Source organism: Agelaius phoeniceus, chromosome 2, assembly GCF_051311805.1.
Source record: "Agelaius phoeniceus isolate bAgePho1 chromosome 2, bAgePho1.hap1, whole genome shotgun sequence".
NCBI lineage: Eukaryota > Metazoa > Chordata > Aves > Passeriformes > Icteridae > Agelaius > Agelaius phoeniceus.
In genome coordinates, this window is record NC_135266.1 from 4,560,959 (window position 1) to 4,632,056 (window position 71,098).

Below are 71,098 nucleotides of genomic sequence, written 5' to 3' on the forward strand. Positions count from 1 at the left end.
AGGAGCTTCCTCCAGCAGGAGGGTGCAGAGCAGCCAGGAGATGGAGTCTGGTGCAAAAGGGGCCCTGGGAGGAAAGGAGCTGCCAGATGGGCTGCACTGAGCACATGGAGACTGATTCTTGTAGGAAAATAACCATGCTCACATTTGGTTTATTATAGATGCACCTCATAGGCTAATTTCCTTTGAGGCTTGCTTTTTTGTTTTGTTTTGGGTTTTTTTGGGGAGGCTTTTTGGGTTTTTGGGGGGTTTTTTGGGTTTTGGTTTTTGGTGGTTTTTGTTTTGTTTTTTGGGGTTTTTTTGTTTTTGTTTTTGTTTTTGTTTTGTTTGTTTGTTTTTGGTTTTGGGGGTTTTTTGTTTATTTGTTTTGTTTTCTAGCACCTGGACATCCCAGATTTGCTTCTCACACATGAACACCCCAAACTGACTGATTTTTTTTTTTTTTTTCCTTTAGCTACAGCACAATATGCTTTTCTCCAGTGCATTCCTCAGAACAGCCAACAGAACAAACTTGCAGAAAGTAGGATTTTTTGAGTCTCTGGCAGACCCTCAGCCCAAAAGACTTCAGCCTCTGATTCAGCAGTTACAAGCTTCTCTAATTCAGTGTTCTCTGCATTATCAATCAGAAATCATGCAAACAAACTCCAAGAAATATATTTCTGATGCCCAACAGGAGAAATAGTGGAAACTATTTAGGAAGGAAAGACAAATTGAAGTAAAATGACCAGATCTTGCCCTTACAAGCAGCAGATCAATCTGGTTCACTTCAGTGGGCCCTACCATTACAAACGAGGGAAGAATCACCTGAAGTTTTTCAAGCTTTATTTTCAGCCTTCTGCCTGTTTTTGGCTGGCTGCCTGGCAGAGGCTGCAGCTCTGAAACAGCCTCCCTGATGTATTGTTTCCTGAAAACAAAGAATTCCAAGAGGCAAGCATAATTACTCTCATTGTTGGGTTCTGGAAACAAATGGCAGGAGACATAAATTATGAGAAGACCTCTGTGTCTGATGAGGAATAATGAACTGCTGGAAAGACAGAACAATTGGAGTGCAAAGTCATGTAACATTTCGCACATTAATAACTTAATCAACTTTCCAAGCTGACAATTTTTTACTCAATTTTTTTCAAAAGGGATCAGAGTGTGTTGCCTTAGGACATTTTTTTTTCCTGGACCATTTCATTACCAGGTAAATGCAGGATAACAGCCCTTTTCCTTATTGACTTACTTAACCTTAAAACCTAAACATTTTTCAGCTCTATCCTGCAGAAAGTCCAACATTCACAACTGAAAACAGTTCATTATCACTTTTTTTTTTTTTAACTATGTGTGAGTTTTAAGTAGCATTTTGGGTTTATCATTAACTCAAACACTCAAAAGTCTAAATATACCCTGGTACATCCTGAACTAGAAGTTCACTCTGCAAAACACAATTCCATTCCACCTTTCCCTGGCATCTCAGAGATCTCCAGAGGCCCAGGAGGATGACAACAAGACCTCATTTTGCAGAGCTGATGGATGCAAACCTCTCTTTGGTACAGCAGGTTTTCCACATGGCTTAGAAGCCAGGAATGTTTCCGTGCCTGTGGACTGCTTTGCTGGTGACATTTTCATTTGTCATGCACATGTTTGTCTTTACATGCATGAACTGAGAAACTTCAACCTTTCTAAGAATTTTGGAAAAACAGAGCTCCTTTTTGGTTTTTTTTTTTTTCATGGGTTTTGTTGGGTTTGTTTCTTATAATTTGAGAGAAATGGGATACAGAATAAGTTATTTTGATCAAGGTCACTGGGAAGAGTGTAACAATTTTTTCCAGTGTTTTTCTATTACTATTTTGGATTTTAAAAAAAACCAAAACTCCAACAAAAACAAAACAAAACAAAACAAAAAGAACCAACAAAAAATCCAAACAAACATACCAAAAAACCCAAAACAAACAAAACAAAAAAACCCCAAAAAATTCATAAACAAAGTACAATTTCAAAACCAAAAAGCCAAAAATGAAAAATCAAGAACACATCGTCAGGTTGCAAATAATTTTTTATCATAAAATCCCCAGGGTGTTAAAAAAAAATCTTTAATTAATCCCACTAATTACATGTACTTAGATTGTCCCTCCTAATTCTCCTTCATCTCAGAATCACTCAGGCACCTGCTCAGCCTTCATCATTTCAGATTGAATTTACTACAATTCACTGACTTTACAGCATAACTAAACCAGAATCCAGAAATGTACTGGCCCAGGAAGAGAGGAAAAGAAGGAATTTCTATGCCCAGCTGGCAGTCACTGAGTTGAGGACCCCAAGTTAAGGAAATTGCAGATTTTCATAGATTATGACAAAATTTCCCAGTCTGCAGAGGCCCTGCCAGGGTCAGCATCAGGGTCCTAAAGAAAGGTGGACCACAAAACCCAGCAGATCATAAAGACAGGCTGCAGGAACTAATTTTGCCACGTGTGAGCTCCTTTATTCTTGAATTTTCCAGTTGAACAGCTATTGTCTAGAATTCCTTGAGGGTTCTCTAGCCCAAGTCCTCCACTTCCAAGCAAATACTGTGGAATCCAAGCACTTCTGAAAAGTCTTAACCAAGCTGAGTGATTTCCCAGTAACAAACTATTCTTGCAATTCTCACTATTAATAAATGAATAGTCCACCACTTCTGGGCAAGTGGGCTGCAGCCCCACATTTATATCTGGGTAACCTCAGCAGTGCCAGCTCTCCCTGTGTTGTTTTTAAAGCACTGTTGTAGTTCACTGCATGTTTAATTTTTCATAGTTTATGAATTTATAACCATTGCTGTTTGTGGTGTAGGAAGGTCTGGAATCAGAAGGTCGATATTGGATCATTTGAAGGTCTAACCCACAAATTATTTCTTCCCTGGTGCCAGCTGCAGAATAGAGTTGAGGAAGCCTGCAGAACTTTCTGAGCAGAAACAACACTTTTGTGAGAGTGGTCAATGCATTTATCACGAGCTCAGATGTGGGGCGGGAGCTCCCCAGGCAGCAATGAGTTACACCAGACCAGAAACTCCCAAACAGAAGGTGATAAGCATTCCAAGTAAACATAATTCTGAATGTATCAGTGGTGCTGTAGCACCAGGGTGTTCGTGAGCCTTCCCTTAGCCTGAGCTCTGTGCTGCCCTTTGAGACCATGTGGTCTGAGCAGGCTTTGCTTGGACCTGCAGCTGTTTGTGCCTCTCCTTCCTTGGTTCTTCCTCCTTTCCACAGAGGAGGGATCATGGGTTCTGCACAGCCCCTCTGCCCTTGCACTGGGACAAGCACAAAACAAGGAGCATTTTGCATCTCTGCCCTTTGATTGGTCACACACTGTCACTGTCACATTTTCTGAAAAATCCCTTCGCCAGGATTTCTTCTCCTGGGAAGCTGAGAAGCCTCAGAGAGGAATGAAAACAAGAATTATCTGATTGCTGCTCCTGTGTTTGCTGCTTTGGAATGTGGTCTGGGCATTGTTTACCAACAGGTGCATGTTTGACTTGTTCCATGTGAATTGTTTTAACTTAATGACCAATCACCATCAGCTGTGTCAGACTCTGAGGAGACAGTCACAAGTATTTATTATTCATTCTTGTTAAGCCTTCTGTCTGTATCCTTTCTCTTTCTTTAGAATAGTTTTAGTATAGCATTCTTTAATATAATATCATAAAATAATAAATCAGCCTTCTGAGAACATGGAGTCAGATTCACTCATCTCTCACCTTGTCCTGGGGGACCCCTGCAAACTCCACAACACGCCACTTTGTTAGAGAAAAAGGGATCATAAAATCATGGAATGGTCTGGATTGGATGGAAATTTAAAGCTCATCCAGTTCCATCCTCATTGCCATGGCAGGGACACCTCCCACTGTCCCAGATTGCTCCAAGCCCCAGTGTCCAACCTGGCCTTGGACACTTCCAGGGATCCAGGGGCAGCCACAGCTGCTCCAGGCAGCTCTTTCCAGTGCCTTACTACCCTCACAGGGAAGAATTTCTTCCTGACATCCAATTTAAACTACTCTCTGTCAGTTTGAAGCCATTCCCCTTCGTCCTGTCACTGCATGGCCTTGTAAAAAGTCTCTCCCCATCTTTCTTGGAAGGCCCAAATTAGGTCACCCTGAAGCTTCTCTTCTCCAGGCTGAGCAATCCCAATTCCCTCAGCCTTTCCTCACAGGAGAGCAGCTCCATCCCTCTGACCATCTTGGCTCTACAACACCTCACGTGTTCAGCTGCAGCCAAAGGGAGATACCATCATGCAGAAAACTCACTGTACAGCGACCAAAGAAGGCACCCCCACCCACAGATCCTCTACCCAAAATAAAGAGTTGGATGGTGATAAGGATTTGCACCAACATCCCCAAGCACAGAATCTTCAGCCACAAGATTCATCTTGCACGAGCTCTACACACAGGGCAGACGCTCCATCCTTTAAAAAGTCCCAGAAGTGTCCATGGCCCCCCTTTGGAACAGGAGACATTTCAGAGCCCCAGGAATGCCACTGGAACAGCTCTCCTGAGGGGCGCATTTCTCATCCCATGGGCCAGCTGTTTTATTCATGGCCTTTGAGGACAAACAGAGCCAAGCCTTGGCAGACACAAAGCAGAGCCAGACCCTGTGGCCTCTGCTGCCCCTTGATTGTTTACACTCATCTTGTACAAGCAATACTTCACTGGAATAGGCCTAAAATATGAAAAAGCTGATTGCAAGACAGCCACAGACAGAGAAGACCTTTTCCCAGTCATGTCCAGGAAGAACAAAACCCCTCCTCTCCTTGGGCTACTGAATTCTGTGAATTAACCCTTTGCAGGCGCAGCTGGGTTTCCTTCGGGAGCATTGTGGAATTACAGTAAGGAACAATCACTCTTCTTAAAACCAAAGTATTGATTATGCTAAGAGCAAGAGCACAGAAAGCAGACACAGCAGTTTCAGGACAGAAGTCTTTGTGGCCATCTGCCCTTATCATTGTGTAACACTGGCACAGGTCAGCCTGACTCCTTCAGAAGCTGGGCAGAGAAACACTTCGATCTGAGCAGTCCCCTAATAGCTTCCTCCTGGGGAGGGAGAGATCTCTTTTTAGCCACACACAGTTCCTTCTGCTCAGATCAGCTCCAGCACTTCCTCTGCATCTTCAGATGCTTTCTCTGTTCCTGCTGCTTTTCTCAACAGGCCTGATTTAACATCTCCACAGAGCAACTCTCCCCCTCTGACCGAGTTCACACAACTTGTCCACTGCACAGAGCAGCTGCATTTCTGTGCTCTGTATCCTGTAAATACTGGTTGTGTTATAGACACGAATGTTAATTCACTGTCAAGTGGCTCAAGGTGTAAAGCACCATGGTGCCATCAAATTGAATTAATACAGAGTTGGATTAAAGTCAAGATTTACCTGAAAAGTTATATTTAGACAGCTGACTTTAAGGGAAGAAAAAAAAAAGGCCTATTCACAGAGACTGATACTTAAAATTGTTTTTATTATTATTTACTCGAAGAACACATATTTGGAATCACAAAAAAAGAGAAAAACAAGATTCACCAAATATTGTCGAACACAAAGTGTACAGACACTTAAACTTGAGTCTATTTCTGGCATTTCATTTATTTTCTGTATGTGATACATAAAAAACCCAAATGTGCATGTTGACTGTGGCACTCATTGCATACAGATGACTTCCCCTCTGAGGAACATCTTGGATGCAGTCACATTTGGCTCTCTGGGAGGACTTTTTTTACATCTCCTCTCCCAAGCAGCTGTTCACATTGCACTTTCAAGGCCCATTCCTGCCAGCATTCAGAAATGCACTGGAACTTCTCACCTGTACGTGGCACAGCCTAATCCTTCTCAGATGCTTAAATAAATAAAGGAGCAAGGGAGGCAAGGCAGAAACCCCATCCTGCACACCAGCCCTGCTGGGATGATGCCATGGGAGGGCAGGAAGGTTTCACACACAGCATCCCATACACAGCAGCTGCCTGATGAGCATTTACTGTGAGACTGATCCAGGGCTGTGGAAAACAGGACGAGAAGAACTTTTACCAAACAGCATGGAAAAAAAAAGGACAAGTTTTCTCTTCAACACTTAAAGGCTATGCTATATCTTCTGTGCTCTGAAAACTATGCACTCCTTTGGCTGGAATTGCTTTAGCCAGGAGTGTGGTAATGTATCTTAGCAACAGCAGCAAGGGGGAAGACTTACTGTACTGTAAAAGAATTAAAACAAAATGCACATAGCTGCTGACTGTTCTAAATACATCCCTACCACTCTGAGGGGGTGTTCAATTATACTCCTGATTACTTTTCCCATTCCCTTTTCCAAAGGGGCGGGGGCATTTCTCCACTTTTCAGCTCACCCATGAAGAGCCCCGAGCATTTTAATTCCCCTTTGGCTTCAGCTGTGACTAGACAGGCCCTACAATGCAGCCTGTCACTATCCCAGCCACGTTAGGAAAAGCCATTACTGCAGCACCCCGGAGATAACCTCTTTGTGTGAGCCCGGCTGCCACTCCCTCAGGTGTTCAGCTGCCATCAGCCCCCAGCAGCATTTTCCCTCTGTCTGGAGCAGGTGGGACCAGACAGAGCAGGGCTGCAATATTTCACCTTCCTACTTGTCAGGCAAATAGAAAGCTTTGTGCAGCAGGGGAACTTCGCACAATTTCACCTCTTACCAAGGTGTGTGGTTTCCCACAAGCACAACAACCTCCTGAGAGGAAGTTTCATTTATATCCTCTCCTCCAGCCCCCAGCCAGGCCACGGTCGTTGCAGGCTTCCCCTGCAGCATTTTCCTTCTTTTCTGAGAGCTCCACCAGCCAGGACAGGGGCTGCATCCCCCTCCTGCCATGGCTGCAGGAGGAAAAGCATCCACCTGCACCAGCAGCACTGAACTGATCCAAGGGAAGCCCTACAAAGGGCTCCAGATTTGAGGTGACAGAGCCAGAGTAACGAAAACATCAGAGAAAAAATGTGAAAACACTTCTTTTCCTTCAGCAAGGAAAGGTGGGCTCCCACTTTCTTTTTAAGGATTATCCTCTTTGAGCAACTCTGACAAATGCCTACAGTTAACAGCCTTAGCCTATCCTTCCCCCAAACAGCCTTCCCAGGAATGAACACTGTCTACCTCTTAATAAAACTTCATTTAATACCTGTGAAACACCTGGAAATCTTGTGGACGATTACTCCAGCGCAAGGAAGGGAAGGGGGGAGCTCTTTCAGTTTACTCTGGCAGAGAAGGGATCTCAGTGCACACAGTTCTGCCCAGATTTACACACAGGGAGAGACCAGGTGGCTGCCCAGGACAGCAAATTGATCAGGGGACACCGAGACTACACATGACTTCAGCTGCATATTCTTCAACTTTATCTACAACCGAGGACTGGGGGAAGAGCCAGAAACAGCCACAGAGTGACTCTGCTTAGACTTGCCCAGTGTTACATTTCAAGGTTTTTGGACTCTCCGCTCCATCCAGCGATCCATCAGGCACTGCCATTACTCCAGAGATGTCGAGATTAATTCCACCCTAAGTGTTCCCATCTTTCAAAAGGCCTCACTTGACTGCCGTTATTAATTCCGTGCATGATGAAGACATTTAAAGCCTCGCATGCTCTCTCAAGCAGACGCCTTGCGTGCCTCGCTCCTGCCGGTGCAGCAGCTGAATTTCCACACGCACAAACACACACACACACACACCCCAGCCGTGTGAACCGGCACACGGGGACACTCCCGCATCCCCGAGTGACCCCCGCATCCCCACCTCCACCTCCTCCTGCCCACCCCAGCCCCGCTCCCTGGGGGTGGCGATGGGAGCGGCTCCGCACGGCGCTGCCGGAGCCCCGGCTACCGGGAGGGGACCGGAGCCGCTCCCCGCTCCGCCGCTCTCCCTTCAGGGCTTTCGGAAACTTTTCTCCCCGCCTTGCCATCCGCTCCCTTAGCAGGGCAGGGCCGAGCCGAGCCGGGAAGTTTCTCCCGTGGGCGCTGGGTCGGAGCAACTTTCCCCGCACGGCCCCCGGAGCTCCGAGCGCTCCGGCTGCCCGGGGGCCGTGCGGGAGAAACGCGAGGAGGAGCTCGCTTCGGGGGAGGGGGAGATGGAGCCGGGGCGTGGGTAAGCCGCTCCCTTCTTCTTCCTCCTCCTCCTCCTCCTCCTCCTCCTCCCCCTCCCTCGGCTGCTCCAGTCTGGCAGCCAGGCTGCCTCCGGCCGGAGCCGCCGCACTTGGGAAGCGACTCCCGGCTCCCGGGATGGGGACGCCGCTGGCGGCTCCCGGATTGCTGCTGCTGCTGCTGGCCGGCACCGCGGGGCTCTGCAGGGCACTGTTCTCCCTCCCGCTCCGCGTGTCCCACCCCGCCGCCCCCGCCGGCTCCCCGCCCGCCCCGGTGGTGCTGCGGCCGGCGAGCGGCAGCCGGCAGCAGGATGCCCCGGGCGCTGCGGACGGCTTGGCCTTGGCCTCGGATCCCGGCGGCACCCTCAACTTTTTAGCCATGGTGGAGAACCTCCAGGGAGACTCCGGCCGCGGTTACTACCTGGAGATGCTGATCGGGACCCCGCCGCAGGCGGTAGGAGCGGGCCGGGGGCTGCGGGCTGGGGGCGCCGGGAGGGATGGGCAGGAGGGGGCCGAACTTCTCCGGGGTGGCAGCGACTCGGCCCCCACCCCCCCGGCTCCAACGCAACTTTGTCCCGGTGCTCGGCGCTGGCGCCTCCTCCCTTCCCCTTTCTCGCCCTCCCTTGCCGGGAGACGGGGCCGGTGCCCGGCGCGGGGGAGCAGCAGCAGCGACTTTCCGCGGACCCGCAGGGAGGGGAGAAAGGAGAGAAGCATCCCCCGGCTGCCCTGTCCTGCCCCTGCTCGGGAAATCCGCGGGTCTGGTCCCCAGGGTTTCTTGTAGGCTGTGTCGCGGCGCTTGGATCCGAAGCGAGTTGCTCTGCCAGTCGAACTGACCGTGTTTTAGAGACAGAAGATGCTTTTTTGGTTATTCTTTGCTTTTTTAAGCTGCTCTGCGTCGTGATTGGGTGTTCTGGTAGCTCTTCCCGGTGCTCCCGGGAGAATCACTCGGCATCTTCCTGCTAAACTAAGTGATGGCTGGACGCAACCAGCCCCTTCTGTCGGGAATGCGAGTGCTGCTCATTAACGGGGCAAAGAACCTGTGCGTTCTGAATATTGTTTTTAGATAAACCGTGTTGCCTTGAATCTTCCCTCTCTGCCTCCACCAGTGTGGCTGAAGTTTGTTTCGAGTTGTTGATTTTTTTGGTGTTGTTTTGTTTTTTGGGGGGTCTTTTGGGGGTTTTTTTTTGGTTTGTTTTTTTTTTTTTGGGGGGGGGGGGTTGGCTTTTTTTTGGTTGGTTTTTGTTTTTTGGGGGTTTTTTTTGCCGTTGCTCTTTCATCTGTGTCATGAGATCCCAAGAGGAGCGGTGCTGGGCTGCTGGTGGGATGACTAGTCAGCTGAGTGGGGATTAATTTCCTGAGAGCCCTCAGGGCTTTCCTTCAGAACTTTGTGTTTGCTTCAGGAGTTTAGGTCCTGAGGTTCCCAGTGTAGACAGGAAAGAAAAAAATCTTTATTCTTCTGCTTAACTCCCCTACGTAATAAAAAACCAATGAATGCCAAAATGCGCGGCCAATGGGGAGTGTTCAGCCGTCATTGCATTTTTGGATGTCTGGGAGCTCTTTCTTTTTTTGCCCCTTGAGTGTAAGGGGATTGGCCACATCATCTCTCTAATCAAAAGGTATCACACTGGGATCAATGCATGCGTTGAGAAAGGCTGGCATTGTTTTATGATCAATAAATAGAGATTAAAAAAAAAAAAAAGTAACTAGGTTTGACATATCAAGGTGTGGCCCAGTAGCCATGGAGGCCATGAAATAATTTTTCCTCTGTGTTGAGTGATGCATATTTGACTAGTTCTGTTAGTGTGGTGTGGTGTGTGCTTCATAACTCCAGGGAACATTCAAACATTCAATATTGGCTTCTGCCAGAATCGAGGCACCAGATTTGATTGGACTAATCACCCAATTCAGCATGTCCTAGATGAAAAAAAATAACTTCAGGTAGGAAAAGTGGCTCTCAAGCATATTATCTCCTTACATGTCTAGGGGGATTCTGAAATGGGAAGAAATGGAGAAGGGAAAAATGTGACAAGCCTTTCATAATATGACTGGAGGCCTAAGAGGGAGAAATGTGCTGCCCTCAGTACACCCACAGGGTTCACTTATGCTTAACAGCTCGTATCACTTGTATTACAGGTGATGGAAGGTTTCAGCTAGACTTGCCTCTGATTTTTATTTTTTTCCACATAAAAAACCCATGCTTTGAATCTGATTGCAAAGCTTTTACTACTTTGAACTAGTTCTGACTTCTTGCAAAGTTAGTTATTTTAAAGACTACCACTGGTTTAGCACAAGTGAGGTTTTATTCACAAGTAGACCCACTGAGGTTGTAAGATTATAAATGCTTCTGTTTCCCCAACCAGATCTTGGTGTGTAATGACTCAGTGGAGTGCAGTTAGAATTTATTCTGTACTTTTGATGAGGATGAATTTGTTATCTCGTTCCCTGCCTGAAATCAGAAGACTTAAAGATCACAAATGTACTTGCTGTTTTTTCTGCTTTGCAACGAGTAGTATAAAGCCACAAAGCTGCTACTGTTGGTACTTGAACGCTTCACATGCTGCTACTAAAAGCAAGTGTCTGGATAGTGCCAAGCGTTGGATTGTGTTAAGCTCCTTGGGCAAGTGGTTGCTGGAGTTGGGAGTGGGCTGTGCATGATGGTGTAGGAAAGGAAAATCTTTTCCTGATTTAAATGCTCCTCCCAGCCTGACTTCGCTTCACGTCAGCAGCCGCGCTGCAAAGTGATGCTTGGACACCTTGCTCTGCTCTTGCACCCCTCCAACCTGGGGCTTCCCAGCTGCCTGCCTGAGCCAGGCCTGTGCCAGGGAGCTGCCCTGGGAGCTGCCCTGACACTTTGCCAAGGAGGAAGGAGGATGCTGGCAGCGAGGAGCGCCGGAGCAGCGCGGCTGCGCTCTCGCGGAGCAGAAAGGTGCACGGCACAGCTGCTGCTCTGCACGGGAGCAAAGAGATGGGGAAATGCTCCCAGGGCACTGGTGGACCACGAGCAAGGAGCAGGCTGTGGGAAGAGAAAGCAGGTTTGATGTGGTGGTTACAGCAGTGTTGGTGCCCAGTGGCTTCGGGAGCGTGTGCGTCAAGTGTTGGAAGCTGCTGTGCCAGAACGGGGAATGAACATTTGTGAAAGGCTTCAGCACTACAGGACTTGCTTTACTGCTCAGCTGCATTTTTAGAAATTTTCCTTTTTTAATTCCTGTTCTTGGAAGGAAGCTACTATGACAGAATTTCATTTTTCAGGTCATTTAAGGCATACTTTTTGGCTTTCGTTCCAATTCTGATTTGTCATATAGCAGATAAACAGAGCACAGAGCTGCGATTCACAATGGCAGTTCTGAAACACTTGTTCTGACGGTACAAAAATAGAGCAGCTGTGTGAAGTCAAAATTTATTTTATTTCCAAGACAGGAAACTTCAATGCAGTCAATCCAGTTTTGCAAGTGTTTGCAGCCAAAGTGTATCTGATCATTTCCAGTTTTATGATACAGTATCCTTCCTAATCCTATCAGATCTCCAGACCAGTTACCAGGTTGGTGTCAAGTGTTATTACTCCCACTAATTCTTATTCATTCATATATAGACCTACTTAAGAATTATGTGAAAGGTGAGAGCAGTCTGTTGTATTGAAGGGTGTGATGTATTTGTCCCTTATTTCATGGATGTATAATGATGTGTCCTACTCCTGATGGATTATGGGCTTTATACCTGTCTGCATAGGTGCACTTCTTCCAGTTCCAGATTTAAGTAAGAGGTGGCAAGAGCCCAATATGAATTGTGTGCAGTGTTCTTAGCTATTTCTTTAAATAATCCAGTGGAATTCCTTTGCTCTATCTTTTATTATTTTGCCTACCCTGAGATTATAAGAACTGTGAGAAACTGAATCTAAGATCATTTAGGGTTTTTTGCTATCTTCACTGCAGTTCTCTTCATATTAATTTTGTTTCTCCTACAAGCTTTTGACCAAAAGAATAGTCAAACTCCTTAAAAAACCTCATGTTTTTCACAGCTTTCTCGAAGTCCATCTGGACTGCATTAAATGTTTGCAGGGACAGTACCATTGCCTCATCTAGCCTCTTGTACAAGGTGGTGGTTCAAGGGTCCTCCTGATCCCACTGCATATCCAAGCTGTGTTTTTATTGAGAACAGGTAAATTTTAATCCTGCAACTTCTCTGTGAAAGAGAGAACAGGCACATGGCCCCTGAGAGCTCCAGTCTCATTAACCACAGAGGGATCCAACTTGTGCTCTGAATGCCACAGCTCCTTTCTTTCAGTGTCAGTTCTTCATTCTGTTCATGAAGAGGCTTTTAAATCTGCTGTTTATCCTAATGGCAGAATGTTCTGTGCATGGGGTGAGCAAAAACCCCTTCTATAAACTTGCTCCTAAGTTTTAAGGTCAATGTGGATGTTGGGTCTAACGGCCCCTGCTGCAAAACACAAACTTCAGTTCCTACATAATTGGTGGGAGGTTATCTTCCCTTCCATTTCTTCCAGCTATTAAAGAGAGGAATGATAAAGAAGGATATGTATTAAATACCTCTAGTGTGTCATGGAGTCAGAATTTATGGCTTCATGTTTTGAGGGTGATGTACACACACATTAACAAGTTCTGAACTTGCAGCCATTATTCCTTAATTGGTGGTAGCTCTCATTCCCTGAGTGTTGAAAGGAATGAAGATGTGAGGAAAGATTCAGCTGCTCTTGTAGTCTGATTTCTGATGCTGTGCTATTGCCCAACAAGCTCAGCTCCACTTTCTTAATTTTGCTGAAAAGGGTCTCACTGTCTTTCTAGACACAAGGAGTTTTAAAATGCGATCTTTCTTTGTTCAATTATCAGAAGGCAGGTTGCATCTCAAGTCTGTCTTTTTTTTTTTCTTTTTTTTAGTAATTACTAAGGTCTTTTGTATTTTTTTTTTTTTTGAGTTCTTTATGAAAGCTGAAGAAACAAAAGCCTGAGAAGCAAAGGCAATTTCTGTGGTGCGTTGGAGTGTTTTGAGGTGGCAGTGTCAAAATCCCTCCAGATCTGTCTAGTGGAAATAGTATTGAAATGCAAAAATATTCCTGTTTTTAAATGGTGATTTGAGTCTATTTTGGTGGTTGTTGTTATTGGATACCTGCAAAATAAAGACCTGGGAGTTGTAATTCAGGACTAATCCAGTGAACAGCTGTGGCCTGGTGGGCTGTGATGTGTTTTTGACCCAAGACAAGCAAGCAAACATACCAGGTTTGGGTTAACCAAAAAGCCCCTGCCTTTACAAATTAGCATTCTAGCACCTTCTTCCATCCAAAATTAGCCCTGGCAAAAGAGGCTGTGTGGGAGTAGTAGAGGCTGTACTATAAAATAACCCAAAATATGAGTGCTGCTTACACTCAGTGGAAGAGGCCCACCATGGTCATTCCTCAGGATGCTCTTCTCTCCCAGAGTTAGGGATTAGAGCCCCACTAATTGTTCCTTTAAAGGACCTTTCTCCTCCTCAGAGAACTGATGGAAGCTTTATTATCCAGGGGCTCTGCTTGAGGCAATCCTGAATTCAGATTCTGGTGTGTCAGGGCAGAAGAGCTGTTGTGAGGAGCAGGGGTGGTGTAAAGAGGTGCCAGGCTCACATTTTTTACCACTTTGCATTTCACTCCTTATCAAGGAAAAAGCATCAGTTAAATCTGGAAAGAGGAAAGTAGAGGCCATGCAAATAACTGTTTTCCCTGAACAAAGTGTAAATTGGTTGGGATTTGAAGTAGAAATGAGATGGAAATGAAACAGTGGACGAAAGACGGCCCATGTGGAATTTCCATGTGTTTGTGTCATTTGGATTATTAAGGAAGAAATCTTTCTTTTCTTATTTGGGTTTTTCTTGTGGTTTTTTTTTTTTTTCCCTTTTTCTCCCCTCTCTAACCAGAGGACTGTGAGCTCTAGGGATTGCATCTGGCAAGATAGATTTAAAAGCTACTACACCTTGCAGAGGTCTACATTTCCTTGAAGAGCACTTACGACTTCGAGTATGTGAGGCCACCTTAGCTATTACATTGCCCCCACATATTATAATTTTTGAAATGTTCTCACTCAGTGTAAGTGAAACGAGTCTGACCTGAAGTGCTGTCTGGTCATTGTCAAGTACAGCTCTGTTTGAAAAAGGAAGCTGCTACAATGGCTCTCACATGTGCCTCTCCAGTGGGAGTCAGACAGACCTCTCTGCCCCTTTTCCTACTGGCTGTAAAATACAGATTTCATCATACAAACAACTTGTGTAAATAAGTGAAGGAACTTGTTGCTTCTATTTCAGCACAGATTAGGGCTCGAGATCAAATCTTCAAAGCAAAGGAGGCAGCTCTCAGCTGCCTTAAAGAAGGAAGTGTTTTTTCCTGCTATTGACAGGCCTGTCCTACGTCTTCTTGCTTTCCAGCCTGGGTTTGCTCTGTAGATCCAAGCTGGTGAAGCAAACACAGAACACGTTCTAAGGTCACTTTTACACCTGAAATTGTATCCATCAGCTCAGTGCCCTTCAAAGCACTTAAAGCAGCCCAGATGGATCTTACTTTCCTTTCTGCCTGTGCCTCCATCACAGCTCTCTGCAAGACTGGGCCGTGGTGCTGAGGAGCTGGGCTGGTGGGACACGGCTCACTGGGGTCTCGGGGTTTCTGCTGCTCACAGTGACCCCGAGATCCATTAGAAAGTCTCTTTTCCCAGCCTGGCACTTGAAGAAGGAGTCAGAGCTCTTCAGTTCTCTCTCTCAAGGTTGTTTATTATATCTTATCTGTAAAACTCTTTCTCCTGTCCAGCTGAGGTCCACTCAGCAAGATAGTCCAGGCACTCTGCCTGCCCCCAGGGCAGCGTTACCTTTTTATACTAAAATCTACGTGTACAATATTTACAATTACTTTCCAATACCTATCACCTATGTTAGACAGTGAACTTCTACTCTAAACCAATCCAAAAGTGCCACCATCACCCTGAACATGGAAGCTAGGAAGAAGAAAGAGGAAGGACAGGGCACACTCAATTCCTCCATCCTGGGACTCCGAGCCCCCATTCTAAAAACCTCAAAAATCTGTTTTTCACCCTGTGAAAAACTAACTATTATTCTACTTAAACTCTCTTGACTTGTAATTCTTCATTCTTCAGGTGGTAATTTGCTCCATGGGTTAAAATCAAAGGCACAGGGGTCTTGGGATCTGTGCCAAAGTCTCTGAGCCCCCTGGGCAGGGTCTGGAGTCCTCCAGGGCAGCCAGAGGGATTTCCTGGGTTCCAACAATGCCAGGCTGCTGCATCCCTCCTGTGCCAAGCAGGTGCCAGCACAGCCAAATCAAAGCTGTGGGGTTGGTGCAGACTGGAGCTGTTGTGGCACATGTCTGGCTGCTGGTGATCTCTGACCTGGCTGGCAGCAGAGTGGCCTGAGATGGGCTGGCAGCAACACCCCGAGGGATCTGTGGGGTGCATGGGGAAATCCTCTGGATTTGGGAGCTTGATGATGCTGTAGTTGCGTGGTGCTGAGCGGGCCTTGGCAGGCCAGAGAAAGAATTTTATCGATAAGAAACAATAAACAACTTTGATAATGAGAATAGAAGAGTTCTGACTCCTTCTTTGACTGCCAGGCCGGGAAAAGAGATTTTCTAACACATTTCAGGGTCACTCTGATTAGCAGAAGTCCTGAGATGGCATCGCCTGAAGAGCCTCACCAAGGAGCTCTGAAAACTTCTCCTCCTTAGGCTGAGAGCAATTCTGCTGCCCACAGGCCCAGCCAGTTCAGCAGCCTTGCCCCAGGTGTGGCTCTCTGAGAGATTTTTGGCCGTGCACATCCCAGAGCAGCCACGTAGCAAAGTCAGCCCTGGAGCCTTCAGAAAGCCTCGGGCCAGAGTCAATGTTTGCTCCCTCTTTTGCCAAAGGCTGATAAAATAGCACCTTTTTCCCCCTGGTCTCACTCCACCCTCAGAGTTCTTTCCTCATTCTTCATTTTGCCTCTTTCCCACTGTTCTCGCTGCCTTTTTTATGTCTAAGAGTATTTTACAGAAAGGGCAGCTGGGGATGAATGTTCTAGATTTTTTTTTTTTTTAAGAGTCCTTCTCTAACAGATGAAACCTGTGGGGTGTCATGGGGACGGAAGTTGAGGAAAACAAGCTAGATGGGGAAAAAAGATCTTATTCAAGTGAAAATTACAATTCACTGAATACAATTAATGTGTCATAATTAGGCCCTTTTGAAGGGAATCTGTTAAGACAGTAATTGCACTCTGCAATCCTTTTTTCCCCTCACCACTGCTTACTAATAATTTGATATTGTGAAAAACAAATTACTTGTAGATTTTCGTCCTCTTTGCTCAGCTTGTGAGTACTAAAATTAGTTGATTTTATTTAGCTTTATGGTTGGCTTATTTTTGTACCTATTTACTAGCAAAAACTGCTATTAAACTAGATTGCAATGTGTTCAGGGAAAATGCTGGTCTCACATCTTAGTCTGGCCTTATTTTAAAAGAGGAAAGGTATTAAGGCTGCAGCAACACTTGGTAAGCTTCTCCTCCCTAAATACAGAGAAGAATCCATCCTTAGGGATCCAAAACTGGCATTTTTGCTTTTAAGAAAACGACATGACAAACTCAAGAACTGAGAGTCACCTTTCCACTCGAGGGAGGGATTAAAGGCCAGCTCCTGCCATTTTACAGGGGAAAAATAATTGGATGCTTTTGTCAGCCATCTCTCAGATAATTCCTTGATATTTGTGAGTGGATCTGCCTGTGAGAGTGGCTCTCAGCAGAGCACCTGGGAGCCCACCCAGTGCTCAGGCTCAGGTCAAGGCCAGATGTGAGAATTTTTTCACCACCCAGGCTCTTCTGCTTCCTACTTTGCTTCCATAAGAAGCTTCACACCAGAAAAGATCAGGATTTGGGGTTTCTACAGGAACAAAAGGCTTACCTGCTTTGTCATCATATGGGAGCTTGCGTCCTGCATGTGCCAACTTGAACATTTTATCGTGGAATTTGGGAAGAAAAGAATTTGAAGAATGCCATTGCCAGTGATAGTTCTGGTATAAAAAACAAAATACTGGAGTGTTTTGTTTTGACTGCGGGATTTGGATCTGTTTTCAAAATTGTGACTTTGTGAAATCCCGAGGGAGGTTTTTCCCTCACTTTTTTTATCTATGCAAATGGAAACTTTACTTCCAGAATTCCACTATGATACCTGTTGATACAGAAACCTTGACTGTCAGTGTCTGCAGTATAACAAATTAACAGTTGTGGCATCTTTTCAAGGCCAGGTTGGACAGGGCTTTTAGCAGCCTGGTCTGGTGGAAGGTTCCCTACCCATGGCAGGGGGTTGGAATGAAATGATTTTTAAGGTCCCTCCCAACCCAAACCATTCCATGATTCCAGGATTCAAGCCAGAGCACACTCCACAGCAGCTTGAGCTGTTCAGGGCAGTATTACTGTGCTGCTTAAGCATGGCTTGGAAAGTGCTTTTATTCACTGTGCTGCCTGGTAGATGTCTGCTACAGGAAAGAGTGAAGCGTGAGGCATGATGTCAGAAAAATAATTCATCAATTCTACCTTTTCTCTGACTAAAGAGATTTTTATTTAATTCATTCATTTTTCTTCTCAGCCACTCTTGGGTTGCAAATAAGACAGAGGAGTTCAAAGGTGGCCACACTTCCCAAAAGTCTGGGAGCTGCTGGGGCAGTGTAACATCTGATGCAGTCACAGTGCTTCAGCTTAACTGTCAGAGAATAATCTCCTCATTACTTCTCAGAAGCAAAGTCCTTCAGGGAATAACACAAACATTTCACATGATCCAAAGCACCAGATTTTTGCATTTGAACCGCTGAGATAAACCATGTGGGGGATGGGGAGAGTCCACAGAATTTCTCAGGAGCTGTGGTTATGAACGCTGCTGTGTGCTACATGTTCCAGCTAAAATTAACTTCCATTTGCACTCTGCTGAGCCTTCAGGTTTACCTTGAATGACCTTTGGTCATTGGCAAGTGACCAGATGCAGCTTTTTGTCCAGGTTTGGGAGCTTTTCTCCGTGGCAGCTTTGCACAACAGCATTTGAAGCTGCCAGCGGGCAAAATTCCACAATTCCAGTGCCCTGAGCACCATCAGCTCCAGTGGTGTGAATAGAACGGTTTGGGTTGAAAAGGATCTTCCAGACCATCCAATTCCAGCTCCTATCACACATCCATCATCACACAGTGGGATGTAAGCCCTGGCCAGAGCAGAAGGAAGCTTATTCCTGCACTGGAATTGTTGCTGTGTGGAGGAATGGGTTGTGGGGAGCTGCTGTTATGGCGTGCCCTGGCAGACTTTATCAACCCGAGAGCACAACAAAGTCTTTTAACTTCCTGCCCTACAAACTCAATCTGGTATCTGGAAATGAAGCTGTGTTCCTGCATGCCTCTGTGTTCTCCTGTGTAATCAAGATTTTTATAGTGGAACTTGGTTAACAATTGTAATGATGTATGAGCCACGGGCAAAGCTGGTTCATTTCCCAGAGCTGCTGCCTCTCCAGTATTAGCCAGGGGAAAGAGCAAAGTATGAATGTCTGAGAAGGAGAGAGAGAAATAAACTACTCCAATAGCAGGGGAGGAACAGTGCTGCTGTTCTCTAACAGTGTTGCTTTCAAAAAAGAGAATTTTTTTTTAAAGTATATCATATTTCACTTGAGAATCAAAACTGCCTTTTAAATTGTCCTGCCAAATTTTAAGTAGAAACATTAGAACAAATATGAATAAAAAGCATGATTCTTATTTTTAATTAATCAAACACATCATTATGACATTGGTTAACAGCTTCTTTTTTTTTTTTTCTTTATTTCCCTCCCCCCCCCCAATCAAATAGTCCTTCCTGCTAATGTGGAGCATAAAGCTGATTTCTGTTTGTGCCTTTGAACTCCCTTGTATAATTCCAAGGAACACCCATGATGACAATCAAACTCTGCATGGCAATATCCTAAATAGGTCAGGTGCAATGGGGAGCCTTCCATCTGTTGTATTCCCTTCATTAATTGCCAGGGAAATAAAACCACTGGAGTTGCATCACCTTGTTTGTGCTCTGGGACCTGGGACTCCCTGTGCCCATTCCTGTGACCACCAAAGATGGCACAGAGCACTTGGAGGCTGCCTGGCCTTCCCCATAGGTGTGGCACAACTTTCCTAGCTGGAAACACGATCACAATAAGCAAATTCCAGTCTTTGTGCCTGACACAGATGAACCTGTGGGTTTTATCCTGATCTTTCCCTCCTTCCCTTCCCTCGCCTGCCCTGGCAGATCCAGTCATGTCCCTTTCCCATCCTGCCAGCCCAGCAGGTGTGTGAGAGTGTGGGATGGTGCCAGTTTCTGGGCAGAAAGGCAGGAAAGAGGTGGGAGCTGCTGTGACAGGTGAGGAAGAGGCAGTTCAGGAGGGTGGGATTGGCTTTTCAGGCTGACACAACCCAGATCTCGTGTTAAATAAAGTCTGGCAGTGCTGCAAACCAGGCCTGAGGAATAAGTCATGGCATTTTTATAGCAGAGGCCATGCCTTGAAGTACAGGGAGCTCATAGCTGGATTTCCAAGGTGTGTGCTTGTTTATTTACCTCCCCATACCCAATTATCCCAGCTAATCCAGGGATCTCATTGGGTGACCATGGCATTGGCTGTACTTTCCTGGCCTCCAGGAGGAACAGGCTGCTTTCAGAGCCCTGAACTTGTCTTAATCAGCAATCTATGTTCCATGCCATCATATCCACCGACTTCCATGTTTTGGCAAGGTTGGTTGCTTCGCTGTTGTGGTGAGCAGATAGAGAAAACCCAGGGAAAACTTCTGCACTTTGGGTTTGTTGGAACATTTTGGGAGAACAGACTGGAAAATGTCTCTAAGCATTCAGTGTCCTTGAAGAGGAGCACCAAAAAAAAGCATGAGGAGGAATTCCTGAAAGCAGGCAGCAAGTGCAGCAAGGAGGATGCTCTAATGAGTGGTGCCCCACAGAGTGGGGATGGAAGCGCTGCTGGGAAAAGCTCATTCCAGGGAGAAGGGATAGACTTGATGAGTCAGGGCTGTCCTGCTTTCACCTCTCCTCCTCACAGCTCTCCAGGCTCTGAAAAACCTTTGCTAACAAACACTCATCTCCAAAACTAACATCTTGACAGGGGGGAAAAAAGACTGGAAAGAATCGTGTCACTACAAGAGTGAGGTGAAGCGGGGAGGAGAGGTGAGAGGTCAGACCTGGCATGCAGCCTTCTGAAAAAGTTAATTTTTCTCACTGCTGTCCTGCAAGTCTCATTTTCTTTCTATTTGCCTCCAAAATGTGGCATTTTTTCATTGTTACTCATTACCTTCAAATCAAAGAATTATTGAAAGGCTTGGGTCAGAAGAGAACTTCAAGATCATCTTGTTCCAACCCCCTGCCATGGCAGGGACACCTCCCACTGTCCCAGGCTGCTCCAAGCCCCAGTGTCCAACCTGGCCTTGGGCACTGCCAGGGATCCAGGGGCAGCCACAGCTGCTCTGGGCACCCTGTGCCAGGGCCCTTCTATCCTCCCAGGGGAGTTTTCCCTAATGTCCCATCTAACTCAACTCTCTTCCAGTTTGAAGCCATTCCCCATGTTCTTGTAAATAACATCCCTAAAAACCAAACCAAAACAAAAAACCTTCTTAAGTACTGAAGGAGCAGCTTTGGCCCTTGGTTTCACATCTCTAATGCCATTTGAAAGCCAGGATCTTGTTTAAAATTGACTTTGAAGTTCAGATCTTTGGTATGAGGGAGGCCTTTTGAAAAAAGGTTGGAAGACAGGAGTGGGACTGAACCTCTCCTGCAGGGTTTCTGCCTGCTGCTGAAGGGCAAGGGGATTGTGCTGTCTTTGGCAGAAGGGAGATCACAAAAAACCAGCAGTGCTCATGAGGCTAGGGATGCCTCCTAGCCTAAGCTCAAGAGCATAAGGAATGGGCTTCATTCCCCTGATGAATTTTGTTATTTCCAGATGGCACAGTAAACATGGGCAGTGACTCACCTACAGGGTGAGGAAGGTTTAATAATTAGTCACTTCAAGCCTTCTTGAGTTTGCCTAGCATGGCTTGACTCTGTGCATATGTGTAAAGCTGTTTTGGTTTTACTGCAGTTGATTTAGTTTCAAAACAACCTTTTTTCTTTTCTTCTTTTTTTTTTTTTTATTTTTAACTGTAGGACTTCTGAAGCTAGGTAGAGAAGAAGAGTTAAAAATGCTTTTTTTTTTTTTTTATTTGACAGCAGTTTCACTGAGTCTAATGAGCAATAGAGGAAAAGAAAAGAATGACCTGACAAAATAAATCGGAAGCTAATTTTGGAGAGCAAAAGCCTCGGAAAATTGAAATTCTGAACTGAATGCAGCTTCTAACTGTAATCATTCACTGGGTATAATACATTAATGTAGGCTTACTGATTTCATTTCCTTAACCCAAGGAAAAAAAAAAGGCAAAAACCCTCCTTTATATTGTATTCTGAAAGGTAATGTAGTAGCATGATAGCATGATTTCTCCTTTTTTTTTTGTGACTCTCTTAAAAAAGCCCAACCTTTAAAATTCTTTGACATGATTATACTTTATAGAAAGATCACACCCTAAGTAGTGCTGGTGAGCAGAAGAGCCACAGAGACATTTAACCTCAGACAGTGCCCTGTTTACTGTGGAGCTGGAGGCTCTCCCCCTCCTCAGGTCCTCCCACAGCATCCTTAGCTCCATCTGGTGTCCCAAAGAGCTCAAAATCCTGCTGGACAGTGCCCAGCAGGTCTGCCCTGTGGTGGTGACACTCTGTGGTGGTGGTGGTGGTGACATCTCCGGTCTCGTGTTGCTGAAATGGCTCCCGAGGTATTAAAGTCTCTTTTTTCCCAGCCCAGAGACTGAAGAAGAAGTTGAGATTCCTCAGCTCTGGTTCTCAAGGTTGTTTATTTTCTCTTATCTATCACATTCTTTCTCTGACCTGCTGAGGTCTGTCCAGCAGGTTGGGTTGTGGCACAGTCCCTGCCCTTGGGGTGGTGTTGGCTTTTTATACTAAAAAAACTATGTGTACTTGATTTACAATAATTTCCCAATACCCATCACCTATGTTAGACAGTTTGTCTCTACCCTAAACCAATCCAAAAGTGTCACCATCACAGCAGAAGATGGAGTGTGGTGGTGTTCACAGGGGTCTTAGGTTGAGGGAAGAGATGAGGATCTGACTCCATGTTTCAGAAGGCTGATTTATTATTTTATGATATATATTACATTAAAACTATACTAAAAGAGTAGAAGAAAGGATTTCATCAGAAGGCTAGCTAAGAATAGAATGGGAAGGAATGATAACAAAGGTTTGTGGCTCAGACAGAGAGTCTGAGCCAGCTGGACTGTGATTGGCCATTAATTAGAAACAACCACATGAGACCAATCCCAGATGCACCTGTTGCATTCCACAGCAGCAGATAATCATTGTTTACATTTTGTTCCTGAGGCCTCTCAGCTTCTCAGGAGAAAAAATCCTAAGGAAAGGATTTTCCATAAGAGATGTCTGTGACAATGGAGGACAAGGAGAAGAAGAAGGAGAGGACACGCCCAGATTCCTCCCTCTTGCCTCTTGAGCCCCCATTCTAAATCCCCAAAATTCTACTTTTTCACCCTGTGATAAATTCACTGTCATTCTGCTCAAACCCTTGTGGCTTGTAAATCCTCACACAAGGTTGGTAATTGTTTCCATGGGTAAAAATCAAAGGCACAGGTGTCTTTGACTCCGTGCCAGGGTCTCTGAGTCCCTGCCAGGGTCTCAGCCATCCAGGGCAGCCAGAGGAATGTCCTGGGTTCTGACAGTGACTCTCTCTGGTTTCCAAGTGAGAAAGAGTTTTATGCTGACAAGGAGCCTGTGGAATGGGTGATGCCACTCACAAGCACATCTGCAAGAGTTAAGCTCTTTTTTAGCTATGGGAATTATTTAGGAATTATTGAATTAATATCTGTGTCTCCAGCACCTTAAGTCACCCTGTTCTCCAGGGAGGGAGGGGTGAGCTCTGGATGAGACTCCTGCTAATTTAGGACACAGGGCTTAGACTTAGGCTGTCTCTAAACCCAGGCTGCGTGGGCACTGGGATTCCTCTCGAGGCTTGCAGTTAAATGTGAGAGTTGCTCCCAGTGGCATTTGGCTTACAGCCTCCCTGTCTCATCAGTGCCGTGCTGTAATTACCAGGAAATTGATTAATTTAGTTCCCTTACACCTACTAACAGGTGGAAACAGGCTTTTGGATTTAACAAGAGCTTTGTGTGCACTTGAGTGCAAATAGCTGATGCCTCATGCACTCCTTGAATTTCGGAGTGTGGGGGTTTTGTTCATCCTCCATTTGTCTAGGCACTTATTATCTTTCCATTCAAGAATGTGTGTGGTGTAAGCACAGCAGATATACAGATTTTCCTCGCTCAGATTTGGGAGGATTTCTGCTGCTCTCAGTCAGCACTAACTCTGCTTGTGCATAAGGGTTGGTGGCTGATGAAGGCACCTCTTGGCTTCCATGCAATCCCTTCCTTCTGAAAGGTTTGGCTCCCTGGGGGCCTCTGTGGCACCCCTACACCTCTTAAAAGACTGTCACACTTTTCCTTTGTCTTCTCAAGCCATTTAAAGCCTGTCAACGCTTATTTACAGGTGATTTTTTTTTTCTACACCTCTAGATTACTGTTATTACTCTGTAATTAGTGCAAATTTTCCTTAAAACTCAATGCTTAGAGCAGAACATGAGTTCAGCTGCAGCTGGTTTATGTGAGCTCCAGGATTGCTTCACACACCTGGTTTTGTCTGCTATAGGGTGTGAGTTGGGAGAGAGACTCGTTTCTGGGGGGAAGAAAAAATAAAAAAGAGGGGAAAAAAGGTTAATCTCTTCTGAAAAGGCAATGAGACAAAATTGCTACGATTCACACAGCTCTAAGATAAGCAAGTAATGGCTCATGTTCAACAGCAAAGCATGTTCATATAGCATGAATAGGATGGATGTGTTGTATGATAAATCTAGACACAGCAAATAAATTTCAGCCTGAAAAATAAGATAGCACATGAGATGGCATGTGCAGAAAGAATGCTAATGTTTAGGGAACCGAGGGCATTGGCAGGAAGGAGAGCGTAGAAATGAAGAATAGATATTTTGTTTTGTTACCAGGATTGATTGGCTGACTATTTTTTTTTTGTCTTTAAACCATAATAGCCTTCCCTTATTGTCAAAATGATAATATATATAAAGCACTTCCTGTAATATTTTTCTTGAAAATGACTATTCATCAGTCCCACAGTCAGATGCTCATATTTCAACTCACAATTTAGTTTAGCAAGTTTATACTTCAGAGCAATCTGTCATTTTAGCATTTGTGGTTTTTATACAAATCTCCACTACAGAAGCATGCAGTGCTCTTAAACACGAATAGATTGGCTAATCCAGATAGTACTTTGTAATCTTCTGGCAAAGAAAGAGATTATTGCTTTCCAGGCAGGAAAAAAGAAATATTCCTTCCAGTCTAGCAGTGCAGATCATGGAGAGATGGAGGGGGAAAACCCTTGGTCTTCTGCTGGGCCCAGTGAGGGCGTGAGAGTGCTTGGGAATGGATGTTTTAAGTGGCTGGGGAAGAGAGGGAATGTGAAGATAGGCAGTAAATGTAAATCCAGGTCCTGGCACCACCTGGGAATGCAGTGAGGGGAAAGGCAGCAAAGGCCAAAGCCTCTCTGGAGAGCTTGGTGTGCTGCTGGCACTGGTTCTCCTGTTACCTCCCCAGACTGCAAACACAGCACAGTTTCTGTGACAAACTCCTGCTGTTGTGAAGGCAGGAGCTATCTTTGGTGAGAAACTTGACCTTCTGGTTTGCCCACGTTTTCGTGCAGCAATAAATCACCTTCCTTTGCATCCCCAGGGCTGCAGCCAAACGTGGGCACCACCTGCTGAACAAACGTCATTAGAAAATTAATCTCATTCTTTTTTTTTTTTTCCTTTGCTCACAATGCCTCTCTTATCTTGGCTGCATGGGTGAACCCTTCTTGTGACCGTGGGAGGGGTTTTTTTGGAGGTAGGAGCAGATAGCTCTGTTTTCTCTGGTGAGGTGACTTCACTCGGGGCAGCACTGGAAATACCCCTCCTGGACTTGGTGTAAAATGTGGGTCTGGCTTCCTCCTCCTCCTCCTCTGAGGTGAAGTGTGATTCCATCCAAGCTGCAGAGGATCATTTGGCTTTGGGGTGAGCTGTTCCTCCCGTGCAGGGACTGCTTGTGAGCAGTGAGAAATGGGAGAGTCCATCCCTGCCCCAGTGTTCATGGGCAGGGTGCCAGTCCAACAAATTTACCTGGTTTTGTTTACAGCCTTACCTTTTCAACAAAGTGCACAATATTCTGCAAGCAGAAATCTGTCATTGTGGAGGCTTTTCGGGTTTATGTCTGACTTTGCAGTCTTCTACATCCAGAAATGTTCCAAAAATTTCTCTTAACTCATCTTTTAAATTGCTTTTATTTCTGCATCTTCAGAGGAACAGATGAAGAATCTATATTAAAGCCTAGCCTTCTGATACTTTTATTTTTTTATTGCAAAGTAGTTTTATTGGCTGTAAATGCTAACTCTAAGTAACACAGGGGAGAAAAAACCCATACAGAATGTCTGTGCTTAAAAAGCCTCTGTATATTGTAACATTACTAATTTGTAGAAACAAATTGCTGAAATAACCTGACTGACAGTCAGTGCCAATAATAACATGTAATAACTGTGGGCAAACACAGCATATAGTTACTGGTGTTTTCTTTACTGTGTGATGGTTGTAAGCAATTCTTGCCAGATGGGCTGATAATGTAATTAGGAATCATTGTGTTAAATGAGGCAGCATTTAAATTGCCAACTAATTTTCCTATCTATTAACCAGCTTGAAAAAGAAGAGCTGTTACCCAAATAATTTCTAGCTGCTAATCCCTAACAAGAAGCAGCACTTCTTTGAATTTTTTTTTTTTTTTTTTTTTTTTTTTGAAGCACTGTCTAGCAGATTATTTTCTGGAGGGTTTATTATGTGTGGGACAAAATAAGAAAGAGAATTAAGAGATGGTACAAGCTCAGGGCTGAGATGGTGTGGACTTCTACATCTACATTGTGATGTGTGGTTACAAGCTTCTGAGCAGGTAATGGGATAATTCCTATTTCTGCTCTCTGCTGCATGGGGATAAAAACTTTTTTACTCTGTCATAGTTCACTGTGTGACATGCTTCAGCAAGCATATAGAATTACAAACTCTATTTTAAGTGGGTGCTTTGGGAGAAATCATGAAAGTATGAAAAGATTTTGAGTGGCACATGAATGCTACTGGTGTGGAATGGTTGTGCTCTTTACTGAGGACAAGAGAAAAGGGCGCCCTTGGGTGGAGTTAAAATCCCAGAGGGGGCATGATGGCTTGTAGTTTTCATCCTGAAAAGAGATATCATTGCTAAAAGAGAGTAGCTTTAGATTTGATATTATATTAAGAAATAATTCTTCCTTCTGAGGGTGGGCAGCCCTGGCACAGGGTGCCCAGAGAAGTTTTGGATGCCCCTGGATCCCTGGCAGTGCCCAAAGCCAGGTTGGACACTGGGGCTGGGAGCAGCCTGGGACAGTGGGAGGGGTCCCTGCCATGGCAGGGGTGGCACTGGATGGGCTTTGTGGTCCTTTCCAACCCACACCTGTGGATTTGGGTTGGAAAGGACCTGTGTTCTTTGACCTGGAATTCTGTGGTTCTCTGAATTCTTACAGAGAATTCTTCTTTGCTCTGCTGCCTTGTGAAGGAAACTATCAATTATCACTAAAGTTTTGACTGAGCCCCAGAGTAAATGTAAGGCTGAATGAGATTGTTTACTGTATTTATGGCCCTATGTGTGCAAATCCTATTCCTTTTTTTTTGCCCCACTCCCTATGCTTCAGCTGAAGCAGGAATGAAGACCCAAATGCATTTCTGCAGTCTGTTTTTTTTCAGAATAATGGAATAGTTAAGGCTGAGAAAACCCTTTCAGATCAAGTCCAACCATCAACCCAGCATCACCACCACCACGTTCTCCAATGAATTATTTTCTCAAGTGCCATATCCACACGGTTTTTTAACAATTCCAGGCATGATGACTTTTCCACTTCCCTGATCAGTTTGGTCAAGTGCTTTACAACAATTTTTGAGGAAAAATTTTCCCTAATACCCAGCCCAAACCTCCCCTGGTGCAGCCCCTCATCCTGTCACTTGTTATCTGGGAGAAAAGACTGACACCAGCTCACTCCAACCTGCTTTTAAGTAGCTGTAGAGGGTTAGCCAGTTCAGTGGTGGAACTTTATTGCTTGACCTGAAAGGATTGGTCAGACTCAGGTACTTGGAAAAAAAAAATACAGTGGATTTTTCTATGGACCAGTCTTTTAGTGGGGATGATGAAGAGTATCCCTAGTTCAGTGTGGGTGACCTGGGGAATTACATCAAAGCAGCAGGTTTGCAGGCAAGCCCCAGGATTCCACACCTGGAAAAGGCTGTGGATGCCAAATCAGGCAGACAGCTGCTGCAAACAAATCCATTTTGCACTTTCAGCCTGTGGGATTTGTTTTTGTATATTTTTCTAGAAGTTACCATAACCTCCCAACCTCAAACTAAAACAGGGAAGAGGAACTTCAAAGTCTGAGCAGGTGTGTACCAGAACAGAGGCAACTTCTGGGGATAGGAGCAACCTCTCTGCAAGAAAAAATGAATGATTGCTGCTCTCACTTTCCCTTGGAAATGTGAAGGAAGTCACTTTCTGAATGCATGGTGGATAACTGCAAATTGTTTTATGCCAGGCAGTTAAATGAGGCATGAATAACAGCCAGTCCAGTGTGGATGTGTCATATTGACATCACCTGCTGAACCAGGGCAGGTGCCTGAACCACAGACAGCCAAAGTGAAAAAATTATAACACATCGATAAGAAATTTTTGGGGTTTTTTCTGGTAGCAAAATACAACAATATTTAGCAATGGAAGGCTTAAAAATATGAAAGACAGTGGTAAGTTAAATTATTGAAGCTGTGTAGCATACAGTAAGTGCTATTTGATGCTGCTGTTGAATCAAGCACTGGAAAGTTTAAGGGATCCTTGAAGTATTGACAAAGTGTTTGACCTCCATTTGAAAGAAATCATTGGGACTGGGGAATTTTTAGTGTCTCTACCCCTTCAGAATAGAAAAAAATGTAAACTGTATGACCTCCGAGGCTTCTGCTTTCAGTGTTCATGACTTTCAGTAAACAAGTTTGGATTTGCTTCTTTTTATAACCACAAACTAATGGCATCCAGATAGTGTCAGACTCCCTCTGTGAGTCTGTCATGGCAGAGGTGGATGTTCCTGTCTTGCTTACTGTAAAATAGGGATCTTTATGAGCCTCCTGTTAATAATAACAGCTCTATTTGCATATAGGAAAGGCAGACAGCAAAATAATCTCCTGGTACTTTACTAGGTGCAGATCTCGTGTGCCACAGCTGCGGTTGAGGTGACCTTTAGGGGGTGTGAAAAACACCAATCACTTGTTTTTAAAATTTTAAAAGTTTAATAGTAATAAAATGGTTATAAAAATAGCAATACAATTAGAGTAATAATAATTTGGACAATTTGAATTAGGACAATATGAGGCAATAAAGACAAAGAGTTACAGATGTCTGGGTACCTTTTTCTGGGCAGCACGAGCCCGAGAAAGGACCCACGTTAACAGAGGATTAACCCTTAAAAACAGTAGCCTGTTGCATATTGATACACCTCATACATGATGCATAAATTCCATTCAAACACAGGATTCTCTCTGGTAATCGTCAACTTCTTCCTCCGAATCCTAACAGCCCCTTCGAGGTGGGAAGAAGTTCATTTCTCCTGATAATGGGGCAATAAATTCTTTTTCTCTGGCAGATTCAGGTGTCCTGTGGCTGCTGTCTCACTGCAAGACCTTTCTTTAAAAAAAGTATCCTACATAGCATCGTTTCTATTTTAACATTTTTTATAACCTAAAACTATATTTAACACACTGCTGAAGAGAATTAATACAGCATTACTTTCTAACACAACACATATAATATTCATGTTAATATTTGTGGAAAGCAAATCAAAATACGCATCTTTCACAGGGGAAGAAACAATTTGGTGCATTTGCTCTTAGTGTCTGTTGTGTGGGTCTGAAATTGAACTTGGAAACCACAAAAAAAAAATCCCCAGAAAAGGCTTTGCCTCTTCCAAAAGCAAAAGGAAAGTAGTTTTTCATTGGTTTTAATGCTAATATCTGATCTAAACCCAGTCTGTCAGTGTGAAGCCATTCCCTGTGTGCTGTCCCTGCATGCCCTGGAAATTGTCTCTCTCCAGCTTTCCTGGGGCTCCTGCAGGCCCTGCAAGGCCACCCTGAGCTCAGCCCAAAGCTTCTCCTGTGCAGGTGAACAATCCCAGCTGTGCCAGCCTTTCCTCCCAGCAGAGCTGCTCCATCCCTCTGCCCATCCTGGAGCCTCCTCTGGGCTCTCTGCAGCAGCTCCAGCTCCTCCCTGGGCTGGGCCCAGCTCTGCAGGTGGGGAATCACCTGAGGGGACACAGGGACAGAATCCCCCCCTCACCTCTGCCCACACTGCTCTAGGTGCAGCCAAGGACACAGTTGGTTTCTGGGCTGCAGGTTGGCATTTCCAAGGACAAATCCAACATTTCACCCATCAGCACCCCCAAATCCTTCTCAGCAGGGCTGCTGTCCATGGTTAAGACAGGACAGGATGGACACCCCCGGCCCTTGGCTCCTTCAGTGGCCACCTTGGGACTCCCCAGAGCTCGCCTGAGCCTGCCCCAGCAGCTCCATGAGGAATTGAGGAGGCTCCAGTGCAGACAACACGAAATTTCCTCTTAATGAGACGTGAAGGCACTAAAGAAAATTCAGGAGAGAAAGGGAACTCAGTCAGTTATACCCAGCCCAGAATGAGCTGCTAATCACTGGCGCTATTGTGGGGACTACAATAAATCAGTGTCTGCCCCGGCTGCCTGCATCTCATTATGCACAAACATGTGGATGGAGAATGTCAGCCTCAATAGCATCTGTCATGTGAGCTCTGCTGTGTCCGAGTGGGCTGGAGCCTGCATGCTCAGCCAGCTTTGTGCTTTCCCTCTTTCTTTGTGGGGGATATCTATTTTATTCTGGAAATCTTGATTTGCTCCGTCCTGTGGGTAGTAAATCTGCCCTTTCCTTGGATGGTTTGTGAATTCTGTGATGATAACATTGTGTTTAAGGTGTGGGGGTGAAATATCTTTCATGTGTGTCATATTTAGTGATTTTTGTTTGGTTTTGGTTGGCTTTTTTATTTTCTCCCCCAAGTCCTCCTCTGTTTATGGTGCCATGCATATCACTGAGGCTAAGGCAACGCCTACATGTATTTTATGCTGCTGATCTATAGTGCCCATTGCTCAAGCATCACAGACTACCTCAGAAAGGCTAATTAATTTAAGCCCTGCAGCACCCCTTTGAGGCAAATTTTGTCAGTCCTGATAGATGCAGGCACACGTTGTAGCTGCTCTTTGTTGTTTATTTTTAATATGATTTCTGTGCTAGAGAAGGGGGGATAATGAATAGTTTGTACTTTGTTAGGTAGTTGAAAAAATGTTAGGCTTTTGATAGCATTGAAATGAAGTGTGTAGCAAACTTTGGATTTTATTGCAGAGCTTCAGAGGTTCTTATTTTCTTTTAAAGCCTCAGCTCCTGGAGCCAAGTGAACTTGTGGATGTCCTTTTGTTCTTAGATGACTCTGTCTAGCTCATGTGGTTGCAAAATAAATTTTAATGTATTGTCTTTGCTTAATCTAAAATCTGGGATGCAGCTTGGCTAAGGTTGTTGGTTTGTTTCTTTTCAGTCTTAAAATTTCTGCAAGATTAGGGCTGGGAATACCAATGACAGAGTGTGCCTGCAGTTCAGAAGAGATTCTCAGAAATTACTGGTTGGTTTTGTGTGCTTGTTCAAATTTCAGAGTTCCTCAGTCCCATACTATATTAAAAGGGTGAAACAAGGATAACCATCACCTCCCTTCTCCTCTATGAACAAACCAAAGATGTTTTTAAACATTGACTCATACTTTTTGTCTACGCTCAGTTTTATTAGAAAAGGCTTCAGCACATCTTTTTAAAATGCTTTATCCTCCTTTGTGTTTACACTCAATTCTGAGCTCAGCCTTTTTTGTCCTCGTCTTTTGTCAACACCAAACTTGTTTCCCTGATCATTCTCTCTTGCTCTTTCCACATCCCCTTCCCATTTAAATCCCAAGCTACATCTCATCTTAAGGAGTGATCAGAGGGGCTGGTTTGAGCTGCTTTAAGCCATGGGCAACCAAATCTTCATGTCTCACTCCCTCCTACAGGAAAATTCTTAATTGTGGGGGTACCAGTTGTGGGTTTCTCTGGGTCTGGATTGAAGGCACTTGAGATGGTGTTTCATGTTCAGACTCAGGTGTTTATTATTTCTTATCAGTAAAACAGTCTCACTACTGTGAGTTCTGCAGCTTTTCATTAGAAGGCACAAAATGGCCAACAATCTCTTGTTTCAAGGTCTTTTAAGGCTGAACTATCCAATGAAGAACTGACACCTGGATTATTTTCCCTTTTAACCCAATAACTGATCCCAAAGAGCTGCAATGGGGACTTTTCTGCCCAATTACAAAATGCCACCCAAACCCATGGAGAAGGAGGAAGAAGAAGCATGAAGAAGAAACCCAGGACAACACCCTGTGCCCTCCATCTTGCTTCCATCCACAACACACTAAAAACCCCAAAACCTCAATTTCTCACCAAGTGATGCACCTACACTGCTCTCTATAATCTATTTCACACTTTTGTGGATTCTGGTTTATCTTGAAGTCTGGGAAACTTTCTCCATGAATGAGGGTCAAAGTCAGTGCTCCCTGGGGGTCAGGGCACCCCAGAGCAGACAGAGAAATATTCCCTGTGCCCTGGGTTTCCACACCTAATTCTTTAATATTTTTCTGGGGAGCAGATGTTTTAAGCCAATCTGAGACCATGTTGTCACCAAGGGAGGGAATCACCCTTTTCTGGTGTCCACTCTGACCATATCCATTGGAGTGGCTGCCTGATGTGGCAGATTGTTGTTTTTTCTTGGTATCTGTAGGTGAGGAACCTGATCTGGTTTGCCTCACAGCCCTGTGGCTTTGCCAGGGAGGCTTGGGAAGCATCCAGCCAAGAGCAGGGGAAAGTGTGACCATTGATTTGGTAGCAGTAGTTTGGTGGTGTTCACAGGGGTCTCAGGATGAGGGCAGAGATGAGGATCTGACTCCATGGTTCAGAAGGTTTTGATTTATTATTTTATGATATATATTATATTAAAACTATACTAAAAGAATAGAAGAAAGGATTTCATCAGAAGGCTGGCTAAGAATAGAAAAGGAATGATAACAAAGGCTTGGGACTCACCAAGACAGTCTGGGCAGTGTGACTGTGATTGGCCATTAATTAGAAACAACCCCATGAGACCAATCCCAGATGCACCTGTTGCATTCCACAGCAGCAGATAACCATTGGTTACATTTTGTTCCTGAGGCCTCTCAGCTTCTCAGGAGAAAAAATCCTAAGGAAAGGATTTTTCATAAAATGTGTCTATGACACAGTAAAATCTCTGACTGACTTAAATTTACCATTTAATGGCTCTGTACCTAATGTGGTTTCCAGGTCTCACTGAAAGAATGATCCTGCTTTGCCATCGTGCACCTGTGATGGACCAGCCTGGTTATCCGAGCCAGATGGGGAAAGGAGGTGTCCCATTTTACCCATGTTTAGGCAATTTTCAGCCTAAATCACCCTCCCAAGCAACCAAACAAGAGGTCCCCTCTTAGGCCACCTTTCAATCATGGTGTTAATAAATCTGCCATCCTCATTTTTGAAGGTGCTAAAGGCTGTGGAAGGTTGCTGCTGCTCAGGATGAACTGGGCATTGTTCCTGTGTTTTCCAATACACAAAGCAGCTTCATGCTCCTGCTTATCTCTGTTCAGACCTGCACTCTGCCCCTACCTTGAAATCTCACAAGCTCTAAGACAAAGAGAGCTTTAAGCAGTCCATAATTCAGCCAAGACTCATGGGTTGGGCCAAAAGAAATTTGAGATGATCAGGAATTCATCTGCTGTGCAAATGTGGGCTTGGGCCAAAAAGAAATTGGAGATGATCAGGAATTCATCTGCTGTGCAAACGTGGGCTTGGCGGGTTTTCCCCCTTCCAGGAACAGATTATTGAAAAACTTTTCAGCAGGATCAGCTGTTTTGGATGGGCTGCAGCAGCATATCTTTTCCAAAAGTGACACTAAATGTACTTCTCAGAGCAATGCTCATCATGATTTTAAAACTGAAGATAGTTTAGACAAAAACTGCAATGTTTTATTGTTGTTCATTTGTTTAATTTGGTATGTAAATCACCTCTCCTTTCTTTTCTTTTCTTTCCTTTTTTTTTGGCAGTTAAATATTCTGGTTGACACTGGGAGCAGCAATTTTGCTGTAGCAGGTGTGCCTGATCCTGATGTCACATCCTACTTCAATCCAGAGCTGTAAGTACCTGTTCTGCACCCATGGTGGAAATTAGGGGGCTTCTTTTGGATTCTGGCTCCTCCATGCAAGACAGGATAATAAGGCAGCTCCTGGGGCTCCTGTGACATCCCATGGGAGTGGGATGTTGGCTGCCTGGTGGGAATTTTGGATTTTCCTGATGCAAAACCCCGCCTGACACCACGAGCAGCCCCACTGGTGGCAGCACAGCTGAGCTCTGAGTGAACATCAGCAGCACTAATTACAACTGGAGAAAAGAGAAGATGATTACAGGGTAAAAATCATTTGCAAAATCACACCAATTTCAGCCAATTTCTTACCTGAATAGAATTGCAAGGAATTGAAAGTTTCAATATGCTTTGCCTCTGTTTGAAAACAAAAATTAAAAGCTGGTAATTGTATCAGTTACTTGACATTTCATCCAGAAGCAAAATTACTTAGTCAAAACCTAATTTGTTGTTCAGTTTGGCCACAGGCCTCAATCAGTCAGTGGTCTGGACAGACCCTGATGAATCTGGAGATTTATAAAATACAGCTTGGTGGTTCTGGTATTTGTTATGCACTAAATTTGCTGTGTTTAGCATAAGCTGACATTAATCACAGCCAAGCTTTGTCTGTCTGAATCACACTTCTTCCTTCCTTCCTTTCTGCCTTTCTCTAGTTTCAATTATTTCAGGTAAACTTCTCCAAAATGCAGTGTCTATATTTAGCTGAAACATATGGATAAAAATACCAAGAGTGCTGGGAAACTGGGGAGTATCACCCTTCTCACTACCTCACATGTGTTTTAACATGAGGTTTTTTTCCAGAAAGAAAACAAAAATCAATTTTTTCCCAATAAGATGCACTGGGAATGGAGGGAGATCTATTATTTCCATGCTGCTTACTGCAGGAGCCTCACCTCCTGTCATATATTTAGAAGTTAATGGAGATATTACACATCATGCTGATATGATACAGGTCTGGAAAATCCAGAATTTTGGAGAGCTATTTCTGATACTACTTGATAGCTATTTCTGCACTTCTGCAGGGTTTTCCATGCCAGCCAGCTGTCCCCTTCCATAGGCAGTGGCTAAAGAAAACTTAAATGCAAGAATTAAAAGCAGAAGCATTCTTTCTCCCTTGTCTCTTTAATGATGTTATTGAGACTGGAAGGACAAGTCCTCTCTCATCAGAAACATAAACCAGTAGAAACAGCAACAGCAGAGTTTGTGTGTGAGGAAAGACAGACTGAAATCATGTGAAGGTTACAGCCTCTGATCATGTTCTCAGTGGACATTTTGTTTTGAGAACTTTAATATAAGGTTAATAATGAAACCTTGAAGTCCAGGCCCTAAAGAGTTAGTTAAGGGTGCTTTGTAAAATTATTCAAAATCAAGTCATTATTTGATTTTAAGTCATTACTTAGAAGTCAGTCAAGTCCAGAGCAATTGCAGCAGGAGTTTCTGGTTTGGCTTGCACTGATGGAGACCTGCAGTGGGCTCAGAATACAAACATTAGCAGACTCCTGGGGACACCACGCTTCTTCCATTTTAAATATTTTAACTACAGTTAAATAAATAAATTGGAGGGATCCTGGCCCCAGTGAAATCAGGTAGATCTTTTAAAAATGTTGGTTGCAAGAAGGCTCTGTAGGTCATCTGGCACACATCCCAGATGAGCTGGGGCTGTCACAAGAGCAGGTGAGCCATGGCTGGGCCCAGCCAAGTCCTGTGAACCTCTGAGGATGGAGGATCCATGCTCTGTTCAGGCAGTGTTCCATGCCATGCCACAGTCTCCTGGGGAGGAAATATTTCCTGTTGTCCAACCTGAACTCAAAAACTGTAACTGGTGCCTGTGGCAGTCAGCATGGCAGCCTCTCCCTTTGATGCAAATCTGAGTGTGCAGTCTGTCCTTCATGTAGGCTCTTGATGAAGCTCTTCACAGAATCGCTGAGGTTGGAAAAGACCTCCAAGACCATCCAGTCCAAGCTGTGACCAATCCCCACCTTGTCACCAGCCCAGAGCTCTGAGTGCCACCTCCAGGCCTTCCTTGGACACCTCCAGTGGGATGAGTCCACCACCTCACTGGGAAGCCCCTTCCAGTGTTTAACCACCATTTCCATGATGGAATTCCTCCTGGTGTCCAGCCTGAGCCTCTCTTAGCACAGCTTCTGTGTGTCCTCCTGTCCTGTTGCTGTTGCATGGCAGAAGATCCTGACTCTCACCTGGCTGCAGCCTCCTGCCAGGGCCTTGTAAAGAGTGAGAAAGTCTCTCCTGAGCCTCCTTCTCTCCAGGCTTTTTCCAGGAGTTTTTCCTCCACTCACAGCCCCTGGGGCTCTGCTTGTCACGAGTCAATGGCTCCTTTGGACCCAGGGGTGCAGCCCACCTTCAGCCCACACCATGGCTGGTTTGTTCAGCCCCACATCCTCAGCTTCCAAATGGGAAGGCCATGGGAGCTGGTGTCCAAAGCCTGACAGAAGCCAAGATGTGCTACAGCAGCTGTTCTCCTCATCTGTGCCTCCAGTCCTGATGTAGAAGGGAGTGAGATGGCTCAGGTGTGATGGGCCTGTGAAATTCCTCATTGAGTGGCTGTGACTCCATGACTGTCCTTCAGGTGCTTGGAAACAGATTCCAGGAGCTTTTACTCCTGTCTGGAGGTGAAGCCCAGTCACCTCTACTTCCTTGGGTGCTGCTGCTTGTCTCTTTTGGAGACTGGCTTAGGGTAGACTTTGCCCAGCAGTCAGAACACTTTCCCTGGCATCGTGATTTAAACCCTGATGGCAACTCAGCCCTACACAGCCACTCGCTCACTCAAAACCCCACCAAAACCCCAGACATTTCCCCCTTCTTCCCTCAGCTGTACTTGCTGAGCATGGCACCATGGTGTGGGATATCCCTGGGGTCAGTTGGGGTCAATTGGGCCATGTCCCCTCCCAAATTCTCATGCACACCAAGCCAGGCAGTGCTGGAGTGAGGGGGAGAAAAGGCCTCAGCTCTGTGCAAGAGCTGCTCAGCAATAACAAAAACATTTCTATATTTCAACTCTGTTTCCAGCACAAATCCAAAACACAGCCTGTGCTAGCTGCTGTGAAGAAAATTAACTCCATCCCCAGCCCAAACCAGCACGCTTGGTTGTCATGATTTTGCAGGGATGGTAAACAGAGGCATGGATACCACATCAGTTGGATCTGTAAAATTACCCAAGAGTGACCTTTGCCCACGTGCAAATGAGAAAAACAACCTATGGGCACTTTTCTTCCTTCCTAGGAGGAACACTTGAGATTAGATAAAGGGGTTTCCTCTCATCTGGTAATCACTCCTGCAGTTTTTCCCTATATTGTCATGGAGTGCTTCCGACGTCTTAAACTGCAAGTTGAAGACAAGGGGGGAAGAAAGATTAGTAATTTGTTAAATTAATGGGTTATGAGTTATAGATGCATGCTTATTAGAATATTCATGTTGTGTTGGAGAGAGTGATGGGGCTTAATTTCCTGGTGCCACAATCTTAGTTTAATTTTATTCAGATGATCAAAATCAGAAATTGAATGCATGATTCTTTTTTGACTGAAATTGAGGGGGGTGCATGGGAGAGGCATTATCTTTGTTTCAAAGGACCCAGAGAGTGTGTTTTTCAGGAAGAGCCCTCCTGGAGCAATTCCAGAACTAACTTGTTAAATTATGTTGTGTATCACATAATCTATGTGATATAATCCCTCTGTTTAATTATCTGGCTCTTTCTTTACAAAGTGAGTAAAGCTGTTACCATGCAGTCTTTTACAACTTGGGCTTTTGAGTGGCTCTGACAAACCTTTGCTGTAAAAAGTTCTGAGTTTGCTGTGATAATCATGCTCTATAAGTCACCATGATGTAGAAGGCTTTGCAAAATTACCTGATTTCTCCTGAACTGAAAAGAAATCACTGTGTTTGTTTCTCGTGCTGTTGAAAATAACAAGTAGTTTTGTTGAGTACTCTACTTATGATAAAAGAGCTACTTAAACAGACATATAAAGGGATTTTTACACTTGAACCCAAGTGATCAGTGATGGCTCTGCAGCAGTATGTAAATCTGACATGCTCAGGGCTTTCGGTATTCAGGAACAGTATTCAGTTTTATTTCAGTAAATAAATAAAGAGTACTACTGCCTCACCATCTGAAGCTTCAAAAGCAAGCTGCTCAAGAGTTGATGTTTCCAAGAGATAGGGAGGTAAGAGAAATACAGGCAATAAATGGAGGTAATACAATAAGTTATATACCATCAAACAAAAGAAACAAAGCAGCTTGTTTTGCTGCTTTTGCAGTGTGATTCTGCCAGGATGGTTGTGTGCACTGTACAGGCTGTGGTTTGGGGTGAATTATAAAGTTTTTGTGGAAGCCCTGCAGATTAGATGGGACTTCTTAGTTAGAAATCAATAATTTCTGTTGTATTTTCATGTTTGCTTTGTCTTAAAGTTGTTTGGTGAGGCCAGTGTTACTCAGGGCTTCCTGCCCGTGCTGGATTTGCTGTTGCCACGTTGAGCTTGCTGCAAAGGGATTGTGACACGAGAAATAAGATTTTAGTTGTGTCTTGTTCTGTGCTGTGTGCTGGTAATGAGGATTAACTGGAAGAGAAAATTCCCCCATTGCTGGTTTGCTCAGCTGGGGCTCCAGATCCATTGGAGGTTTGAGGACCAGGTTTCTGGTGGCTGCTTTGGAGAGAAGATAGGAGTGGGAAGGAGGTGGACAAGGGAGTAGGATTCCTACAGCACCATGATCTAGGAGCCCTTATTCCTTGCCTCTCTCTACTTTGTCCTGCTGGAAGAGGTGAATTTCTTCTTTTCTCATCACAGCCAAAACAGATTGTTTGTAATTTTCTTTTCCGTGCTGCGTGTTTGTTTTACAACACTCGGCCCATGAATTACAACTAGTCTCTACTTTGACCTCTAAAGTTTTCTTCCTTTAGATCAGTGAGGTGGAAAGGTGAAAAAAACCTGTGGCTGATTACCTGCAAGAGGATGGGGAAGTGGTTTTGCAGAACAGAATCTAATTTGCTGCAAGATCCCTTCCCACGTTACCCATTTTGCTCCTTGAAGGAAGTAATAAAGTCTCCTCTTCAATATGACATTTGTGAGCTTTACAAATGAGATGAGTCTCTTCATATCCATTTCTACAGGTGGGGAAGCTGAGGCACAAGTGGTGAGGAAGGGACTTTTCTTGCCTTTCCACAGGAAAGGTCAGCAGCTGTGCTGGAAAGTGAATCCAGTCTTTCTGTGTCCTGGTCCTCTCCTGCTTCTGGAAGAAGAGCTGTGTGCTGCTGCTGCTGTTCTGGTCATGCACTGCTTGTATCTGCAGATTTGCTTCACTTTATTCTCCCAGCACTCAGTTTTCTCTCTGATTTCAGATGTTTCCTCTTCTGCTGCTCAGCCAGATACTTTTCTCCACGAAGAAAAGCATTCTCCCTTTCATTTCTTGCCCCCACAGTTTCCCTTATGCTGCTAATTATTCAGACTCTATTTTGATTTATGAAATGTCCTGCCAGTGTCACAGAGGTGTTCTGAGGACCCTGCCTGTGCAGAGATGTTCCTTTGTGTGTCACACAAATGCAGAATCACACAGGAGCAGGGGAAGTGAGCAGGTGCAGGTAATACTGCTATTACCTGGAACTCCTGCATTTTGAAACATTATCTCATGCATTTCTGCTGCCTTGGATGTTAACCCTTGAAGGGTTAGGTTTTGGGAGTGTCAAGAACTGCTTAGGGTTAGAGCCTGGCCTCCCTAAGCCAGGAAGAGTCAGTTGCATGGTGCATATGGCCAAAGTGTCCCTCAGGAGAAACTCTTTGAATTATGGGACTTGTCCATGTTGCCATCTGAAGGTTGTTCCTTATAATAACGAAAATTATTCAATAATTTCCCAAATTCATGCTGGTGAGCTCAGGCACAGGGCCTGTGAAGCCACTTCACGTGGCTGTTAGATTAAAGCTGGAGTGATCAAAGTACCTGCACCTGATAAACCCTTGCCCTTTCTATTGTTCTACACATGTAAAGATGCTGTTATAAATTTATTACTTCCCCCCTCTCCCTTAATTTACTTTCCAAAAAGCTGTGAAAAGTCTCTTGAGATGACTTGAACGTGGTCATCTGTCTCTTCAAAAGAGGAAGCTGTGTGCCAAGGAGAGGATCCAAAGTAAATTGTGAGGGATCTAGAACTTTTTAAGCTCTTCAGTAGAGATGTGTGTGGGAAATGATAACAATACTTGTGGATTACAGATCTTTAAAATGAAAAATCTATTGAAGATTTTACTATTTTTTAAGCCTTTTAAACAGGATTCAGTTCCTTCTTTTGCTTGCCATACTTAACTGCTCCTTTGCCTTTGCTTCCCTGGTCTAGAAAAATTAGTTCCTTTTCTCCTCCAAGTCAGTGAATCATTTGTTAATAATATCAAATTCAACTTCCTCATAGATAGGTCAAACTGCAGATTTAGGAAACCTCTGTCTTACTGCTGGTACAATAATATTCCAATTTACCCAAAAAGTATCTTTTAGGAATATTAATGAGGTATTAGTCTACAGCTATTCAGTTAACTTCGCATTTCAATTTTAGATTTAAATTCAGCAGCTTTCTATTTTCTAGTGCCATTTAATACATTCCTTCTCCAGTTGAAAAGTGTTGCTTCTATGGACCAGTTTGAGTCAGGGACACTGCACTAGGTGACAAAATACCTTAGATTCTGGTGGTTTTTGTAAAACACATTGTGAAGATCTGAGTTATTGATGGCTTCTGGATAAAAATGGGGCTTTGACTTTTGGGGTTTTTTAATTTCTGCTTTTTCCTGATTTTAGAAGCAGTATGAATACAAATCTGCATACTTAATTTACCTTTTTTTCCCCCTCTCTGGCCAAAATTGAGTTGAAATACATTCTGTTGTCTTGCATTGTAAATGAACAGCCCGTGCATCAGTGTGTCCTTTCCTTTTAAAGGTCAAGCACATACAGATCCCAAGGGATTGAGGTGACAGTGAAGTACAGCCAAGGCAGCTGGACTGGAGTGCTGGGCACAGATGTCATCACCATGCCCAAAGGACTCTATGGCAGCTACACCATCAACATTGCCACCATCCTGGAGTCAGAGAACTTCTTCCTGCCAGGGGTTAAATGGCACGGGATCCTGGGTCTTGCCTACGATGCCTTAGCCAAGGTAAACCATCCCTTCCCCCCAATTGTCTTTCACAAGGACAATAAATAGAAATGTGTTAAAATAAAGCCAGCAGATGATCTGTCAGCATTAGGCTCTACCCTTCCAGCCACTCCTTCCTACAGATCTTCTGTCTTTGTTCCAGAAAGAATAAATGGGTTGTGGTGGTACCACAGTCCCATGTGAGGATTTTAGCTTTTCTGGTGATAGAAATGCTGATTTTAGCTCCTCTGGAATAAATAATTTTTTACAGAGTTTGTAGTACCAGAGTGTGGTTGTGGGATGTGTGTGGAGGGAGGTTTTAGAGCTCTGAGGACACTTCTGAACACTGGTCCAAGGCAAAGTCCTCAGCAGTTCATTCTAGGACATTCTCTGTTCATCAAGTAAAAGTTGAGGTGTGCTGGAGTACCAGCTGTGGGTTTCTCTGGGTCTGGATTGAAGGCACTTGAGATGGTGTTTCATGTTCACACTCAGGTGTTTATTATTTCTTATCAGTAAAACAGTCTCACTGCTGTGAGTTCTGCAGCTTTTCATTAGAAGGCACAAAATGCCAACAATCTCTTGTTCCAAGGTCTTTTAAGACTGAACTCTCCAATGAAGAGCTGACACCTGGATTATTTTCCCTTTTAACCCAATAACTGATCCCAAAGAGCTGCAATGGGGACTTTTCTGCCCAATTACAAAATGCCACCCAAACCCATGGAGAAGGAGGAAGAAGAAGCATGAAGAAGAAACCCAGGACAACACCCTGTGCCCTCCATCTTGCTGCCATCCACAACATACTAACAACCCCAAAACCTCAATTTCTCACCAAGTGATGCACCCACACTGCTCTCTATAATCTATTTCACACTTTTGTGGGTTCCAGTCTATCTTGGAGTCTGGGAAACTTTCTCCATGAATGAGGGTCAAAGTCAGTGTTCCCCTGGGGGTCAGGGCACCCCAGAGCAGACAGACAAATATTCCCAGTGCCCTGGGTTTCCACAGAGGTGGATGGATAATTTCAGAACAGATATTAGCTACAGTATTTCCAGGAGCACAGAACCAAGCACATCCTGCTCCTCTGGAGGCAGGAAATTCAGGTGGAAGATTCCATTAAAACCTGAAGTTTATAATCCAAAATGTATAACCTTAAAATCTAAAACTGAAAATGTGATTGGAAAATGACAAAGTTACCATTTTCAACCTTCACATCCCAAAGTGAGAATGGAGAGAAAAGGGAGAAGGGAAGGGAAAAGGGAAGGGAGAAGGGAAGGGAAAAGGGAAGGGAAAAGGGAAGGGAGAAGGGAAGGGAGAAGAGAAGAGAAGAGAAGAGAAGAGAAGAGAAGAGAAGAGAAGAGAAGAGAAGAGAAGAGAAGAGAAGAGAAGAGAAGAGAAGAGAAGAGAAGAGAAGAGAAGAGAAGAGAAGAGAAGAGAAGAGAAGAGAAGAGAAGAGAAGAGAAGAGAAGAGAAGAGAAGAGAAGAGAAGAGAAGCTGTTCTCAGACTCTGCTTTGGGTAAGCAGAGCACTCAGGGCATTTGTTCTTCCCTTCTTCCAAGGAATTCAGGGTTGTTGGCTTCTGAGGCTGCTCTGGGCTTTGTGCAGTGAGAGCACTTGGCCCCTCTGACCTCCCTGCACACAAATCTGAATCACAGGGAGGTTGCAGCTCTCCAGTGACTGCAAAGGAAAACAGGACCTGCAGTGTCAGGAAGAACCTGGCCAGCACCCAGCTGGAGAGAGCCTGCTTGGTATGAAGTTATTTAAGAGAAAAGAGAGGAAATTTGGGCCACTCAACTCAAAGTTTGTTAGAATTCAACAGTGCTGAGAAACTGACAATCTTGACTTTAAAATTCTGCTTTTTAACTATGGCAAAGCATAAAAGGCAAGTTACCTTTGAGTGTTCTAATAACACAAAGACTTTCCCAAACAGAAATTATCAGTGAGAGTTTCTGCCAAGCTCAAACTCTGTTTGAGTTTGGAAACTGCAATTGAACATTACTCCTGTGTTTTAGGGATTTGGTGGCAGCAGCACTGACAGTGGTCAAGAGTAAAAATGTTTTTAAAAACAACAGAAACAGAAAAATGACAGATATTGGGATTTTAATGGCTTATTATGTTTAGAACTTTCATCAGCTGCTTGTCAGAAATTCAATTTACTTATGAAAAGTGGCCTTGTTTGAACGATTTGCTGGTTTCTGCAAAGAAACTTTCTAACGAACCCTGCAATTCTTTTTGTTTGTTTGTTTGTTTGTTTGTTTTGCTTTTCAACACCTTGAAGCCTTCCAGTTCTGTGGAGACATTCTTTGATTCTCTCGTGAGGCAGGCAAAGATCCCCAACATTTTCTCCCTGCAGATGTGTGGTGCTGGACTCCCTGTTTCTGGAAGTGGTACCAACGGAGGTAGTCTTGTGGGTATCTGTCAATAGGAGAGGGAAAATGTATCTTTGTTCATCTCTCTCCCTCTTTTCTCTGACTATCCTGCTTCTGCCAAATTTAGTGTTTAAAGATATTTTCGTGTTTTAAATATGTTTTCTATTTTTTAAAAGAAAAGCTAAGCCCTTAGGCAAAATTTGAGTGTTATTTATTTTCATTCTCAATTCTATTTTTTTTTCTTCTCTCAAGTTTGAGTAAACTTTTCATCTTTTAACAAAGGAAAACATGACTGTTGTGGTGTTTCCTCAGGGCAGATTCTGCTATATTTCTCAAACTGAGTAGTCCCTTATGCAGCTGATAAATTTGTTCAATCTCATCAAAATGCTACAGTATTTTTGTTTTATGTGATGTGAAAAGGGGGAGAAGAATCAAGGGTCTTTTCTTTTTCTTTTTTTTTTTTCTTTTTTGTCAACAATACATTAAAGGGAAAACTCTGTAGATCAGATCTCCTGCTTGCTGTTACTCTGGGAAGTCTTTCTGTCATCTTTAGTGGGACCATGAATTGGCCCATTCTGTATCTGGAATTGGGAGATGGAATGACTGTTCCCAAATGACGCTGAAATAAACATCTCAGCACAGGAGCTGATCACAAACACTTATTTTGAGGAGAATTCACATATTGTGAATGTTTTTTTGTATAACTGAAGACCAAGAGAGAATTTTATTAAGTTTAGTTCAGAGTCAGAGAGTCCACAAATGCTCCCAGCCCTCCTCAGCCTAGGTTTTGATGGAAGCTAAAAGTGATAGCAGTGACAGGATGGGATTCCATTTTGGATGTGTGTAAGAAAAAATGAAATCTTCTTGGACACTATTAAAGCTTTTCTGATCTGATAAAGCAAATTATTCACATGTAAGTTTATTATTCTGTCCCATTTTTTACGTTGCCTAGATTTATCCACTGAAGATGCTGTTTTTTAAAATTAAAACAGTGGAGTTTTCATAATAGAATCAGTGTGAGGTTGTAGGTGAAAATGATGATAATTTGGCCCAGTGTGGGAATTCTGTTTGAAGCACAGCTTGTTTAATGTTTCATACTGCTCTATTACTGACAGAGAACTTGACACTAAAATCCTAACAAATGATGCTAAATTAAAACTTTGATGCCCCCGAGTAGCACAAATTAAACATCCCCCTTTTTGTGTGCACCCAAAACTAAACACGTGGGATTTTAAATTGACTTCTTTTCTCCTCTCCCTTAGGTGCTGGGTGGAATTGAGCCCAGCCTGTACACAGGGGATATCTGGTACACACCCATCAAGGAGGAGTGGTACTACCAGGTGGAAATCCTCAAACTGGAGGTGGGGGGACAGAACCTCCAGCTGGACTGCAGAGAGGTATTGGCCCTGCTGTGCTCCCGTCTCTGTGAAATGCAAGTTGGGCTGAGGAAAAGACAAAAAACCGATTGGTCAGTTTTGTCTTGGCAAGCAGATGTGCTTTGCAGTGTCCTGAGAACTGAATTAAAGCAATTCTGGGCAAACAAAGGAAATGGGAGGTTTTGGGGTGACCCTGTGGAGCTGTCTGAGCTCCCAGCTCATGATGGCAGTGGACAGGAGTCACCCTGGGTTGCTTCCTAAAATTCTCATCCTAGGCTGCCTTTTTTATTTTGTGTTCTTGCAATCAGCTTTTGCTCTCTTGTGGCTGGCAGTTATTATTCCTGATGGATAAGCTTTCTGTTCCTATTAGGAATAATGTTCTGCTGTATCTAGATCAGTCTAATGAGGCTGTGCTGTTGCAATTTCTATTCCAAAGGCATTTTTTTTTTTTTTTTTGTGGAGGATATATGTGTATGTTTGTGCTTTATCTCTTTCTTACTCTTGCTTGTTGGTATTCATGTTTTGATTTTAGTTCTGTATTTTTTATGCCCCAATTTCTTTAGACATTCTAATTTCATTCTACTCTGATGCTCTTAGTTGGAGATCAATGGGATGTGATAAGTTTAAAGTTTTTATAGTTCATATAAATTAAGTGAAATTCATGATTCCAGTATTACATGTGCATAAATATTATATTCCCATGCAAAATATTGAAATCATATTGCCATATCAATTATTTAACGTGAGTCACAGCATCTTTCAACTCAATAAGCAGAACAAGGTCTATTTAAATGCCTCTCTCTATTGTGCTGTTAGGAAAGCAAAACCACTGGTCCTTTAAAACAAATGTTTGCTTTTCTTTCTTGCCTTAAAAAACAGTCAACATGTTTTTTGAAGGGGAGCCCTTCAGTGCTTTAATACATGCTGTTGCCAGAAAACAACTCACTGAAAAATTCAGTGGTGTGTCAGGAAAGTTTCCTGTAATTGTTGCTCTTTTCTGAGCCAGGGGTTGCTCTCACTGCTGCAGAAGGATCAAACCTTCCTGGATCAAAGGAGACCTTCCCACAGAAATTCCACAGAAATTCAGAGGAAGAGCAGTGAAACAGGAGCGGCACAAGTTTGGGGAGGATGCGTGATTCACTCGAGGATGAGGAGCCCCGTGTGCCCTCTCTCCTCTCTGTTGTTGCATAGGAAATGGAACATTTGTTCACAGCCATCACCAGGGACTGCTCCTTTCCTTGCCAGGGAAAAGCTGTGCCCTTGCTCCAGTGCTGGGAATGTGCCCAGGGCTCCAGTACAGCTGGGACCCTGAGCTGCCAGAATTGCACTTTGCACTGGTAAATATTAACCAGAAAAGCCAAGAAGGCAAAACCAGCTGCTCAGTCCCCATGTGAGCAATCCCACTACTCCCAGATTTTTGTACAGGTTTATATCAATGGCCAGCCCTTTTAACTACTTTTCTTTTTTTCCCAAGGGTGGCATTCCAGGATGCCAGTGATTGTGTATTTTGTGGTACAAATCTGCTAAAATGGACTCCAAAAGGCCTTGGCATTTCTTTCCACTCCTTGGAAATATTTCCAAGTGTGTAACAAATTATTTCCTGTTTGCTTTTCTGTCAGCTCTGTATGGCAGCCCCATAGCAGCTCTTCCAAAAAAATGTGGAAATAACTGTCAAGAGTTACTTTTTCTGACTTTTTGGTGGGTTTTATTTTTGTCACTGCCCTGAAGGGACTCCATGTGACTTGATAGCATCCAAACCAGTGTATTTTAAAATCACTTGCTGTTTGACCTCTTCCTAAGTAGCTTAGGCTGTATATCATCCTGTGTCTTATGATTATGCCATAAACATGTCACAGCTCAGTTATATTAATCCTGCTGCCTAAGCTGGCAGCAAAAGTAGTTAATGCAAATAGCTGCCACTGCTACTTGCCTTTTTTTTCCCCCCAACAGTTAATCATAGTTTTTAAGGAGTTCATGAAAAAAGATTTACCCTTTTGAAAGTTTATACCTCATTGGCTGTATCTGAAGTTTGCTGAGATCTCTTAATTTTAGGGTTGAACAGCATTACAGTAATAAGAGCGGTGTTTGCTCTTTATGGGTGGTTTTTTGTGCAGATTTTAAGGCAGCAAGACAAACTTCAAGTTTCTTTGCACTTGTTTTTTTGTGTGTTTTAGGGCTTTTCAGCAGTCAAGGGATAAAGGTGTGACATTTGTACTCTTGAGCCAGTACAGACATGTAATGATGCCTAATTTTCTCTGCTTATTCCTATATTAGATATGCCAGCCATTAAAACAGGCTGCTGTGTTTAAACTAGGACTGTTCTCATGCTAGCAGAGACCCTGATTCAGGGCTTGGAAGCTGCATCAGGGTGTTTAACACCTCTCTACTGAATATCAAAATGCTTTTGCTCCCTCTGAGAGGGGCCAGAATTCACTTTTTTTACAGCAGTGAGACCATTTGCACCAGCTGTGGTGACACAGTAATTTCCTGACCGGTGCAGATAAACCCACTCTTGTGTCTAGGCTGATAGTATCTTGCTATTTTTTTTTTTATTATTATTATTTTTTTTTTTCCTCTCAGATTTCACTGGAATTGAAGCTGTCAGCTGGAGAGAGCTGCTGACAAGTATGACATGCAGTTCTGGGAAGGCAGCTGCCAAAAAGGAGCAGCTTTGTTCTGCTCAGGAGACAGTGGGATCTGCATTACAGTGACTACAACTTCCCTCTCTTTTTTCTTTCTCCCCTCCCCAGTACAATGCTGATAAAGCCATAGTAGACAGTGGAACCACTCTGCTTCGACTGCCAGAGAAAGTCTTCAGTGCTGTGGTGCAGGCGATAGCTCGCACATCCCTGGTAAGAAAATGCCATGAAAACTGCTCAGAAATGTGAAATTCCTCTTCAGGGATCACAGGGGCTTTGAAAGGGGGTGTCAGCTCTGCTGCCTGCCTTGCAAGTCGTGGGTCTTGCACCTGAGGGGAGCAGAACTTTCCCTGGTTTAGCCTTGTTAATAAGGGAGAAATGACTGATGGCTTTTGATGGAAAGGGAGAGGTGGAAAAAAATAAGGGAGGAGGGAAAAGGGGGGGCACAAGTGCAGGCAAGAAGTGTGGGTATGGAAATGCATCAGAAATGGTGTATTTTCTTCTAAGCATTTCAGAAACACAGACATAATCCCTGTTGCTCTGATTCAAAGTATTAGGAGTGCAAAACTCAATCTTTTCATTCAAAACAGAGTGTTTGTAAAGTAGGAGAACCTGCTGCTGCAAGCAGTTCCTTTCCAAGTATAATTCTTAGTGCTGTCTAGAATAAATGCCATTCATTAGGATTATTCATATCAATAAAGCTGCTTTTGACCTTCATTATTGAATTATTTATGTTCAAATGCATCTTTCTTTGGGAACAGAGTGGGCTTTAGCAGTTGGGCATGGGGATGGTGGAGTTCTCTGTGTGCAGAGTGGCTGAAGCAGCATTTTCTGCTTAATAAAAACTATTCATAAATTTTTGTTCAATACAAGCAACAGCACCAAGAAGGTTAAAGGGGAAGAATAAACACCAGCCATTTCAGTGTGAACAAACTTGATATTTTTGTCATGGACTCACAATCAGCCAGTGGTTGTTGATGCAAATCACAGGGAACACAGCAAAGCAGCTGCCCCAAAGACAGTGTTTGCCTGTGTGCTGATAATTCAAGATTGAGATCCTTTTTCCTGCTTGATGGAGAGCAGAGATTTGGCATGAAGTGTCCCTCACTGCCTGCAGATGTCCAGGATCTGAAATAAATGTACCAGTTACGAGTTCTTCTCTTTGCACAACACTTCAGTGTTGGCTGGAACAATTTCAGTCCCTGGGCTCAGAATTGAAAGAAGCCAACCCAGGAGCTCTTGAAATGTCCCCCTATGGATAAGGGATCCTCCTGGGGAGTGCTCACAGTGATCCACACCCCCCTCTGATGCTGGTCAGGACATTTGAACTGGGGCCTTCCACCTCCCAAGGAAACAGTGGATAGATCTATAAGGTATTAGAGGGGAACCATTCACTCTGCCTAAATTATTTTTTTTTCTGTCCTATTAAAAACGCATAAAGTAGCTTTTTTTCTGACTTCTTTTTAATCTCTAGGACCCCTTTCCCTCCACACAGCCCAGAATTTACCTTGACAGCTCCAAACAAAGGAGATAAGTCTGCTAAATAAGAAAAGTAGTTACAGGGTGCAGGGATGAGATTCCAGCTGTGTAGGAGCAATGTCAGGAAAATGGGTATTTTCAGCAATTGTACAGCTCTGTGCTTCTGGCAGGAGATGTACCACTGAAAAAAAACATCATCTGCTGTAGTCAGACACACTTTTCTGACCACAGGTGAGCCAGGTTAACAAGTTCCTGCTCCTCATAGTTTGTTATGAGCACCCCAGCCAGGTGTTATTTCCCTCTCAGACAAACTGGGATAACTGTGTGTGACACATTTCTTTATTCAGCTCAGCTCAAAAACAAGGCTGTGAGCTCTTCAGTGGTGCAGATGGTTTTTTAAACTTAAATTATTTGGACTGAAGGCTTTCAGGGAGCAGCTGTTATGATGCAGTTTGGTGTTGGAGGGTGATGATTTTGGCAGATGGGCAGAAATGAGCCAGGGAGGGGGGACACACCTACTACACCTCACTGAGCTGAAGTCAGGACAGCAGGAATACAATGTTCAGTTAAAAAGTTGAACAAAAGAAAGCTCAGATAATCCTAAAATCTTCCTTTTAATTGTCTTTGGGGATCATGCTCTCAAATCTCCCACATGCATTGCTGCAGCGTGCAGAAGGAGGGGAAAGAAATGCAGTGCATTAAGCAATCTTTATGGGAAATTAAAGCAGGCACTCAAAACAGAGCACTTTGTAGGCTTGGCCTGACCTGGCTGGGTGGTACCTTGCAATTTTTCTCAGATCTGCTTTTCAAGACCAAATGGAAAGAGAGGAGAACCGTATTTCTCAGCAGGTTTGGCCTGGGACTCAGCTGTGAGGGAAGAGTGTTCTGCCCTGTGCCCAGGGATGCACTTCAGCAGGAGCTGAGAGTTCAGGGTAAAAGGCCTGTTCATGGTGGGAAATCTCCTTGTTCACATGAGTCTGTGCTTGCTGAGGCCAAGAACAGAGCAGAGCACCTGGAAATGGGAAGGAGTTGTGGGAACCCAGGACATCCCTCTGGCTGTCCAGGATGGCCAAGACCCCTGCCAGGGGCTCAGAGACCCTGGCACAGAGCCCAAGATGCCCCTCTGGGTTTGATTATGACCCATGGAGCAAGTTACCAATCTTAGATGAAGATCAGCAAGCCACAGTAGTTGAGGTAGAATGATAGTGAATTTATCACAAGGTGGAAAAGTAGATTTTGGGGTTTTTAGAATGGGGGTTCAGGGGACAAGATGGAGGGATCTGGGTGTGTCCAGCCTTTCTCCTTCTTCTTCTTGGCCTCCATCTTCTGCTGTGATGTTGGCACTTACAGATTGGTTTAAAGTAGAAGCTCACTGCCTAACATAGGTGATAGGTATTGGAAAGTAATTGTAAACATTGTACAGGTAGTTTTTAGTATAAAGAGATAACACTGCCCTGGGGGCAGGCAGAGTGCCTGGAACTGTCCTGTAAGGACCTCAGCTGGGCAGGAGAAAATTTTTTATAGCTAAGGAACAATAAACAACCTTGAGACTGAGAAATGAAGAGCTCTGACTCCTTCTTCAAGCACCGGGCTGAGAAAAGAGACTTTCCAACTTTTCTGGGGATCACTCTGACCAGCTGGAGATCCCAACAGGAGTCTCTGTGCAGCCCTAGCAAACACATCTCTGGCAGGTGTGGCAATGGGTGAGTGCCTGTCACCTGTAAAATGCCATATTTTAATGAATGAGCTGATGCTTACAGAATAATCCATCTCACAGATAAATACAAGTCAGGAGAGTGCAGAGGCTGGGTTCCATCCTCTTCCTTCACCCAGATGGGAGCCTTTGGCTGTGCAGCCTCAGACCAAGCTCCTCCCTTCTGCTGCTTTGTGGGGGAACAAGAACCAGCCAAAGACATGCAGTAAAATGAGGAAGGCTTTTGCTCAGATCTGGCAGCAAATCAGGTTCAGGGAGCAGGAACATTGAGCAAGATGTTTGTCTTAGCCAAACAAGCTCTGTAGGGGTTGGCTTTTTGTTTTGTTAGTTCCATGGATATGTTACAAAATACTGTTAATGGGTTTTATTTCAAAAGCGTGTCAGGTTGTACTGGTAGGGAGTGACAGGGCTTCAAAAGAGAAAGAGGGTGTGTTTCTTTCCTTTACAGCAAACCTTGATCCCCTCAGATGCCAGGAGATTTTTGGCTTAGCCCTTGGCTTCAAGACTCTGAAGCTGAGTAAGGAGCTGTAGGTGCATGAGGAAGGGAGGTGACCTCACTATCTCATGATACATTCACGTGGTTTGTGCTTTGGTTTGTGTTTTTTATAGAATGTAAAATGCAAAACCATTGGTGTTTGGTCAGAGGGGAGGGAGGGAGGCAGTAAAATCCCACTGTGGAAGTGATTGCTCAGGGAGGCCACGTGTTCACTGCAGTAGAGGAAATAATGGGACAAAAATGGGGAGGGAAGGGAGAGCTAAACTTGGTTTTGCCTCTTCCCCCTTCTCCAGGTCATGCTGGGTCATGACACACCTTGGTTGGGGTTTGGGTTTTTGCCTTGGTCCTTAAAGAAGCAGCTCAGATTTGTGTTCTTGAATTTCTCCGTGGAAATGAAAAGTATCAAATAGTGTCAGTGGTCATTCACAAAAATCTATCAAAATGGCTGTAACCTCCAAGTGTAATTTTGTTTGGTTGGTTTGTTTCACAGATACAAGAATTCTCTTCTGAATTCTGGACTGGTACACAGCTTGCATGCTGGGATAGAAGTGAAAAACCCTGGTCCTTATTTCCCAAACTCTCCATTTACCTGAGGGATGAAAACTCCAGTAGGTCGTTTCGGATCTCTATCCTACCACAGGTCTCTTTGTTTATTCATTTTGCATTTATTTTTACTATTATAGAATAGTAAATAGTATTATAAAGCACATGCTCTTAAAAAATAAGAGCTATTTTTAGCAGTAACAGGGAACTGGCTTATTGAATGCAAAGGAAACCTTTTTTAATCAAATTTCAAAAATCAATTTTTAAATATGGAAAATAACAAACTCGTCAAACCTAAAAGCAAAAAAGAAAGGGACAAAGCACAGTTTCCCTCTCAGTGCAGTCCATCTAGTTGTGAATTTTTTTTTTTTCAATTTGTCTGGAAAAACAGGCAAGAGTCTGTTTTGTTTTCATGAGCTTTGGCCACATCAGATGTCAATACAGAATGTCTCTGCTCGTTTTGATCTTCTCGTTTGGGGAAGGGAATTGATTTGTTTCTCGTGGCATTTTGAGTTGGAGCACTTCTTCTGAATATGAAAATCTTGGCAACAACCCTTTGTGAGCTCTTCACCAGCTTCTGTAACTCGCCTGGTTTATCTTTTATTAATATTCCATCCATTCCATTATATTTAGAATATAATGTGCCATGTTTGTTCTCCTTTTCTGCCTTCTCCTCCCACTGTCAGTTGCAGTACAGACTGGTATTGTCTAACATTACTGATACATTCTTTTACCTCAAGGGACAGGCAGGAGCAAAGGAAAGAATGAACCTATTAAGTACATTTTAACTTGAAATATAGTAAAGCCTTATGATAAGCTTTCTCTGTATTGATCATGTAGCTTGGCAATCATTCATCTTCCCCGAGGAGACAGGGGGTGAAATGTGACTTGAATTTATAAAATTCAGAACCTTGCAGCTGACACTGAATGCTTTGTGAATCAACTCCATCCTAATAATTCTTTTAATAACTAATTATTCCCTAATTTGAGTTCATCTCCCAGGTTCTGCCTCAGCCATCCTTCCCTTATGGAAATTATGGTAAAAAGTGAGAATCTCGAGAATTTGCTGTTGACCTGCATGTAGTGACTGACTGTGTTCAACCTCTTTTTAGAATCCACAAGCTTTACCTCTTTACCTGCCTGTTAGCTTTGACCGGTTTTAAATCATGTACACAAATCTGTTTGCCCCTATCCATTCTCCATTTCCAGTGGAATTTGCGTGCCTGAACTATAAAAATGAAAAAGTCTGAACTTCGACCTGCTGTGAGGTGTTGCTTTTTATACTCTGGCTTTATTTTTATTTTTATAATATATATAATTTTTTTTTTCATTTTCCTTTTAACAGCTTTACATTCAACCCATCCTTGTGATAGGAGATAATTTGCAGTGCTACAGATTCGGCATCTCCTCCTCCACAAACGCTCTGGTCATTGGTGCTACAGTCATGGAGGGATTTTATGTCATCTTTGACAGAGCCCAGAGGAGAGTGGGCTTTGCAGTGAGTCCCTGTGCAGGTAAGAGAAAAATTTGTCAGGATTTGGGGAGTGAGGAAAATCAGAGAAACACCTTTGCCACATACCTGTTGGCAGAAAGTGTGGGTACTCCTTCAGTGTGAAGGGTGTGTTTTAAAGAAATTCCAAGTTATTCACATTTCAAACGAAGAAAAAAAACAAGGAAAAAGGAAACCAAAACTGTATTGCAACATCTTTTGGGATGAACTGAATCAGGCTCAGCTCTGGGTATCTGTGCTGAGTTCTTCCCTCTCACAGAGATGATCTTTCTGGGACATCTGTCTGTGTGTGCATTTTCCCCAACAGTTATATCAGATGAGTCCCTGTGGTTTTTTTTAATGCAGCTTCATTTTGGGCTGGTTCCGGCTCTGAGCTGTGCATAAATGGATTCTTCAACCAACTCTTGAAGTGTGCAGTGAAGTGCCCTACTCACACTTCTCTCTTAATGTAAATTGAGCCTGTTCAGCCCCTCAGAAATTGGCAAAGAGTGAGCTGAGGTGAAAAGGGGACTCACATTAAGACTCTGTAGTGTTTGTGTTAATTCTAAACAATTACTTTTCTCATTGTGAGCTGAAAGCCATTAATTTATCAACTAGCTGCTGAGGAGATGTGAGGAAGCTCATGTGAAGCTCATCATTTCTGGCTGATTTTACTGTGCTGGTTAACTTTCATGATTTCTCTTCTCTCACCAAGGGTAGCTAAAACCCAAAAGCTTTGGGGTTTCCTCCCCATGTTGTTCAGACATTGCTTTGACATCACAACTGGGAGAGGAGGGGAAGGATGTGCACCCATATTCAGGTCTCTGTCCCAAGCAGGAATGGTCTGTGCCCCGAAAAACATTGTCTCACCTGAGGTTTGCATGAGAAAAGGGCTGGAAGTGGCAGTGCTTCTTTAAGGTTTTAGAGAAGGTAAAGGCAGTTAGGACTGGAGTGCTTAATGAAGGGGAAAACAGAGATACTGGCTGGCTGAGCTGTAGCTCTAGGGCAGGTTTTTTTAATCTCTTCATTGTTAACAAGCTCAGATTTGTTGGCTTTGAGCTCACTCCCAGAGAAAATCTGGATATGGATATGAGTCGCTTTATGGACACTTCTGTGAGGTGCCAGGCAGTGATGAAAGACACATTTTGAATGCATCTGGCAGGAGAGTGTAACTGGACAAATGCTGCAGGCCAGGTTTTCCTGCCTTTCATTCTTCCTGGTGCCTCCTGACTGCAGCTGGAGCAAGTGTGGAGCTGCCTCCTGCAGGCATCAGTGTGGGGAGGAAGGGGCATCAGAGAGAGCACCTGGACCATGCATGGTCAGCAGGGGACACCAGGCAGCTGCTGTGCATTAGAGCTGCTTTGGTGAGAAAAATAACCTGAGAACCATAATAACAACGCTGTGGTGTTAGTATTGCTCCCTGCAAGCACAGTGTGACCACGTAATTCTGCCAGAGAGGAAGAACTGAGCTTGCTGAACAGAGCTGCCACTGGAATTTCCATGAGCTTGGACATGTGATTACACCCAGCTGGTGCTCCAAGCCATTTCCTCCTGGTCTCCTTGTCCACGTTTTCTGCACATGTCTCACCAGCATCACAGGAACTCGGCTTCCTGAGGAATCAGCTGAGACAAGATGCATGGAGCTGCCAGATCCCACTCACATGAGGCAGATGACATTTTGCTGGATTGTGCCAGTGATGCTGAGTTTCACTCCTTCACAGCTTGTGGTTTCCATATTTAACAGCACTTGGATGAGAGAGCCATGGCTGTGAGTGCAGGATGAGGCATGGAGCTTCCCGTGGAGGCCAGCCCTGCCCGCCATAGCAACTGTGCTCATGGCATTTATTTGGAGCCTTCTAGGCAGCTCGTGGGCATAAATTAAACTGAATTACTGGTGGCTCCAATCTTCAGGAACAGAGGAATGTTAAAGACCATTCAGTGTGGCTTTGCAATGACTTTTGCTCTCTTAGTGCAAACATTAAATTAAATCAAATTGATATTCTAAGGTGTTGGAGCTGTACGTGATGAATACACAAATTATGGGAACAGGACTAAACACCTTAATTTCATTGAACTTCCAGGTTACTTTTCAGACTTGGCTAGAGATGAGAACTGGCTTATCCCACATTACCCTTTGGACCATTTTCATTCTCCAGGATGTACCAAGAATGAGAAAAGTTAGATAGCTGCAAGAAGCTCTTCCATTGCAGCTGAAAATTTGCCTTTTCCTCATTACATGAAACCTTTTAAGACTTATTCAGACAAATAATTTTGAGTTGCCTGTTGATAACCGAGTGATTACAGGATGACTAGGACAGGTTTTTGGATCAGGTCCCTTCTTGAGACAGGATGTTCAGATCAACGAGTTGGTTTTAGTGAAGCAACCTGGAAATGTTCCAGGCCAGGTTGGATGGGGCTTTGAACAATCTGGTCTAATGGAAAGTTCCCTGCCCATGGCAGGGGGTTTAAACTAGATAATCTTTAAGGTTTCTTTCTAAGCAAAGAAAAGAAATCAGGAAAAAATAAATAACCCTGTGGGAAAAGAACTGGGGTTTTGGTAGGCCCTAAGCTGAATGCAAGCCAAGGAAGGTGAAAATGAAATTACATAACAAAGAGCAACATCTACCAGGGACATTCAGTAACATTGGACATGAGGGGTATCTTTGTCACCAGCTGGGTGGCACAGCAGTGAAACAGGGTCCCCATTCTTGGGCTTTTACAAGGCCTGGCATAAACCTGGGATAAATCTGCAGCAGAACTGATCTATTGATGCTGACAGTGCTGCTCTGAGTAGGATCCTGGTCTAGGTGACTTCCAGGGGCCCCTTTCAAGCTGTACTTTACAATTCTATTATGAATTTTATCTAATTCCAGGTTTCCTGCTTTTGTAACCACCCAGGTGGGTGAGCTAGCATGTGTTGAGTTCTACACAAATGTTAGAAAATAGCATTTTTCCAGAGGCGACTTTTTTGTCCTGTAATTATCAACAATGAAGAAAATCTCATTTATTCAGGGTTATACAAGTACTGTAGTTAGGTACCAGCAGATATTCTAAAATAATACATCAAAATCCTCTAATTCACCTAATGTGTAATATGCTGTGTGTGTGACTGTTAGTTTATGTTCAGGGCTTCTTTGAACAATTTAGGCAAATTTCCTCTCAATTTCCCTGGAGGTGGAAGAGTGTGAGGGAAAACTTTTTTCCCTTTTGGAGGGAAGAAAGCAGAGGCTGTGCCGCTATCAAGCATTCTCAAAATGCAATTTAAAATGTCAGCCACTATGGCAACAGTTTTGTGTTGTCTTCTTTAATAGGAGTAATTATTGTGCTGGAGCCAAATAATGAGTAATTAGAGACTGTTTATTTTCAAAGCTATTTCCAAGGTGGAAAATTGTACTGCTTTTTCTTCCCCCCCTGCCCCTACTTCTTCAAAATACAACTAAGTAATGATATTTGGGTCTTGCATTTGAAATTGGTGTTAAATGTGGTTGAGTTTGGTGTTGCTGCAGAACTTCATAGAGACAAACCAATGGTGTGAGGGGATGAGATGTCCAGAAGAAATAATTGCATAAGAAATAATTGCAAAGTGCAATCCTGGGGCTCTGGACAAAAAGGATTTCTTCCACAGACCTCTCTAGGCAGAATTTTTACCATCTAATGAGTTTGGGGAGTGGGTGTTTGGTTATTCACCAGTGCCAGGGTCCTCGTGGGTGCAGCCTCGGGTGCCCCCAGTTTGCTCTCACAGCATATTCCTGCTCCAGGAGCCTTCCCACACTTAGGGGTGGAGAAAGGGCTGGTTCAGATGAGTGATTCCACAGAAAATTCCTTGTTTGGGCATTTTGTTTGTTGTGAAGGCTGGTGTCCCATCTGATCTGTGAGTTGCAGCCTCCCATTCCCTCCACCAACACAATTGGGGCTGTGAGGGACAGGAGTGAGGGTGCAGGATTGCCCCTTTCAACGCCAGCCCACAATTGAATTGGATCAAATCTAACAAAAGCTAAATCTTAATATAATGCAAGGTCTTGTGAGGCCAGGGACTGAATGACAGCCAAAATCTGTGCAGCTAAAGCAACCAACCTATTCTGAATTTTTTTAAAAACCTGAAGAACCTTAAAGGTCACCTTTGCAAAATCCAGTCAGTCTCCCTTCCTCCTTCCAAGGGGGTAGTTTATGGTAATCTCTTTAAATGTGGTTTCAGCAGTTGTGACTAAGATATGTGAAAAAAAGAGATGCAGTTTTTAGTAGTGGGATCACTTCCAATCAGGCAAGAGTGTGCCTGTATGTAAAATGTGTGAGAAACAGGACAGTTAAAACTGGGGCCGTCATGAAAAAATATTCAGATGTGTCATGGAAGTGGCTGACTAGAGAAGTGAATTATCACTGCTTCTTGCCTTAACTTTGTCATCATTTTTTGAGCTGCTGGGTTAGTTCTCCTGGCCCAGCTCTGTTGCTCCTTCATGTCCCTGTTCCTCACTCCTGACACTGACCTTCCTCTCATCCACTCCCCTTTTGTGGACATCTGTCACCCAGCTCTCCTGCCTCAGCTCCCCTTCCTTCTGGATTTTCATCCACAAGAGGGTCTGTGCTGCTTTCCACACTGCACCTTGTGTTTAGGGTAAAGTCCTTTCAGGTCTCTGTGAAGCTGATGAACCTTCCTGATGCTCCCTAAGAAGACATCAAACACAGAAGATCAGAGAATCACCTGAGGTGCTTTTCCAGTTGTTAGAAATGCCAGAAACTAGCGAAAAACTGCCCAGGCCCTGCCCTACACCGGGGTGGATGTTGTAGGATATTTAAATGGATATTTTTGAAAGATTAGTGAAGAGGCAAGGAAGTGATCCAGTGGTTTGGGCTTTGACTGATTGAAATGTCTGTCCTCTCCTGGACAGCCTGTGGAGGTGTGGGAGAGTTGTGGTCTCCTTATGCTTCAGAGTCCCTTTTTATAAACATGGGATTCTTGTGTTTTGTCTTGGTTTGAACAGACAGGTGTCTGCTAAGGAAGGCAGGAGCCTCCCCTGAAATGGAAAATGTAAACCCCCCTCCCTCCAAATTATTATAATTTTGAAATTAAAAGGCTCTCGAGCAAAGACATGGGAATAGGAATAACAGTTCTTTATTAAGAAAAAATAAAAATAAAATAAAAATGCACTGATACAAAACAGGACTGACGGAGTCAGAATAAAACCTGTTCCCCTGTGTGTCAGGGGGTGGCACAGCCCCATCCCATGGGGGCTCAGCCCTCCTGCAGTGCCAGCTGTGGCTCTGCTGGAGCAGGGATCCTGCACAAGGGGGGAGTTTTCCTCTGCAGCTCCAGGGCTGCTGCAGATGGGCCTGGGCTCCCTCTGGCAATGCAGGGCAGCAGAAGCTGCTCCTCTGCCAATGCACTGGGCAAAGGCTGCTGGGCTGTGCCAGCACCTCAGATTGGATCCAGGTAGGAATGCTTGGCTCCTCCCCTGGGCAATGCAGCATCTCCCCATGGGATGATGGGATTGGATCAGCCCTGCAGGGACACTCAGTGGCCATGGACAGCAGAGATCTCCTGCAGGGAGGATTGGCTGTGGGAGAGAGAAAGAAAAAACTGCCCCATGAACAGCAGAGAGCTGCCCCACAGATAGGAATAGAATGCACACACCCATTTCCAACCTAAGACACGTTTTTATTGCAATGAGAAATGTGGTAAAACTCGAGTGTGTTGAGATTTATGATGACAGAGGGATGTACAAGTACTTTTTACCTGATGTCTGCCTGATCCTTTCCTTTCTGTGGCTCCCCAGAAGCTGACGGCGCGCCCGTCTCTGAGATCGAGGGCCCTTTCACCACGGCAGACGTGGCCAGCAACTGCGTCTCCAGCGTTTCCTTCCATGAGCCCGTGCTCTGGATCGCCTCCTACGCCCTGATGAGCCTGTGTGGGATCATCCTGCTGGTGCTGGTCGTGCTGCTGCTCATCCCACCCCGCTGCCAGCACCGCTACACCGACAACGACGTGGTCAACGACGAGTCCTCCCTCGTGCGCCACCGCTGGAAGTGAGAGGCTGGATCCCCAAAACGGACTTAAAAACGGGACCAAGGACAAAGAGCTCTGCCAAGGGGAAGAAGCCAATGCCTCCTCAGTCCCTTCTACGTTCCTAGAAAACGCTGTTGAAATTCCCACCAAATCCCCTGCATCGTGACTTTTATAGCTTTATTTTCTAACACCGGTTCTGAACCAAAGCACTGTTAACCACCTCTGAAGTGCTACGGTACTGGATTTGCTACTGCAGTACAATGAGCCTTTATGCTCTCTACAGTACCTTCTTTAAAAAAAAAATGGAAAAAAGTTAAAAAAAAAAGATAAAAAGCCACACCATGATGTTCTTCCATTGTCTGAACAAAATTGTCCATCTCTCTTTCACAAAAAAAAAAAAAAGGAGCTGTCAGTATTTTCTAACTAATCGAGCCCTGACTGTAGAAAAAGAGAAAAAAAAATAATCTTTCTTATTAATTGCATTAAATGAATACTGCTTTCTGTTTACATCAGTTTATTTTGAAACTGTGCTTATGGTTTGGGGGAGGGAGAAAAGTCAGACTTAAGCAGCAGAGAAAAAGCAAGGGAGATCAAGAAGAAATGTTGGCTTGTGGTTTCTTTCCCTCAAGATCACTGCTGCCACTTGAGAGGGTCACCCTCCCTGAGAGCTGTAACAAAATATAGTCCAAGGTGGTGAAAACTGGGAAACAAACTTGTTCAGCCTTAGAGTAAAACAAGACTACCTCTCTTAATTTACAAGGATGCTACCACTGGTGAGTGTGTGGATTAGAACTGGTCTTGAAGCACAAAAGATGCTCCATACAACCAAATGGAACTACTTGGCTTTGAATTTTTTGGGATTTTATAAAAATCAATACTTCATGACTTTCCACTTTGGTGCACCAAAAAAAAAAGAGAAACCTTTCAGTTTCCCCCCTCTTGTGTGGGGTTTTTGTTGGTTTTTTCTGAGTTTGATATTTAGAAAAGGCTGATCTGCATATGTATGGACAGACAAGACAGCAAGGTCTGTGTTCTGCTGTATTTCTAGAGGGAGTGAAACAGAAAGAAAACAAAATAAGAACGACAACTTTTCGGTTTGTTTTAATTTGGCTGAGCTCAGCAACCTAGAAATTCAAAGGAGAAGCACCTATCTTTATGGACAGGCTGTGAAGTGAAAGTCTTTATGCTGGCTTGTTTTTCAGCTTGAGGTGTTCAGTTTGGCATCAATCAAATGAAAAGTGTGTGTGTCCTGCCTGGCTGAAAACAAACACGTGGTGGGACTGGAAACAATAGTGGGAGAGAGCAGGGGAGGGTGTATTTGACCAGGCTTCCATTCTGCAAGTGTAGATCATCATGCTGAGGTCAGAAGGTGTTTTCTTTGCAGATAGGACAATTTTTCTTTTCTCTAGTTGCAGGCTTCTCTGTAACATTGGCCTAAGTGTTTGGATTGGAAAGAGAAACAGTACAAGGCTGAGGATTTTTTTTATACATTTAAAAAAAGGAAAAAACACTCGTTTTCTTTTTGATAGCAGAGCAGTTTGCATATCTGTATGGGAAATGAGGAAATTTTAAAAAAAGCTTAGCTCTGAATTTCTCAATCCCTTGCCTAGACAATTTTCTCCCCAAAATCCCTTCATATGGCTCTGTGATTCACACTGCCTCTGCATCTGACTCTGCATGGAATAAGGATGATTTTTTTTTTTTTTCAGGAATGGTGCATTTACAGAGGTGCACATCATGTGTGTGAAAATAAAACACTGTGGGTTTTTTTTTTTTTTTTAACTAACTTATGTCTTTCATGTCATAACTGGAAGTGCCTGTGGTTTTCTTCTCAATTCTTGCACTTTCAGATTGCTTGGCTCAGTAGAGTAAAATAATTGATGCTGTGATCCAACATCTGAAAACGATTTCTCGTGGAATTTGAAGTTGGAAACAGGAAGGAATTTTGAGCTTATCTCCTTCTTCCTCTGCCTCTTAGTTTCTAAGAGGAGAGAAATTGTGAATTACATGAAATAAGCCATAGAGCTTAACTGTTTTCTCAGTGTTCTATTTTCCATATCTCTTTATTGATATCTTTTAATTAAGAGTTCCACGTCGTCCTCCTGGCTTTGGTTTTATACATAACAAATGACTTCAGAGTTGTATTCCTCCTTTTTCTACAGTATGGCAATAGAAGTTATGCTTCTGTCACTTGTTTCAAACAGAAACACCATATGGATTTTGGATGGATCGTGTTAAACAATAAACCCTCTTTCAATTCAGAAAGTGAAAACAACTTGTATGCTCTTAAAAAGTTTCATCACTGCTTCCCTCACCTCAGAACGTCCCATGTCCTCACCACAAAGAGTTTTAGGAAGGAATTTATTGGGACAGGTTCTGAATAGGCTTTTTTAAGAGATTTCTTCTGAGTTGGTGAAGAAATTTTTGTTGAAAATCCCACCAAATACCCTGCATTGTGACTTTCTGGATTTCATATAAAAGATTTAAGTATTACCCTTTCCCTTTGAATGTCCTTGGTCAAGATATCTTAAGGGAAACACTTGAATTAAGAGGAGCAATAACCAAGTAGAAATCCTGATATATTCTTCAGTTTTTCTGGCATTCCTTTACACTAAAATCGTGGCTTGTAGTAAAAATGCCGTGAGTGACACCTGTGAGCAGCACAAACTTCATCTGGGCTTGTAAATTGATAGTTACAGTGGCAGAAATTCAGGTGAGCATTGCTTTGTTGCTCTGGCAACAAGGAGAGCAATGGAAACCCTTGAGGGTTCGTTTTTAGCCTACAACACATTAAGAAAAATAATGCTCTTGAGCAGTTTTGTATGGAGGATGAAACACAGTGATAGACTACACTATAACCAAGTGTAGTCACTTGGTAATACATAGTGATCTCTTTCCCTGATATATTTCAAAAAATATATATGTTGTGAGATATATTATGCTCCTGTTAACCAAATTCAGGTGTAAGAATAAACCACACCTTAAGAAGAAAAGAAAAAAAAAATTAAAAAAAGGGAAGAGGAGTGAAAAAAACCAGAACATTGAATAAAGATGATACAGAAAAATATCCTTTATTATGAAAGACAGGATGCTCCAAACCATCCCTTGTAAGAAATATCAATATTTCTTGCTGACCCAGCTCTCCCCTGATGGGAATGGAACACCACGTCCCAGGAAAGTGTCAGAAAGCTGCATTTCCCTGGCTGCAGCCTCGCAGGTAATTTGAAACCATCGGTGCCATGGCCAGGGATTGGAGGGGGTGTGGTTGGAGTTCCAGTGGTTAAACCCGAGCCCAGCCCTGGGAATAGGTTAATTCCATCCCGCTGCCTTCACAAGTTTTAGAAATATTGTCATGGGGTTTTTCTGGAGCAATTTAAATGCTAAGGGAAACAGATGAAGCGTTTTAATAAGGTTTTTGTTCAGGTGCTGTAAAAGCAGTTAGGTGGAGGGGATTGTTCTGTTTTTAAGGTGAAGGATTGTGTTTAGGATGTACATGTTGGATCAACCTAAATGCAACGTATCAAGGGGTTTTGGTATCTCCTGTTGTCAACAGCTGTAAAATTAATCAGTGAAAATCAACCTGATCCAGTTCCTTGCTGTGCATTGGCTGTCTTTGTCTTACTGAAGGATGAGCCATTTGTCTACCAAGCTTTTCCTTTTAAATATTAAAAGGCTTGTGAGAGTTGCATAGCACTGCACATTGCCCGAGAGAGAAAGAGAGATGCTTAAATTTTCCAATATTAAAAAATGATTGTGCTGCTGGAAGTTTTTTTGATTTCCATAGGGGTTTCCAACAACTGGGCTGGTGTTGGTTGTCATATCCTCATCTCAGACACAAATAGAAATAGCAATATCAGTGATGTAATGAAAGGTGTTGGTAGAGTGACCTATGGAGGTGCAATTAAAAGGAATTACAAAAAGAAAAATAAATAGGATGCCTTTAGCTTTATTAAAATTTTCAAGAACATAACAGATTGATCCTTTTCAGAAAAGGCTGTACTTTTTTACCAAGACATTAGTTCCTGTCAGACTTGACTCTGATTGATAAATTGTTCATTTCTGGCTGCTGAAGTCCTTGCTGCTGTTGAGAGAAGTGAAGACAGGTTGGTAACAGGATAGGAGCAATCTTCTGAGCCAGTTAGATTTGCTGGCTTTTCAGGCTTAATTAGGTGCTAATCCAGGCTTGGGAGTAATCCAGCATCCTGGTTATGGGAATTATTCCCTCTCTTTGGGAATGCTGGCAGAAATCCTTGCCTTCAGCCAAACCCCTGGGTGAGGTGGATCCACAACACAAAAGCCACAGAGAGACAGCAGCTGCTGCAGGTGCAACATCCCACAGTCCCCATTTCCTTTGGCAAGGCTCCACCTGCCTGAATATTTTGGAAACCAGCACTCCAAGGTGCCTTTTGGTGCTCCTGGGAATTATCCCCTCCCAGGTGAACACAGCACACAATCACCTTTGGGTAGGATCATTGCCCAGCTGCTGAATATTGCCCTCTCCATGGAACCCAGTGCTGTTTCTCACCCCCAGCAGTGGCATTTGGAAGCAGCAGGACAGGAAATCATAAAACATGCTGATATCAATGACTGTGCAGTGGTAATATAACAATGGTTTGTATCTGCCTGGATCTTTGTGGTCAGGTAGTCTTTGAAATACTGCGAATTTTAGATTAGACCATGAAGGCACACACAGAATTTCTTTTGAGCTAGGCAAAAAGTAAAACACGAAAGGTAAGTTTTAGAATTTAAAAAGAAGTAGCCCTCAACAAGTGTTCTCCTTTTTTTTTTTTTGTATTTTCTAACAATCACTTAAACATATTTTAGCATAGTTGCTGTCCTACTAATTCTCTGGTTGTAAATCTGATTTTTCTGATTTGTCTTCTAGGCCATTCACCCCTTTTCATTTCCCCCCCCCCAAAAAAAAAAAGTTGCTAAAAGATTAAGGCCTCCATTTTCCAGTTTCAGCTTTCTAACAGAAAATAGTTTTTTCTTGTTTACCATTCTCAGACCTGTCTTAAAGTACTTCCTTAATGCTTTAAAAAAGAACTGTAGGTTGAAAATACTTGCAGTACCATTAGGAGAAGGATTGGAGCCAGAACTTTACCTGTGCCAATGGTCCCTGAATTTTACTGTGTGCCAAGAGCTCCTTTGTGCATTTGACTACATTCCCTGGACTTCTTTCACATCCCACTTGGAAATATGCCCTGGTCCTGCATATTCTCTTTTTTCTCCAACCTCAGGAAGTACAGAGGTGGAGAGCAGAACCACAAGGAGCTGTGAGAGCTCCATCCATGACATTTTTTGTCCTAAAAACTCCAGGTGAGCAACTGAGTTTGCTCTGATTTTACAGCAATGTGTATTTAGGCAAAACACTTGAATAAAGGACATTGTTTGTAACAATCCTCCCATCCTGTCCCACTCTAATGAGGGAAATTTTCACAGGGCCAAGTCAAACCTGCAAAGGGCATGTTTATTCCTGTGTTTTCAGAGAGGGATTATAGAGCTGAATGTTTAAATGGCTGTATTTGCAGCATGGCTGTCCTTTAGAAAATTCTGTGGTTAAAAAAAAAAAAAAAAACAAAAACCAAAAAACAGAGTTGAGAATGTTTAGAGGTAATAAAAAGACAGCTAACAATTTCTTGATAGCACAAGGGCATGGATTATTGCAATATGTGCTAGAAAATTGCTTTGGTAGCCAATACTCTGTGTGTGCATAAACTACACAAAGTTCAGTGTTTAAGACTTACCTGCAAACAGGGAGTTCACAATTTTTATTGCAAATTTTATATGGAGATGCAGAGATCTTTTAAGGCTTTTAACACTACAATAACTGTTATGTTATTTAGGAAGTGTGGAAAGGATTTCACCTTTAAGGTCAACTTACAGAGGCATTTCTTCACCTGTTGTTTTGTTTTGTTTTTATTAGACAATGTTTTTAACATTGACTGAAAATAAAATGGGATCAAGCTTTGGAACAAAGGGGTATAGTCTTTCTAATTCAATCTTCAGGTTATGTTAGGATCTCTATCCCACTTACTGTCAAGCCTCATTACTCAATTTTCCAAAAATTGATACTTTGTACTTTCAGGTCTTGCCATTTTCAGATAAACACTATGTAAAAAAAAATCAGATTTTATGCTTCGTAAAATAAATGATTAATTCTTTCAACCTATTCTGTGTGTCTTTTAAAATCCTGTTAAGAAGAACTTCAAAGCTGATAAATTATATCTATCCAAATTCCTCCTGTGACTCTCTGGCTGTGTAGATCCCATCTGACCCTGGCAGGATGGGGAGGCAGCCAAGTTTAGCTCTGAGGTGATTTTTTTCCTGTTTATTCCCGAATTACAGATATTCCTGCTTCAGCTTTTCATTTCAGTAAGGGGCAGAACGGAGCAGATAAAGCGTGAAGCTGAGAAGGTGGAGCTGCTGATGGTTTAGGGTCACACTTGGGGCAGCTCGTGCCCTGGGATGGGATGGGAAGGGACCCAAATCCCTGTCCCCGTCCCCAGTCCCTGCTCCGCGCTCTTCCCTCACCAGGTGGAGCCCAAGCGGCGTTTTCCAACTCTTGGAAACCTGATACCTCAGCTTTGAGCTTTTCTATTTATTTTCAGGTTCTGTGCTGCTTTAGTGTGCGCTTCTGAGCTTCACATTCTGGGATGGTGAGCTCTGTGCACAGAGCACGGAGACAAAACAATTCCTGCTCCAGCTGGGCACCAAGGACAAATGATCCAAATCTCAGCCCCAGAGCACAAACCCCGTGGGCTGGAGAGAGAAAAACAAGCAGGGTGGGACTGCAGGGGCTAAAGCTGGAATGGGACAATGAACTGCAAGGTGCAAATGGAGCAGAACTGATCCCAGGGACAGAGCCCGTGCCCGGCCGTGCATTTTGGGGCCATTTTGGTTCATCTTGGGTGCAGCCCTGGCTGGGCTCTGGTGCTGCCCAAGGTGCATCCATGGAGGCCTTTGAATCAATCCCTGCTTTATTCTTTACCTCTGTCCAGCCTCTGCTCTAGGGCAGCCTGCACAAGGCCTCGAGCCCTTTCAGGACTTTCTGGTTTTTTTATCTGAATTCCCTTAAAAGTTCCTTTCATTTTCTTTTTTGAATATCCAACCTCAAAGATCCTTAGCTTAGCGTCTCCTGATCACTTATCATCTCCCTCTTCCCTCCACTTAAACACCTCTTTAAAAAGTCCATTATTTTAAGCCCTGAGCTTTCTAAAGGCAGCACGGTGTATTTATTGTGAATGCTGTAAATTTAGGGCATTAGTCAAGTAACATGGAGTGGCACCAACTGTTTAATATTTTTCCTTCAAAGCTGGAAGGTTTTGCTTATTTCTGTCCAGATATTCAGCGAAGCCTCTCCCTTACTGCCACAGAAGTTATGGATGCTGCATCCCTGTAATGTTCAGATGTTGGATGAAGCTCTGAGCAACCTGTTCTAGAAAAAATTGTCCCTGCCCACATCAGAACTGGATGATTTTTAAAATCCACTTCCCAATCATTCCATGATCCCATTGTTACACAGCTCTGCTCACAACTTTTCATTCTTTTTCTTGTGCTTAAACTTCTCTTATGCTTTTGAAATTATCATCATCTTCAGAGTGTCCTCAGACTTCAGGCTCATTGAATCCAAAACTGTAAAACTGTTTATTCACACTTCCTTTGTGTCACGGACATATTTTCTGAAAAATCCTTTTGCTATGATTTTTCTCCTGAGAAGCTGAGAGGCCTCAGAAATTAAATGTAAACATTGGTTATCTGCTGCTGTGGAATGCAACAGGTGCATCTGGGATTGGTCTCATGGGGTTGTTTTTAATTAATGGCCAATCACAGTCTGGCTGTCTCAGACTCTCTGGTCAGTCACAGGATTTTATTATCATTCTTTTCCTTCCTTTCTAGCCTGCTGATGAAATCCTTTCTCTATTCTTTTAGTATAGTTTTAATATGTCATTTTCTTTTAATATAATATATATCATAAAATAATAAATCAGCCTTCTGAAACATGGAGTCGCAGTTCTCATCTCTTCCCTGTGAACACCACCACACCCTTGCTCATCTTTGCCCATGAAAACTGGCCTGGTTAGACAAAACAGCCTTTAAGTTTGTGTGTGAAACACAAAAGCACGAATTTGTTGCAAGAATACAGCTTTTTTTTTAGAATGACAGTGGAGTGTACACAAATACATGGAGGTTGGCAATGTAAGTGCTCTGTGTAATTTCCAGTACAATGTGTAATTCTGATGGCCACCTAAACAGTAAACATTTACTATTCTCCCCTTTCTCTACCAAAACAAACTCTTTAAAAATAAGTGGCTTGTGGTTTCTTTGGTTTTATTTTTCCTTGTAGAGGCTGACAAGTACCACTTTCCTACACCTTGACTCATCATCTGTTTGGATGGGGAATTCAATAGCTCTCCCCAAGAAATACAGGTTATTGTAAAGAATACAGGGATCTGTGCTACCACTGCCTACACAAATATTGGAGTATTGATTTTTACAGCTGTTAGCTAGATGAGACTGCTTTCTATGAATAAACAAGGTATTATGTTTCTTCAAATTCTTTTCATGAACCCAGAATTTGTTCTGAAGTACTATGAGTAAGAATACTATTTACTTTTCCCTCGAGTGCTTTTTAATTGTAAATTTAACATTACTTTCAGCTTTCTGTATTCTTATTGAATGAGATTCTTTTTATTGTTGGACAACTTGAACATTCTCTAGGCTTGTGGTTTATACTGATTTTTAACTGCTGATTTATTTTTGACTGCTGGTGTATCCATCTTCTATCTGGATCAAGTGCAAATAAATATATTCTCCATATGTTTCTCTGGATTAACAAAGCAGAAGAAAAACACACAAATTAGCACCACTTTTGTTGTTCAGCAGGCCAGAAATACCCCAGACTCACAAACTTCACAGGTTTTCCAGCTTATCAGCTGAAAGTAATCAATGCTTGCTTTTTGCCCTTTGTTAAATGAGCCAAGATCCATTTTTGCATATCTTGAGGAAGGTGACTTTAATCCTTTATATCCACAAAAGAAGTATCTAAAAGTTCTCATCTTGTTTTAAGTATATAGTCCTGGGTTTCATAAAGACAGTGAAGGTATTAAAAAAAAAAAAAAAAAAAAAAAGGAGGCTAAAAAAAACTAAAAAACTCAAAGAAACAAACAAAAACCAGAAAAAACCAAACAAAAATCAACAGTAATTCTATTACAATAGACATTTACATCTCTATTTCTCTATGTTCTCCTTCATGTCACCACCACACAGAATGCTGAGTTATGGCCCAGGCACATGGTGAATTATGGGTGAGTTAAATTATGGCACAGGCACATGGTGAATTATGGGTGAGTTAAATAACTGCTTTTCCACACTGCTGCCCCTGTTGTCTTTGGTAAAATTAGACACTAGTTGCACATTTTATGTAGGAGGTCTATTTTCTTAGTTATTCTGAGCTCTACAAGCAAAGATTTAGTCCAATGATCTCTCCCTGCCTTGCTAACTCTGCTTTCCTTTTAAATCATTAAATTCTTTGAACTTGTCCTGGCAGGATTGAAAATCCACTGCTGGCCATTTGTGGGCAAGCAGAAAACACAAATGAAATTCTTACAAGGGCTGGAATGACACTTCTGCTCATTTGCTAGCCAAGTGAGATGGTGAGATGGTGGATGCAGAAAATCTCTCTGTTGGTGCCATGGTTCAAAGGGCAAGCAGGAACTTGCTGGTGTAGTTTTAACTGGGTTAGACCATAAACTTTCACTGCTGACTGGGTTTTGTGGTGATAAGACAAGAGTAAGACCTTGTAGATGCATTCAGCTGCTCCATTCAGTGTAATTTGTTTCCTGAGTAGATTTCCTATCCTGCTTATCACCAAAGGGCCTTACAGCCTCACAGGAATTGAGAGTGCAGATTAATATTTTGTAAGTTTTTCTCTAAACTTTCAAATTACAGAATGAATGTCTGCAGGATGAAATCAGAAATGATTCTTCAGAAGGATTTTGCACCCCACATCTTTGATTAATCACTAAAAAAAGAAGTGTAGTTTGGGTTTTTTTTGCAGATACAAAAGAGATACCTGAAGTGAAACATTTTAGAGTTTCCTCTTCCTTAGGCACTTAAAATCCCCTCAGTCACTGGATCCCTGGGATTTGGCAGGCCAGCAAACCAGGATTTGGAGCAAATGCCTGGGTGTAGTTCCATGTAGTTTAGGCAGCAATGAAGAGGAACCCTTTTTTGTGGGTAAAAGCAGGCAAAATTTCATTTTTCCTATAGACACTGATGGCCAGTGAAGTGGGTTTTTCACTGTATTGAGGTGGTGACAAAGTTCCTAAGGGCTTAAATTTTTTCCCTATGGAATCTGTGACCCACCACTACTCATACAATAAATTTATTTCAAAATTAAATTATCCCAACTCCTAGTTAATATTCCTTGATTTAATAAAAATATATTAATTTTTCATTTGGTTACTATACAGTGTTTTGGGGTTAGAGCTGGATTATTGTTACTTTGAGGGCTAGAAGTGCAGTCTTCAACAGTTTCAATCATTTATTGACAGAGGCATCATTTTCTGAGTTGCCAGCTTGCAGGTTAACACTTCCTGCAGAAGTAACTGCATATTTTAAAAAGTATGTCAGCCTAATATTGTCCTTAACTTCCTCTTGCCATCTCATAACTCTTTTTACTTTCTGTCCAATGCTTCTCATTGCTTAAGTTTATATGTCCCATGTTTCCTCTAATTATTCACACACCCAGGTTTTGTGGGAGGTTGCTTTTTCATTTGCAAGCTCCAGTACACTTGAAAATAACCTGCATCAATTACTCCCTTAGGTTTTACCTGCAATTTCCAGGGTATTATAATATACCACTCGCAGACAAGGACAAGGAACACCTCTCCTCCAGGGACTGCAAACATTTACAGCTCTCAGCAGTGCCCTGGGAGGAATGCAAAAGCCTCACTCTGGCTGCAGTTCTTCCGTGAGCCCTCCTGCAGGATTTTATTCATTTGTTTGCTGAGCTAAACATAATTCCTGTGCATCATTAGAGGCAGAGGGAACAAAAGAGCTTAGTGGAAACTAAATCTGAGAGGTTTTAAGGGCAACTGCAGAATCACTGAGTAGTTTGAGTGGTTTTCTGTGGAAACCCAGTGCTCAGGGGAGCACTGACTTTGACCCTCATTCATGGAGAAAGTTTCCCAGACTTCAAGATAGACCAGAATCCACAAAAGTGTGAAATAGATTATAGAGAGCAGTGTAGGTGCATCACTTGGTGAGAAATTGAGGTTTTGGGGTTTTTAGTATGTTGGGGATGGCAGCAAGATGGAGGGCACAGGGTGTTGTCCTGGGTTTCTTCTTCATGCTTCTTCTTCCTCCTTCTCCATGGGTTTGGGTGGCATTTTGTAATTGGGCAGAAAAGTCCCCATTGCAGCTCTTTGGGATCAGTTATTGGGTTAAAAGGGAAAATAATCCAGGTGTCAGTTCTTCATTGGATAGTTCAGTCTTAAAAGACCTTGTACCAAGAGATTGTTGGCATTTTGTGCCTTCTAATGAAAAGCTGCAGAACTCACAGCAGTGAGACTGTTTTACTGATAAGAAATAATAAACACCTGAGTCTGAACATGAAACACCATCTCAAGTGACTTCAATCCAGACCCAGAGAAACCCACAACTGGTACCCCCACAGTTCTCTAAATGAAAATTAGTGACCCAGCTACCCCAGCAGGAAGGAAACCCCCAGGTGATGGTGCACAACACCTGGTACACAAGAAAAGATGAGCCAAGGGTGGGCTGGAGCTCGTGGTGGAAATTGTGTCATCCCAGACAAGGGGTGGAAAAAGTAGGAGGGGTCTCCAATGGAAAAAGCCCTGGGTTGGGTTCAACAGACCCAAAAAAAATAACTGGTTCACCTAGAGAACGGATCCAAACTCAAAGAGAGTAGGTTTAGGTTGGATATTAGGAAGAAATTCTTCCCTGTGAGGGTGGTGGGGCGCTGCCCCATCCCTGGAAGTGTCCAAAGCCTGAGTAACCCTGATATAGGGGGATGTTCCCTGGCCGTGGAAGTGGGGCGGGGAGCAGATGATCTGCAAGGACCCACAGCACAGAAGGGGAAGGGGAAGGAGAAGGGGAAGGAAAAGGAGAAGAAACAATAAGGAAGGGAGAAAGGGAGAGAGAAAGAAGGAGAGAAAAAGAGAGAGAGAAAGAGAGCAAGGAGAGAAAGAGAGAAAAAGAGAGAGAGAAAGAGAGCAAGGAGAGAAAGAGAGAAAAAGAGAGAGAGAAAGAGAGCAAGGAG

The 71,098-nt window shown here is 43.4% G+C and overlaps 1 protein-coding gene across 1 annotated transcript; it reads left to right on the forward strand.

The window, feature by feature from the left end:
* Nucleotides 1-8,079: 8,079 nt before the first annotated feature.
* On the forward strand, nt 8,080-59,319 carry BACE2 (beta-secretase 2). Its single transcript, XM_054655089.2, has 9 exons — nt 8,080-8,529; nt 33,491-33,579; nt 40,514-40,730; nt 42,985-43,113; nt 44,338-44,472; nt 47,202-47,303; nt 51,270-51,419; nt 52,668-52,836; nt 58,583-59,319. The coding sequence occupies exons 1-9, from the start codon at nt 8,215-8,217 to the stop codon at nt 58,834-58,836; spliced, it is 1,560 nt and encodes a 519-aa protein (XP_054511064.1). The 5' UTR covers nt 8,080-8,214; the 3' UTR covers nt 58,837-59,319.
* The last annotated feature ends 11,779 nt before the right edge of the window (nt 59,320-71,098 follow it).

Bases quoted from the DNA above. Each gene is read 5' to 3' on its own strand.
- BACE2 (XM_054655089.2), top strand. From the start codon at position 8,215: ATGGGGACGCCGCTGGCGGCTCCCGGATTGCTGCTGCTGCTGCTGGCC. The intron at 43,114-44,337 runs GTGGGTATCTGT...CCTCTCCCTTAG, and splicing joins GTACCAACGGAGGTAGTCTT to GTGCTGGGTGGAATTGAGCC. The intron at 44,473-47,201 runs GTATTGGCCCTG...TCCCCTCCCCAG, and splicing joins TCCAGCTGGACTGCAGAGAG to TACAATGCTGATAAAGCCAT.